Genomic DNA, 72,089 nt, shown 5'->3' with positions numbered 1-72,089 from the left:
AAGCCTTCCTGAATTCTTGACCATAGAAACCAGAAGTAATAAAAAAAAAAAAAAAAAAAAAATGGTGGTTGGAGATTAAGCCAGTACGGTTTGGCATGATATTTTATAGTAATACATAACCAGAGCACTGAATACTTGAAATAACATGAGTAGGGTTAGAATATTTCTATATATGTACTCTTTTCCTTAATAGAGAAGATGCTTTTGGTGCTATGTCTGCACCTCATTGGTATTCATTGTTCCCATACAAGCCTTTGACTTCTTCCTGAAAGCCACCATCGCTTTCTGCTTGGGGGCTCACCTGGCTGCGGCCTGCACGGCCAGAGAAGGGCAGGCCAGAAGTACTAGGAACTTGTTGCCTCCAGAGAAGCCCTTAATTAATGGAAAATGGAAGTCTCTGGATAAATAGCCCAACTCTTCATCACCCAGATGGGAAAAGTCCGATGGACATGAAATGCCAATAGAGTATTACCCCCACCTTAAAAGACCACCAGAGACGTGAGTCAAAGCCAATCAGCAAGGGTCGTTTATTGCAGGTTCGAACCTGGACCTCTGCGATGCTCGTTGCCGATAACACCGAGAGGTCCAGAGCTGGGTTGGTGCAGGGTTTTTATAGACAGGTACAAACAAGTTTCAGGTGGGGCTGAGCTGATTGATTGACAGTTTGAACAAGCATACTTGGCGTCAGTGAATTGGGTCAGGGGACCCCGCGCAAAAGCAGACAAAACAATCTTACAGAAGCAGAACTGGCGGGTTAGCCCACGCATGCGGAAAAAAGCACTATCAGGATATTGAAGGCCTGGTTACTATCAAGTAAAGACAATTGGGAGTCTCCTGGTGGAATGTTACATTCCTGCTATCAAGCATCCTTGTTAATGAGATTTAGGTTTAAAAGAAATTTAACTTTATTTACTTTTCCTTCTACCTCTGCCTCCTTCCGTTTTCATGGAGGGGAGGGTGACATTAGGGCTTGAGGAACTGAGTTCTGTGTCCCTGGAAATTGGGCTATTGATAAGGTAACTTCTTTGTTGTAAATCTCAAGGACACTTGCAAACAAAGGGAGACTCCTACCTTGCAGGACTGTGATCTCTGCAAGTTAACTATTTATCGTTTTATGGCAGTCAGGGGCCTGAGGAATGCTACACATATGGAGGGGAGCGGGTGAAGGGGGGTGGTGCAAGGCGCCAGCCTTTGCTTTGTCCTCAGCCAGCCTCCTGCTCCTTCAGACACTCTACTCCACCCTCAGAGAGGTAGCATTGTAACATTGTTATACTGTAACAATGTTACAACAGAACATTGTAACATTGTTCTGGTTGCCTTTCCTACCTGCCTAATTCCCCAATGGTATTTCACCATAGCACCCAAGCACCTGTCTACAAATCGTCATCTCAGAGTCTGAGGGAACCCAAATGAAGATAATGAGGAACCAGGCTGAAGAGCAGTGGGAGAGTGGGTGTCAACCCAGACCCCCAGTTCCTCCACTGTTGCTTCAAATCACAGAAAATATCTGAGGAGCTGCTAATGGTTGAGCCTGTGAGACTAGACCAGGAAGGGACAGAAGTCATCCTCATTCACGCCTCTTATTAGGTACACATGAACATCCACAGAAATATATTAAAAATGCATGTGTCCTGAATGGAGAATTTTGCCAAATACAGCCTTTCCCCTGTCTTGCTCCAAATTTTGAAAAATATTTAAGTCAAAAAAGTGTATTGCTAATTAACCATGGGCCCAGCACTCTGTTAGACAATGCAACAAGTGCAAGAGAAAAGGCACTCCCCAAAGACAGGGGAGATGGCCACTTGAAATGTGGCCAGAGGCCTTACTCACAGCAAAGATTCAGAAATGGTATACAGAGACTCGGGCAGCTGAGAGGCTTACAGAGAAGGGAGCCTCTGTCCTGGGCAGTGAAATCAGGGTAAGTATGGCACCTGCCTTTCTGTTCCCAAGGAGTGCCTATGGGTTGGGGACTCAGGTGAAAAAGGACTTGGGCACAGCCAGGCTTGCGGGAGCGCAAGTGATTTGCTTGGTACCTAACCCATGACTACACCTTCAGAGTAATTGCCATTCACAGAGTGCCTCTTTAGGGTAGCAAGCCTTCAAGGGCTTTTTATATGCAAGGTGGTGGCACTTTATGCAAAGGGTATTGTTCTGAAGAAACTGCATAATGCAAAGCCTGCATTATTCAACATTAATCCGAAGAAAGAAGTGAGTATTTCTTATTACCAGCCATGTAGCAAAAGCATAAAACCAGTATACCATCCCTCCACCCCCATCCCCCCATCCCAGCCAGCCTGTCAGCTTTGAAATTATACATTCCTGGGCTAATTTTTACTTCATGGAGACTTACATTGTTTCAAAGTGGGAGCAAATACATAAAACAACTAATATTTTATATTATCTTAAATTAAACTCATACAAATGTGTCCTTATTCCATAATTCTCATCATCTTCATCTGTATGCTAACAACTACTGACATTGATAGTAAAATAATAATTTAATATTTATAAAGAGCCTCATGTTCATTACCATCGGTAAGTGCTTAACACAGATGTTAATTCACTTAATGCACTACAAAGTAGCTATTACTATTATCCCAGTTTATAGATAGGAAAAACTGAGGCTCAGAGGTTAAATAAATAGCGTGCCCCCAGTAACACAACTGATGGATGGCAGTCGTAGAACTGGGTAAGTCGTATAACTGGATATAGCCAGACAGTCTGACCCTAGTACCTGCTACACTCTCAATCACCGGACTCAATGTCCTCATTTAACTCTCATAATGACCCCACTATGGGGGTATTGCTTCCTCACTTTACAGATGAGAAAACTCAGGCCCAGGTATGTTAATCAGAACAACCCATTTCTCTCCAGCTCTAACACCCACACTACCTGCATCAAACTCAGCAGGATCCTACCTGCCCTCTGTTTCCCAGCTGTACTGACACCAGAATAAACTAAGTCCCTCACTCACCAAGACTGCTTTTGTCAAGACTAACTCTTAATTTGATATAGAGATAGACAAACAGGAAAGAGCCATTTTTACCATGAGACTTGATGAAAGGCAGGAAACCCTAGTGGTTGGGCAACTTTATGCCAATATTAACAAATATTTATTAAGTCCCTACAGAAACCTGACACTGTTCTGGACATCTTCCACATATCAGTTTTTTCAAGCTTTTTAAAAACTCAGTGAGGTCTCTACTACTCTTCCTCCCATTGTACAGATATGTCAGAGGTAAAAAGGGGGAATAGAGGTCCCAGTGTTTCCCTAAGTAGCTGCTGTTTTTCAGTGGAACTGAGAACAGATTGGATGGCAACATCCTCTTCTAGCTCACCTACAAACTATAGATGGGCTCAGATGCTTGGTGTGGGAGAGAAACTGAAGCACAGGAGGTCAGTTGCTCAGAGGAGAACAGCAGTAACCCAGCAATGCCCGGAGGAGAACATACAGAGTCAAGGCTTTCTTCACTCTTCTCCACAAGAGCTGGAGTGCCAGGCTGTACACACATTGTGATCTTCCTGGGGGATCAGTGGGGCAACTGCAGTGATGGCCAGCAGAACGCCCTCTAGGAGGCAACAGTGAGCAGAGCCAAGGGGCAAGAAGAAAGCATAAAGCTTCACTTGCAGAGAAGAATGGATGCTGGCATGGAACACTGCTAAGACATGAGACAAATTGCACATTGCTGGTGAAGTGAGTCCCCAGAGACCTTGTATGAGTCTGGGAACTGTTTTTTACAAAGCTTTGAAACACTGCAGCTCATTGAGTTCTGTTAGTTACTGTAAGCCTAATGGTACATTAGGTACCATTAGGTACCATTACTCAGTACTCATAAGTACTGAGTTTGCTGTTGTTTAATTGAAATTTATTCTAATACATCTTCATCAAGGTATTTGGAAATGGAAAGGGGAGGGCAGCCTCAAGGGAAGCTACCTGGTCCGTGGGGTAATGAGCCCAACCCACGGGCAGCCAGTGCCCAGAGGCTGTTTCATAAGGGCTCATATGTGCCTAAAGACACATGAACTCCATGGTGTAGTTCACACTCCAGAGCACCCCATGGCATAAGGCTGAGACTAGACCCCAGGCAAGGATCATAGCTTTGCACAGCACTAACTGGCAAAATAGAAATGACATTTCCAGCTACCAATCAGAGCGGAATTTTCAAGACTGCTTAGTTCTTACTAGTTAATACTTTGGGAAATAACCCAGCTTATTTTCATTTAAGGCTGGGGTCCTATGTGAAACAGCAAAACCCTAGAAAGCATCTAACGAGTTAGGGAAAGTATGGTATATATACAATGGAAAATACTACACCACTGTAGAAATCAAGATATAGATCTGTATCTACTGACATGGAAAGTACAAATCCATGTTATAGAAGCGTGTGTATTGCATATGCCTTTATTTGACACTGTACATTCATTCATTCATTCATTACAACACACACAGACAGTATCTCACTATATGTGCCCCGCCCCCCCATCCCTCACGAACACCCCAGATCAACCTGAGACAAGGGCTTGTGTGTGGACAGCTTATTTTGGGAAGTGCTCACAAAAATAGCAAGAGAGGCCTGGAGAAGTGTGAAACAGGGAAGGAGGGAAAACCAACCCAGGGACAACTGTCAAGCCAATCACTCTGTGCTCAGTCCTATTTGAGACCCTCTCAGGACCTGTGTAGACAGCCTTGGAACTGTCCATTTGCAGAACAGGAGAGGAGTGTTTTTATCCCCTAGATCCAGGCCCCACAGATCCAGGGTTGCCCTGTAGGGTAGTCTCTCCTTTCTGCTTTCTGGGAGCACTTACCCCCAGGTGGGCACAGGTGCTCCACCTGCAGTGGTTGAGGAGCTCTGGGGCAAAGGTAGGCAGGGAACCTGGGATTACACCTGCACGGTTGGTGGCCCTGGCTGGAGTTAAAAGGTGGGCCCTGGGACTTTAGGAAGGTATAGGGGTTGTGCAATCTACACAGGAAAGTGTCAGAAGGGTACTTACCAAACTGTTGAAGGTAGCCATCCCTGGCAGGCAAGATTCTTTTTTCTCTTCTTTGGTTTCCTGTACTTCAATCATGTTTGTAGCAAGCATGTAATTTTTTACTAAAAGACAATAAACCTATAGCCACAGAAGAAATCACTTCATTTGACTCTCTCCTTTCACAGAGGAGCACCCATGGACTGGTAGCTCAGAGGACTGTCTGCAGTGTGAGAGCAGTATTATGGCCCACCCAGCCCTGGGGATGTCTGAGATGTCACTTACACACTGTAGCTCAGAGCAGACAAGGGTAATAGAGCCCCTGTGAGGGACAAAGAAAAAAGGACATGGTACCTGTGTCCATTGGCTTATCTCTATGTGAAAGGACAAGAGTGGAACCATTCCCATGGATCTCAAACACTAAAGAGAAGGGTTGATGCTCCAGACAAGACTGCCTTTCTTACCCACTGCTTCTTGGACCCGTACTTGGCAGCTTCAGACACTGGAACAGGGTGCCTGACTAAGATTTTGTTCCCCACAGAGCAGAGCCTGAGGCAAGAATTTGAGTTCAGATGGTTTGTTTGGGAGTTTGTCTCAGGACCCCTTGTGAGGAAGGGATAGAAGTCAGGCAGGAAGAACCTGGATGCACAGTAGGGAGGGTGTTACCACAGTGGGCACCCAGGGCACATCCCCCAGGATCCTTTAAGACGCTGTGGAGAATTGTCCCTCTGAGAAGCCAGAACATTAGAACAATTTTCTGCTAATTCCCACCCCTCGATGACTGAGGGTCACTCCTGGGGTGTTAACTCCGTGGCCCTCATGGTCTACCCCATGCTTGATGAAGGAAACTTAGTGAGGGAGAGAACGATCTTCAGGCCACCTCCAAAGTAGGCTTAGGGAGGTGGACAGAATCCTAACACTTGAAAACTCAGAACTGAGACTTTCTCCTGCTCACCATGGGCGTACTGGCTGAACCATTCATTCAGATGATAGCGGGGCAGGGAATGGGGCCCTGACTATAGTTAATGTTTCCTCCTCCATCTTTCCAGGGGTTGAGGGAAGGAAGGGCCTAGGGAGAAAAGGTGGTACAAAAACGTGCAAGGCCAAAGCTAGGAGCAGATAAACTGCTTGAATGAATTGTTTGTTCTCAAACAGAGAAGGAACTTTATCTGAATGGTTAATTGTTGTGTGCTACAACAGCCCAAGATTGCCCCACAAAGACTATTAATGGCCCAGAGTGTTGCAGACTGGGGAAACCGTCATGCACTGCTTTTCCTTTTAAACATCAGATCCTAGGGCTAGGCCAAGGTATTTGAAAGCAAATTGTAAGCCCCATCTGCCAGCTGGGGGCATGCTGAGACAAAGGAAAGATTCTAGTTGGCAGAGCTCGCTGGAGACCCTTAATCCAGGCAGGCTGATTTTAACACATTTGTTCCCATGTTGCACAAACATTCCTCCATCCTCAGAGAACCTTCTTCAAAAAGATCGCTTCTGCTTGTTATCAGCTTCTTCACTGTTTTAGGTTTAACTATAGATTGTTTAGCTTCTAAATCTCAGCCAGCTGAGGGGAAATCTCCCCAGGGTTCCATCTGAATTGTAAATAAATAGGTGCTGCCGCGTTGTGAAACAGAGCCCTCTGTGAGTCTGTGGAACGGCTTCATGCAGGATCATTCCCTACACCAGAGAGAACTGAGGAAACAAGACGATCCATATGCCACAAAGTAATCCTCAAAGTCACACTGAAAGGGACCCTTTAGACACTTTTGCTATCCACAGAACTTCCTAAAAGTGTCAATCAGGTGAGCCAACTCAGTTTGGCAAAAAAATCATGCAACGTTGCTGAAATTAACAGTCTCTCGGGCTGACATGAAGACAAATGCCAGGAAGGAGCCATGATGCTGAGCTTCAGGGTGAGGAAAAAAATATTAACTGAGCCCCAGTTTAGAAATGGGGGGAATATTTTTTGCAAATGCTCTCAGAAACACACTCAAAAGTCCATTTTCAATCTTAAGTGAATACCCTTAAAAAATACTCAGGATGCTCAACAGTTAATCGAGTGTTTGTGCATGTCTATAGAATTAATATATATCCCAAAGCTGAGATTTAATTTATCTAGGATGCAAAGCCTGGTGATGTGATCACCTATTTGGAAATTGCTAAAGAAAGACTTCCTCAAGACAGCATTAATAAAATTAGTCAAATAGAAAGAAGAATATTTTCATTTTCAGGGTCATATAAAGTTTTTTTCCATTGAGAAAAAATATTATAAAAGAGACACAGTAAAAACCAAAGTTATCAGATATTCTAGACAGTCTTTTACGTTACTGTCCTTTTTTTTTTTTTTTTAAAGATTTTATTTATTTATCAGAGAGAGAGAGGGAGAAAGAGCGAGCACAGGCAGACAGAGAGGCAGGCAGAGGCAGAGGGAGAAGCAGGCTCCCTGCCGAGCAAGGAGCCCAATGTGGGACTCGATCCCAGGACACCGGGATCATGACCTGAGCCGAAGGCAGCTGCTTAACCAACTGAGCCACCCAGGCGTCCCACGTTACTGTCCTTTTAATTCACTCATTCAACAAAGTGAAATTTGCAATTCTTTCATTCATCCATTTATCAACAAAGATATGTGTGACTTCTCTGCCAAATACTCTGCTGGACATTAACCATATACCAGTGCTGAAGATTGCTGGATTCCTGCCCCCTTGAGCTTACCATCTTGCACACGGGAAAAGTGAGGTATTTTATATTGTGCAAGGATGTCCATTAAAAAAACATATTAAAGATCAAAAAACTTTAATAGTTAGCAATCAGAAGGAGCAAAAGCAAAGATGTTAGAACTGGGTTCTGAAGGAGGAATGAGCAAGTTCATGAGTTCCCAGGTACCAAAAGCCATGCCTTTCCCTACAGCAGGCCTCCAGATGAACCAAGGAAATACCCAGCATCTCTCACCTATACAACAGCTAAGAAATGATACCTAAATCATAGGATTGCTTCAGTGTATATGCGCAGTCTGATGGCACCCGTGATAAATGCTCAAGCAATGTGACCTGCTTTGATATTAGTAAGAAACTCATATAGTACAGTGTTTAGTAGTAGAAAATGGTCTACTAAATAATGACTAATTTCTCTTGCTACACAGACACAGACATGCACATACATACACATACTTTAAGCCAGAGTCTCCAGAGTGGGGCATACATGATAATCCATTGGGTGAAGAAAAAAAATTAGGACTTGTGGGCGCCTGGGTGATTGAGTCAGTTACACATATGCCTGTGGCTTGGGTCCTGATCCTGGAGTCCCAGAATGGAGACCCGACTCTGGGCTGCTCAGCAGGGAGTCTGTTTCTCCCTCTCCCTCTCTCTCTCACTCTTTTCCAAATAAATAAATAAACAAAATCTTTAAAAAATATTAGGGCTCATATTTGTAAGTTTTTATGTAAAAATGGTAAAATAATTAAACCTTATTGAAATATATGATATGAATTGTTGCTAGTGCCCTTCCTTGATCTGTGTGTAGGTCTTGCACTATTGGTAACTGAGGAACAATGCCATTGTTCCAAAGAGCAGAGAGTGGCACTGATGGCCTTCCAGCAACTGTAATAAAGGGCACCTTTGTGATCTCTGTTGAATGAATGTACAGATTACATAAATCTAGCTTTAACCAAATTAACTCTCCCATTTGGGGAAAGTGGCTTTAAAATATTCTAAACAAGAAGTCACCAACTGAAGATCATCCTCATACCATAAGCACAGAGGAATTTAAAAAACGGCAGAGAGGACTCCTCCATTCCTGTTATCCCCCATTGGCCTCATTATAAAAATTATAATGATTCAATTAGTGTGACAAGAATTCAGCCAAAAAACATTGAAATTATAAAGAAGACTACTGGAAATAAATATGTACAATCATTATCATTGACAATGAACCTAACTCTGGGTGCATGCTGTTGCTCTGCTGTCGTAACTATTAACAGGTTTTCGAAGTGGCTGTACCAATTTACGCTCCCACCATCTGCAGGTGACGATTTCAATTGCCTCACATCCTCATCAAACTTTTGTATTGTCTTTTTTTTTTTTTAACTTGTAGACATTCTCATAGGCATGTAGTGGTAACTGATTGAGGTTTTAATTTGTATTTCCTTACTGCCTGATAAACAGCTTTTCATGTCTTTAAAAGACTTTTACCCATTTTTCAGATTGTGGGATCTTTTTCTAACCAATTTTTAGGAATATTCTATATATTTGAGGGCTGATATAGACAGATATACAGACAGATATTAGAAATATATTTTCCTACTCTATGGCTTGATTTTTAATTCTTTTATGGTTAGTGATTATCAAATCCATTTAAAAAATGTTAGCCTTCAGGGTCATGAAGGTATGTGCCCATGCTACCTTTCATATTTAAAGGTACATTGCACTTGAAATTGGTTTTGTCTATGATATAAGGAAAAGTCAAAGATTCTCTTTCCCTTGTGAGTAGTCAATTAATCCTGAATCATTTATTGGAAAGACCATCATTTCCCTACTGCACACCTGTGGCATTTTTGCAATAAAATCACAAGACTAAATGTGTCAGTCTGCTTCTGGACTATTGGTTCCATTAGTCTATTTGTCTATCTTGTATCTGTCCCATGCCATTTTATAACAAAGCAATTAATTAAATCCATCAACTTTGTTGTTCTTCAACATTGCCTTGGCTATTCTTGGCCCTTTTCATTTCCACATGAATTTTAGAATCAACTAATAAATCTCCACCACACACTGACTTTTGCTGGGATTGCATTGAATCTATAAATAGAGCTAGCATTTATATAATATTATCTTCCAAACCATTAATATTGCTCATTAATTTTGTGTACACCTCTGTGTAGATCTCTTACACATCAATATTTATCCCTAAATACTTCATTTTTAATGTTATTGGAAAAAATTATTTTTTTTTCAGAGTTTCCTGTTCTCATTGTTGCTAATATAATTTTAAAAATCTGATTCTGGCATATTTTCATTGTATTCAGCAGCCTTGCTAACCCCATGTATTAATCCTAATTATTCATCTGTGGATTGCTCTTTTTTTTCCCCAAAGATTCATTTATCTATTTTAGAGAAAGAGAGATGAGCAGAGGGAGACAGACAAGCAGACTCTGTACTGAGTGAAGAGCCAAGATGGGGCTCAATCCCAGAACCCTGAGATCATGACCTGAGCTGAAACCAAGAGTCAGATGCTTGACAGACTGAGCCACCCAGGCATCCCAAGAGGGCTAAGAGCATTTTAAGCTAAGACCATACATTCTTTGAAACTCATTCCAACTAGAAATGTAGATCATGTTTCCTCCCCTGTGTCTGAGCCAGTTTGTGACTGCAACATTAAACTTATGGTTAATTTCTTAACAGGAACTGTGGATTGATAACATGTCTTCTAGCACCACCATGATCTTACTCCCCACCTACCTTTAAGATTTCCTCTTGGTCTTTAGTTCATCAGTTTTAGCATGACATCTGTAGGTATGGTTTCTTTGTATTCATCCTGTCTGAGGTTCACGGTACTTCTTAAATCAATGGCTTGATATCATTTATCAGCTTTGAAATAGTCACAGCTGCAATCTCTTCGAATATTGTCTCTGCCCATTCTCCCCCATCCCATTCTCCTTGGACTCCAAATTCACATGTTTAGCCCTTCTCACTGTGTCCTATGCTTGGTGTTTTTATATGGGGGCTTATCAACTTTCACCCTCACTTTTGGGCAACCTGAGTGGGCTCTTTGTGGACAAGCCTTCCATAATCATATTTTTGAATATTTCCTTTTGGGCTGTTCAAATTTCCAGGAGTGAAGTCTTCCAGTCTTTTCTCTGTATGGAGAACATTTGACTTCTAGCTTTCTGGGAAGTTCTGAAAGAGGAGTGATCAACTTTTGGTATAAATCTTTCATCAGCTAAAAAGTTCACTTTTGGTTTTGATTTGTTAAATTTGTCCTAAATAGGTGTTGAATTTTATCAAAAATTTTTAAAAGATTTTATTTATTTATTTGAGAGAGAGAGAGAGAGAAGGAGAACACAAGCAAGAGAAGCAGCAGGCAGAGGGAGAGAAACAGGCTCCCTCGTAGACAGAGAGCCCAATGCAGGGCTTGATCCCTGGACCCAGGATCATGACCTGAGCAGAAGGCAGATACTTAACCAGATGCCCCTTATCAAATTATTTTCTGCATTAATTAAGAAAAATCACATGCTTTTCTCCTTTATTTTATTTTTATGACGAATGTACCATCTTTACTTTCCTGGAATGAATCTTACTTGATACTGAAATGTTTTTATATACTATTGGATGCAGTTCACATCCAATAGTGGTTCATGTTCTGGGTTCATGTTCACAATGAAGAGGACCCATGATCTTCTTTTTCCTCTTGTTCTCATCAAGTCTTAGAATCAAAATGATGCCATACAAGAGATTAAGCAACATATTCTTTCTAATATTTTCTTTCTATATTTTCTTATATTCTTTCTAATCTTTTCTAATATTGTTTAAGAAAGAACCAGCTACCCTTTGCAATTTTTTTAAAGAACCTGCATTAACTATCTAGGCTTGTGAGTTTGGAGGAAAAAACAAATCTTTGACCATTATTTCAATTTATTTAATATTTATTAGTTTTTCAGGTTACCAATTTCTTTTTATAGTAATTTTGAGTTTTTTTAGGAATTTGACCATTTCATATAGGATTTTTATTCACATATATACATAATAATATCCTTTTATTTTATTTAAAATTCTGGTGTATGGTTGCTTACCCTCTTTTTTTTTTTTTTAAATTCCAGTATAGTTAACATACAGTGTTGTATTAGTCTCAGTATCCTTTGATTCTTTATTTGCAGAGGTCAGAGGTCAGCCTATCTTCTCCATCTTTTTAAAGAACCCATTTTTGGTTTCAGAACCCTTACTTATTTTTTATCTATTTCATGAATGTTTGCTCTATTCCTTTCTTCTTACAACTTGCCCTGTTATGCTTTTTCAAAAAAAAAAAAAATTAACACAGGGCTTGAACTCATGACCCTGAGATGATCAAGACTTGAGCCAAGATCAAGAATTGGATGCTTGGGGTGCCTGCGTGGCTCAGTGGGTTGAGCCTCTGCCTTTGGCTCAGGTCATCTCAGGTCATCTCAGAGTCCTGGGATAGAGCCCCACATTGGGTTCTCTGCTCAGTGGGAAGAATGCTTCCCCCCGCTCTCTGCCTGCCTCTCTGCCTACTTGTGATCTCTGTCAAATAAATAAATAAAATCTTCAAAAAAAAAAAAAAAGAGTTGGTTGCTTAACTGACTGAACAACACAGGAACCCCCCAAATCTTTGAGTTGAATATTTATTTATTACTAACAATTCTGACTTTCTAATTAGTATATTTAGAAACTTAAAAGATTCCTTGTAAGTTCTATGTCTACAGATGCATGGGTGGCTCAGCTGGTTAGGCATCTGCCTTCAGATCAGGTCATGATCCCAGGGTCCTGGGATCAAGCCCCTCATCAGTCTCTCTCTGCTCCTCGGTGAGTCTGCTTCTCCCTCTCTCTCTGTAATCTCACTTGCTTTTGCTCTTTCTCAAATAAATAAATAAAATCTTTTTTAAAAAGTTCTGTGTCTAGCTATGAACCACAAATTTTGAAAAGTAGGGTTTAATTAGTGTTCAGTTCTAAATATTCCTTCACTTCTTTATTGATTTATTTTTTAACTTAGGGATTAATCATAATACATTTTTAATTTATAAATATATCCAATTTTTAGCTATCATTAGTATCAATTCCTAACTAATTTCATTAAGGCAGAGTAAATAGTCATACTGAGGAAATACAGATATTGGTTATTTAGAATGTATTGAGTTTCCTCTGTGACCTCATAAATGTTTTCTTTTCTTTTTTTTTTTAACAGCTTAATTTTATTTTAGTTTTTTCAGTGTTCCAAGATTCATTGTGTATGGACCACACTCAGTACTCCATGTATTACGTGCATGTTCCAGGGGTGATCAAGAAAAATCAACCTCTCTCTCTCTCAGTATAGAGCCCTATATATGTCTATTAATTCGAGCATACTATGCTGTCCTAATTTTTGTATGTCTGCTTATTTTTAATCTTTTTGTTCTAATATTTTCTGAATGGACTGTATTAAATCCTCAAAGACATGTTTTTTCTATTGGTTCTGTTTCTTTGAAGAAACTTGACTAATACAACTTCCAAATAAACTATCTGTACCCAGGCCCTTGCCCAAGGTTGGCTTTTGGAGGAACCCAACTAAAAAAATCCATCCCTTCTTCTCCTTCATCCAATCCCATTACCCCATCATCCAAAGAGAATGTACCCAACTGTGATAAGTTCCAGCAGCCCCTTCTGTTCTCAGTTTTTGCTTGATATACAAAGACCATATGTAGTCAGGATGGATATATTTTTTTTCATATCCAAAAATTGCTCGCTTGATTGATTGATTGATTTAAGAGAAAGAGAGCATGAGGACGGGATGGGGCAGAGGGAGAGAATCCTCAAGCAGAGTCCCCATTGATCACAGAGCCTAACACAGGGCTTAATCCCAGGACCCTGAAATCATGACCCAAGCCAAAACCCAGAGTTGGATGCTTAACCAACTGCACCATGCTTAACCTTTTTAAGACATGTTTTTTCTCACCTGTAACTGGGAATGATTATAGTTCTTACAGCAGAAACCTTAGCACAATGTCTGGCACAGAGTAAGAGATGACACAAGTTCTTGTCACTATTACTCAGCAGAACTTTATTCAAACAATCTGTGAAGGACTTTAAGCTGATTAAACAACCACTAGAGAGGGCCTTACAAAGCAAAAACGCCAGTGTATTTATTATTTATGTAAAATGCCTAAATAGAAGGAAATCACATAAATCATAAGTTGCTATTTTTCTTGGGGTCTACAACATATAATTTCATAAAGAACTAAACCATGTTAAATTACTCAGGCCTTGGAAATTTGTAAACCTGTACAAATCCCACACTGGAAATAGTCATTCATATATACTGTCACTTAAAGCACAAATTATAGTTGGTATAAAAGATTTTAATCCACATAAATTTACAGGTAAAAAGTACATACCAGGACAGAACTACTCAGGGCTTGCTACACATATAACGGGGCTGCTGGAAGTTACCACAGTTGGGTATATTCTCTTTGGGTGATGGGGTAGTGGGATTAGATGAAGGAGAAGTAGAGAAGGATTTTTAGATTCCTCCAAAAGCCAACCTTGGGCAAGAGTTTGGGAGCAGATAGTTTATTTGGGAGGTATATTAGTCAAGTTTCTTCAGAAAAGCAGAACCAATAGAATATATAGGTAGGTAGGTAGGTAGGTAGGTAGACAGATAGACAGATAGATAGATATGGAAGTGTCTCACATGATTATGGAAGCTGAAAAATTCCATGATTAGCTGCTACAAGCTGGAGCAGGAAGACTGGTGGTGCAATTCAGTCTGAGTCCAAATGCAGGAGAAAACGAGATGAGATGTCTGTCTCAACAGTGAGGCAGGAAGAAAAGGGGAAAATTCCTTCTTGTTCTGCTTTTTGTTCTGTTGGGGCCCTCACTGGATTGGATGATACCCCCCACACACACTGGTAAAGACAATCTACTTTGCTGAGCATCAATTCCAATGCTAATCTCATCCAGATATACCCTCATAGACACACCCAGAAACAATGTTTAACCTAGGTATACCATGGCCAGTTAAACTGATACATAAAAGTAAGCATTACAGAAGATGACACCAGGAAACCCAAGTGAGGGAGTCAGGAAATGAGGGAAGGGAGAAAAGCAAATAAAGACAGCATTCATGAGTGAGTTACCCCTATGGGCAAATGGTGCTGAGAGGTGTCGGGGACCTTCAGAAAAACCATGTGGAACACATCCTCAAAACTGTCCAAAGGGGGGAGGAAGCTGGGAAATTTATCCACCAACACTCAGCCTTGAGCATTGAGACTTATCCCAAGTTGTTGAAGCTGTGACACTTACAGGTTGCCCGACAAGTGGGTTGACCAAGCTCGTGGAGTGATGAAGAACGCCTTTAGGTAGAAAAACAGAAAAACAAAAATGTTTGGGGTGGGAAGTTTACAGTATATATGGGAACTGTCCACCATCATTGCAGATGAATGCAACCACCAAGGGACCACCGGTTGGGGCATCTACAGTATCTGCTATGAATAAATGTCTTGAAAGCCTGTCATGACTCAAGACATGGAGTAGGAATCCATTTTAGAACCTAACTTTTATTTATTACAGGGAGCAAAATATCACTATAATGTTTTTGCTTCTGAAACTGTGTTTCATAAAATGAACCTCTAAAATTGAGCTCTAGGGGCGCCTTGGTGGTTCAGTGGGTTAAAGCCTCTGCCTTTGGCTCAGGGCATGATCCCAGAGTTCTGGGGTTGAGCCCTGCATTGGGCTCTCTGCTCAGCAGGGAGCCTGCTTCCCCCTCTCTCTCTGCCTGCCTCTCTGCCTACTTGTGATCTCTGTCAAATAAATAAAATCTTCCAAAAACAAAAAAAGAATAATGTCTTAATCCAGTTTTCCTTAGCCACATGACTAGCCACCATGATAACTTTAGCATACAATATACCATGAGTCAATAGTCAAATATATCATAAAGTAATGCCAGCTTTAATACGACATTTTGGTCACCATATCTGTTAATACCATCCAATAACTCTGCCCTCAAGTTTTCCAGGCCATTTAATTATTAAATTTCTCTTCTAAAAAGGATCCCTATTGTAAGCAATTCAGACTTTGGTGGGTGTCAGGGTGCTTTTGTGAGGTCACCAGAGCTTTTAACCACTGCCTAAAGTGCATCCTGTGCTGATTAACATACCCCGGATTAACTAGATTTAGCATGCGGCAATCATACTCCATTCAGTAGGGCCCATCTCTGGTGAATCATGGGCATTAATGACAGTTGCAAGAGCTCAAATATTATATAATCACTAATTACATTCTGCGCAATTAGTGGAGGCTCATCAGTGTGAATCACTAATGGCCGATCACCCTGTTCTCTCTGGAAAGAAATAGACGGTCTGCATAATTTTCTGATTGTATTAGCATAGACACAAACACGATTAACGAACTTTGGCTATCCTGAAGAGGCGCCACGTCTGTGATGGACAAAGGCAAGAGGCTTGGTTTGATGGGCACAGACACTTCATTTCGAACCTCAAAGCCATGTGTTTGTGGTTTGTTGATGTGACTCATTCACTCCCCACCTTCCAAAAAGGAAAACACACACAGCATCCTGTCCAGCCAACCACTAAAGAACATGCAAACGAGGCCAGTTTAAAAAAAAAAAAAAATACACCCTATGGACATTTATTGTCTTTAGCTGGTTTTCAGAGGGACAAGATCTAAGGATTTGTGGGCTATTCAAATATGAAGCTGGTGAGAAAATAGGAGGAATATATCTGAAATAGTAAAGACCCTATCTATTTCTCTCAAGCCTCTGTGAGCTGGGCAGTGAATCAGTCTGCCCAGGCTGCCATAACAAAGTGCCGGAGACTGGGGGACTTCCGTGGCAGAAATTTATTTTCTTACACTCTGGAGTGAATTCCAAGATCAAGGCGGCAGAGGTTTGATTTCTTCTGAGGCTTCTCTCTTTGGCTTTCAGATGGTTACCTTCTCAGCATGTCCTTAACAGGGCCATTCCTCCAGGCACATACCTGTCTCATGTCTCTCCCTGTGTCCAAATTCCCTCCTCTTCTAAGGACACCAGCCATATTAGCATTAAGGCAAACCGCATATGACCTCCTTTCACCTTAATTACCTCTTGGAAGACCCTATCTCCAAGGTCATTCACTTTCTGAGGCACTGGGGGTTAGGGCTTCAACCTACAAATGGAGTGAGGGGACACAGTTCAGCCCATAATGGTGCGCAAACTATGACTATTCTAACCCAAGAAGTTCTGGCTGGAATATTGGCAGCAGAATTGGACCACGTGAAAGTCTTAAAGGCATGCTTTGGTGAGAATTATGCAGTTCAAAACAGCAGTCCACAGCCTCACGTGACTATTGAGCACTTGAATTGTGGCTAATGAGGCTGAGAGACTGAATTTTTAATTTTATGTCATTTTAGACATAAATTTTATGTCAATTTTAGAACCAAGTTTCTAACTTCATTTCAGCTATTAAATATTGAAATACTGAAATTTAAAACTTAGGGGGAAAAATGTAAAGTATTTCATTAGTAATTTTTGGTGATTAGTGTTGAAATGAAAATATTTTAATATATTGACTAAAAATCAAAATTAATTTCTTTTTTACTTTTTATAATATGTCTACAAGAAAATTTAAAGTTACAATGTCTGCTTTGCATTGTATTTCTATGAGATAGCATTGGGTTAGACTTCAGTCCTCTGACACCCCATCACTCACCAAAGTTGAATCAGTGGATAAACTAAAAGATAAATTCTTTTAGCCAAAATGATTAAAGTTCCATGTCTTTTTGTATCCTTTGTACTAAGATTAAGAGAACTAAAACCAACCATTTCTTCTTGGATACTAGAACGGCTGACCCTTGAATAATGTGAGGACTAAGGGTATGGACCCTGCACAGTTGCAAATCTATTTTTGATTCCCTAAAAACTTAACTACTACTAGCCTTCTGTTGACTGGAAGCCTTTCCGATAATATGAATAGTCAATTAAAATGAATCTTGCATATTTTATATATTATACTGTTAGATATACACATACATATATATAAGTATATATACATATATATAGTATTCTTACAGTAATGTAAGCTAGAGAAAAGAAAATGTTGTTATGAAATCATAGAGAAGATACATTTACAGAGCTGTACTGAATTTATTGAAAAAAATCTGTGTATAAGTGAACCCTTGTAGTTCACATCTGTGTTGTTCAAGTGTCAGCTGTATATGATGAAAGCTCCTATTTCTTGCCATATTTGTAAGTTTTTTCAATAATACCTTCAACATTAAAAACTTGTTATCACATACTATATTTGGGAATCATGAATAATTTTCTTCATAATGAAAAAATTCTTCCTCATAAATGAACCCAGCTACCCTAGTTGCCCTGGCTTTTTCTCTACCGTACCCCTTCATTTGTCTGCCCAACCCTCTCATCTTTTTCTGTTTTTCTGTCCTCCTGCCTTAGGTTCTAGGAAATTCTCAGAAAAGGCATTTGATACCCTTTCCTTATTTTTATTTAACACAAGGTGAAAGCCCGCTCTCATCTCTCCATTTGCAATATGAAAAAATCAGGCTGCATTTTACATCTTAAAAATTAAAGAATTAAAATTTAAAAATTCAAACAAAATACTTGTTTGATATTAGGTCAGAATAACAGGTTAGTTGTCTTTTACCCTTTCTTAAGCAGCTTAATCTGCAAACGGCATAAAGAACAACTAATAAGCAACAGAGCAGATAGAACTTGTGGACACTTGACCCCATGGTGCAGCTTGTCCTTATCCTACCCGCCAACCTGCCTTAGCCCTGAGTAGGGAATGTCTGAATCTGCCCAATATCACATGCGCATTCTAAAATACAGGACATGAGGGCAATAAAAGAGATAGTTTTTTACCTTATCTCTTTGTTCTTTCTGGCATCAATCAACCTTTAGAAATAATGAAATCAACGCAAACATTTGTTGGAAGGATGCCCACTTTGAATATCATTTGCTACCTAACTATCTTGGTCATTTACATGGATCCCAGGGAGGATTTCAAAGAGTCTCTCACCCCTGTTGCTCAGATAAAAAGAAGAATCAGGTGTTAAGTTTTGTTGTGTGTTTGTGTGGTTTAACATTTGATGAGGCTTCCTTTCACATACACATGATTCCCATGTGAGTCTTGTTTTTCTGTCCTTTAATTGAAGAGATGCCAATTGAATCAAAAGTGGAAAATGCATTAATATCCAAAAGGAAAAAATATTTACAGCCAGAAAAGTGACCTATATACATATGTTTATCTCATATGCATAAAGCAAATGTTTTACTGTGTATGTGTTAACAACAATACGTGACAAAGTTGTTTCAGTTAGAAAATAACAAGGGGTGGGTGTCTGGGTGGCTCAGTTGGTTAAAGCCTCTGCCTTTGGCTCAGGTCATGATCTCAGGGTCCTGGGATCAAGCCCCCCATCAGGCTCTCTGCTTAGTGGGGAGCCTGCTTCCTCCTCTCTCTCTGCCTGCCTCTCTGCCTACTTGTGATCTCTGTCAAATAAATAAAAACAATCTTTAAAAAAAAAAAGAAAAGAAAATACAAGGGGAAAAAAAGCTGGTTAAAAAAAGGTTTACCTACCAGAACTTAGGAAGGAAAGATAAGGAAAGGATATACATGATCCAAATTCTCATGTAATATAACAGAAGTAGTTCAGTAGAACACATGAAAAGATTTTTAAAAATCAAGAATTGGTGGGAGGCCGTGTTAATTGAGTTTTGGAGGCAACCACTGGCACAAAACTAAAAATATAAATAAATAAATAAACTTTTGACCTACTGGTTGCTCAGTAGTAGTGTTATTTAATTTCCAAATATTTGTGAATTTCCTATACTCCTCCTATTACTGATTTCTAGTTTTATGCCACTATAGTCAGAAAAGATATTTGGTATAATTTCGGTGTTTTTAAATTTGTTGAGTCTTGTCTTGTGAACGAACATATGATCTTTCCTGGCAAATGTTCTGTGTCCTTGAGAAAAATGTATAGACTACTTCTATTGAATGGCATGTTCTCTGTAGGTCTGTCAGTTCCATTTGGTCCAAAGTTTAGTTCAGGTTCATTGTTTCCTTTTCGGTTTTCTGTTGGATCATCTATCCATCATTGATAGTAGGGATACTGAAGCTCCCTGCTATTATATTGTTCTCTATTTCTCCTTTCAGATCTGTTAGTATTTAATGCTTAATATATTTAAGTGGTCTAGTCTTGGATGCATGTATATTTATAATTATTATATCTTCTTGATGAATTGATCCCTGTCCCATTATATAATGACATTTGTCTCTTTTTACACTTTTTGTTTTAAAGTCTATTTTGTCTGATATAAGTATAGCTACTTCTGCTCTCTTTTGGTTTCTATGTGCTTGGAATATCTTTTTCCGTCTCTTCACTTTAAGCCTATGTGTGTCCTTGAAACTGAAGTGAGTCTCTTGTAGGCAGCATATAGTTAGGTCTTTTATTTTTTAAATTCATTCAACCACTGTATGTCTTTTAATTGAAGCACTTATCCATTTATACTTAAAGTAATTGGTAGCTAAGGACTCACTATTGACATCTTGTTAATTGTTTTCTGGCACTTTTGTAGTTTTCCTTTCTTTCTCTTTTGACACCTTCTTTAGTGAACTGGTGATTTTCCATAGTGGTATACTTTCCCAATCTTGTGTGGGTCTATTATATGTTTGAGTTTTTTTGTTTGTTTGTTTGTTTTTTTATTAAAAGATTTTATTTATTTGTCAGAGAGAGTGAGCGAGAGCGAGCACAGGCAGACAGAGTGGAAGGCAGAGTCAGACGGAGAAGCAGGCTCCCTGCGGAGCAAGGAGCCCAATATGGGACTCGATCCCAGGACGCTGGGATCATGACCTGAGCCGAAGGCAGCTGCTCAACCAACTGAGCCACCCAGGCGTCCCTATATGTTTGAGTTTTTATAGGTGGTTATCCTGAGGCTTACTTAAAATCTTATGGATATACCAATATATTTTAATTTGATAGCAATTTAACTTGATCACACATAACTCTAACCTTTCATTCCTACACACACACACATTTTGTTTTTATGTCACACTTTACATATTTTTATATTTATATTTGTATTCATTAACAAATTATTGTAACTACAGTTATTTTTAATATTTTTGTCCTTCAACCTTTATATTAGAGTTAAGTGGTTAACATACTACCACATTACAGTCTTCTGAAGATGACTATATACTTGCTTTTCAAGTGTGTTGTTTATTTTTTTAAGTTTTCATGTTACTAGTTAATACCCTTTCATTTCAGCTTGAAGAACTCCTTTCAGAATCTCTTGTAAAGCAAGTCCAGTGGTGATAAACTCCCTCAGCCTTTGTTTGGCAATACCTTTATCTAGCTTTCATTTCTGAAGGACAGCTTTACCAAGTACAACATTCTTGGTTACCAGTTTCTTTCTTTCAGCATTTTGAATATATCATCCCATGAAACTGATATTGAAAAAATGATTTTGACACCCTACCTCACACCACCCACAAAATTAACTCAAGATGAGCTGTAAACGTGAAATCTAAAATTATAAAGGTCCTGAAAGAAAATGTAGAAGACTATCATCATGAACTTAGGGTAGGCAAAGATTTCTTAGACACAATACAAAAATTAAGGACCATAAAAAAAAAAAAAAAAGAACCTGAAAACGTGAACCTCATCAAAATGTAAACTTATACTCATCAAAAGGCACCATTAAGAAAGTGAAATGGCAAGCCACACACTGGGAGAAAATATTCTCAAGGTGTACTTAGATTTGAGCTGCTATCACAAAATATCACAGACTGGATAGCTTATTTTTTAATATTTTACATATTTATTCATGAGAGACAGAGAGAGAGAGAGGCAGGTACAGAGAGAGAAGCAGACACCCTGCAGAGCAGGAAGACCAATGTGGGGGACTCAGTCCCAGGACCCTGGGATCACAGTCTGAGTGAAGGCAGATATTTAACCAACTGAGCTACCCAGATGCCCCAGACTAGATAGCTTATCAACAATAGAAATGTATTACTCATGGTACGAGAGGCTAGGAAGTCCAAGATCAAGGTTCTCATAAATTCATTATCAAGTGATGACCCATTTTCTGATGCCTTCTCACTATGCTCTTCTGTGATAGAAGGAACTAAGGACTTCTGTGGGGTCTCTTTCATAAGGGTACTAATCCCAATCATGAAGGTCCCACCCACATGACTTAATCACCCCCAAAGGCCCCATCTTCTAATACTATCACCTTGAGTTTAGGATTTCAACATATGAATTGGGGAGGGCAGGAGGACACAAATATTCAGACCATAGAAATATCTTACAAAGGACTCATATACAGTTTATAAATAACTCCTGTAAGTTAAGAAAACAAAGTCAAATAAACCAATTTTTTAAATGGACAAAATGAAAAGAGACTTGGAAAAGCACTTTCAAAAGAATATATCCAAGTGAATAACAAGCACATAATGGGATATTATTTTTCGTGAGGAAATCACATGACAGACCTTCAGCCAGACTGCTCTTTTCAACTAAGGATGATTCCTAGAGAAGAATTCAGCTGAGAACTCCCAGCAACTAAGAAATAGTGCTCCCATCTTGAAAAGGGGATTTGGGCAGCACACACAACATCTGTACTTACTCTCAAAATTTCAAAAACATTATATTGAGTGAAAAAAATAAATTAAAACAAAAAACAGGCTACTATATGATTATATGTAGATGAAGCTCAAAAGTAGGCAAAACTAACCCATGTTAAAAGAAGTTTGTAGTGGTTACCTCAGAGAAGGAGTATTGACTGGAAAGGATACTTTCTAGGATGGTGAAATGTTCCATTATTAATTGGCAGTTACATGTACACAGATATAAAATCCCCCGAGGTGCATACTTACGAGTTGTGCATTTTGCACTAGGTAAGTGATTTCTTCCTTGAATCAAAAGGCAAAGCTTCTGAGATTGGGTTATAAAATTCAGCTAGGACAATTAGGCAAGGGAAAAAACCAACACTTCAACAAAAATAAAACATTTAGTTATAAACTTAACAAAGAAGTATAAGACTTGGAATGCCTGGGTGGCTAAGTTAGTCAAGCAGCTGCCTTTGGCTCAAGTTATGATCCCAGGGTCCTGGCTTCAAGCTCCACATAGGCTTCCCTGCTCACCAGAAAGTCTGCTTCTCCCTCTCCTTCTGCCTGTTACTCTGCCTACTTGTGCTCTCTCTCTGTCTCTCTGTCAAATAAATAAATAAATAAAAGTGTTTTAAAAAATGTTTTTAAAAAAAGACATGTGATACTTATATGCTGAAAACTGTAGGACAGTGTTGAAAAAAGTTAGGGGATATCTAAATAAATAAAAAGACCTCTTATGTTTGTGAATTGGAAACCTTAATATTTTTAAGGTGGTAACACTTTTTTAAATTAATTTTTTAATTTTTTTATAAACATATAATGTATTTTTATCCCCAGGGGTACAGGTCTGTGAATCGCCAGGTTTACACATTTCACAGCACTCACCATAGCACATACCCTCCCCAGTGTCCATATCCCCAACATGCTCTCCCGACCCACCTCCCTCCAGTAACCCTTAGTCTGGTTTTTGAGATTGAGTCTTTTATGGTTTGTAAGGTGGTAACCCTTTTTAAACCGATTTACAGATTTGATGTTTTCCCTATCAAAATCCCAGCTAGCTGGTTTTTTGTAGAAATTGACAGGTTCTGGGGCACCTGGGTGGCTCAGTGGGTTAAAGCCTCTGCCTTCAGCTCAGGTCACGATGTCAGGGTTCTGGGATCGAGCCCCACATCAGGCTCTCTGCTCAGCAGGGAGTCTGCTTCCCTCACTCTCTCTCTCTCTGCCTGCCTCTCTGCCTACTTGTTATCTCTGTCAAATAAATAAATAAAATCTTTTTTTAAAAATGAGACAATAAACCACAGAATGGAAGAAAATATTTTCAAGTAATGTAATAGCTAAGAATCTAGTATACAGAATATATAAAGACCTCTTATACCTCAATAATAAAAAGTAATCCATGTTTAATAATCCAGATATATATATATCATTAAATATATATATGTTTTAACTGAATTCATAACTTGAATTAAATTTAAAAATTATATACACACAATCTAATAAGAAGAAGCAATCCAAAGCAAACAACACAGGAAGTTTGCAAATAATGGAAATGAAAACATACATTATTCAAATGTAGGAACAAAGTGATTAGGATTAGGTGGAAGGGAAGAAAGAAAGAATAGCAATGTATTAGATCAAATATGATTACAAAACTATATAAATAAATAAGAGCAATGTGTATAGTATACTCAAAAGAGAAAAAAAATCTGTTCAGAAGACAATAGTCATAAACTTATACACAACTCATAACAAATTCACAGGAAAAACTCATAAAAATAAAAGAGATGGACCTAGGAGTTATTTTGACTACTTATGTTACTGAGTAACATCCTGCTGCAAAACCATTAACAACTCACATGAATTTTTTAAAAATCTTTTTTAAACATAGTATATTAGTTTGCTAGGGCTGCCATTAAACACACATACACACACACACACACACAAACTGAGTGGCTTAAACAGAAATTTATTTTCTCACACTTTTGGAGACTGGAAATCCAAGATCAAGATATCAGTAGATTTGGATTCTCCTGAGACCTTTCTACTTGGCTTGTGGATGGTCACCTGCTCCCTATGTCCTAACATGCACTTTCTTCTGTGTATGTGCATTCCTGTTTCTCTGTGTGTCCAAATTTCCTCTTCTTATAAGGGCACCACTGAGATTGGATTAGGGTCCACTCTAATGACTTCATTTTACCTTAAATCACCCCTTTAAAGGCCCTGCCCCTAATATAGTCACAATCTGAGGTAGTTGGGGTTAGGGCTTCAACACACTGAATTTGGAAGGACACAATTCACCTCATATGATAAGAAAGCAACCGAGGGACCTGTTTAGAAGATGGCGGAGAAGTAGCAGGCTGAGACTACATCAGGTAGCAAAAGATCAGCTAAATATCTAAACATTGCAAACACCTACAAATCCAACGGGAGATCGAAAAGAAGAACAGTAATTCTAGAAACAAAAAATCAGCCACTTTCTGAAAGGTAGGACTGGCAGAGAAGTGAATCCAAAGCCACAGGAAGATAGACCGGTGGGGGGAGGGGCCAGCTCCCTGCAAGCGGCAGAGCAACGGAGCACAAAATCAGGACTTTTAAAAGTCTGTTCTGCTGAGGGACATCGCTCCAGAGGCTAAACCAGGGTGAAGCCCATGCCGGGTCAGCGTGGCCCAGGCCCCGCAGGGTCACAGAAGGATCAGGGGTGTCTGAGTGTCACAGAGCTTGCAGGTATTAGAACACGGAAGCCAGCTACAGAGACAGAACCGAGGAGTGAGCTCCCAAATCGGGGTTACGTTGAACCAGTCGCAGGCTCGGTGAGCTCAGAGCACGGCCAGAGGCCAGGGAGATGGGAGTGGTTGGGCGCTATTCTCTGAGGGCGCAATGAAAAGTGGGGCCCCGAGCCCTCTGCTCCTCCAGGTCGGAGACTGGGAGGGTGCTATTTTCATTCCCGACTTCCGGAACTCTATGGAAAGCATTCAGGGAACAAAAGCTCCGGAAAGCAAACCCAAGAGAATACTCAGCCCAGCCCCTGGTATGGGCAGTGCAATTCCACCTGGGGCAAAGACACTTGAGAATCACTACAACAGATCTCCCCAGAAGATCAACAAGAAATCTAGCCAGAACCAAGTTCTCCTAGAACCAAGTTCAGGTTCAATACCAAGGAGAGCAGCAGAATTCCAGAAGAGGAGAAAACAAAACACAAACTCATGGCTTTCTTCCCATGATTCTTTAGTCTTGCAGTTAATTTAATTTTTTTTCAATTTTTTTTCTTCTACTGCTCTTACCCTTTCCTTTTTTAACTTTTTTAAACTAGTTTATCTAATATATATTTTTTTCTTTTTAATATTTATTTTTTTATTTGTTTTCTTTTTTTAATTGTTTCTTTATTTTTTTTTCTGAACCGCTTTTTATCCCCTTTCTCCCCGCCATGATTTGGGGTCACTTCTGATTTGGTTAAAGGGTATGTTCCTGGGGAACTTGCCACCCTTTTAGTATTTTACTTGCTCCTTCATATACTCTTATCTGGACAAAATGACAAAGTGGAAAAATTCACCATTAAAAAAAAGAACAAGAGGCATTACCAAAGGTGAGGGACCTAATCAATACAGATATTGGTAATATGTCAGCTCTAGAGTTCAGAATGAAGATTCTCAAGGTTCTAGCCGGGCTCAGAAAAGGCATGGAAGATATTAGAGAAACACTCTCAGGAGATATAAAAGCCCTTTCTGGAGAAATAAAAGAACGAAAATCTAGCCAAGTTGAAATTTTAAAAGCTATTAATGAGGTGCAATCAAAAACGGAGGTTCTCACTGCTAGGATATATGAGGAAGAAAGAAGAAAGAATTAGTGATAAATAAGACCAAATGACAGAGAATAAAGAGGCTGAGCAAAAGAGGGACAAACAGCTACTGGACCACGAGGGGAGAAATTGAGAGATAAGTGTACCATAAGATGAAACAACGTTAGAATAATTGGGATTCCAGAAGAAGAAGAAATAGAGAGGGGAGCAGAAGGTATATTGGAGAGAATTATTGTAGAGAATTTCCCTAATATGGCAAAGGGAACAAGCATCAAAATCCAGGAGGTGCAGAGAACCCCCCTCAAAATCAACAAGAATAGGTCCACACCCTGTCACCTAATAGTAAAATTTACAAGTCTTCGTGACAAAGAGAAAATCCTGAGGCAGCCCGGGAAAAGATGTCTGTAATATACAATGGTAAAAATATTAGATTGGCAGCAGACTTATCCACAGAGACCTAACAGGCCAGAAAGAGCTGGCATGATATATTCAGAGCACTAAATGAGAAAAACATGCAACCAAGAATACTATATCCAGCTAGGCTATCATTGAAAATAGAAGGAGAGATTAAAAGCTTCCAGGACAAACAAAAACTGAAAGAATTTGCAAACACCAAACCAGCTCTACAGGAAATATTGAAAGGGGTCCTCTAAGCAAAGAGAAAGCCTAAAGGTAGTAGATCAGAAAGGAATAGAGACAATATACAGTAACAGTCACCTCAGGCAATACAACGGCACTAAATTCATATTTCTCTATAGTTACCCTGAATGTTAATGGGCTAAATGCCCCAACCAAAAGACACAGGGTATCAGAATGGATAAAAAAACAAAACCCATCTATATGTTGCCTACAAGAAACTCATTTTAGACCCGAAGACACCTCCAGATTTAAAGTGAGGGGGTGGAAAACAATTTACCATGCTAATGGACATCAGAAGAAAGCAGGGGTAGCAATCCTTATATCAGATCAAATGGATTTTAAGCCAAAGTCTATAATAAGAGAAGAGGAAGGACACTGTATCATGCTCAAAGGGTCTGTCCAACAAGAAGATCTAACAATTTTAAATATCTATGCCCTTAACGTAGGAGCAGCCAACTATATAAAGCAATTAATAACAAAATCAAAGAAACACGTCAACAATAATACAATAATAGTAGGGGACTTTAACACTCCCCTCACTTAAATGGACAGATCATCCAAGCAAAAGATCAACAAGGAAATAAAGGCCTTAAATGACACACTGGACCAGGTGGACATCACAGATATATTCAGAAAATTTCATCCCAAAGCAACAGAATACACATTCTTCTCTAGTGCACTGGGACATTCTCCAGAATAGATCACATCCTGGGTCCGAAATCAGGTCTCAACTGGTATCAAAAGATTGGGATCATTCCCTGCCTATTTTTGGACCACAATGCTCTGAAGCTAGAACTCAACCACAAGAGGAAATTTGGAAAGAACCCAAATACACGGAGACTAAACAGCATCGTCTAAAGAATGAATGGGTCAACAAGGAAATTAAAGAAGAATTGAAGAAATTCATGGAAAGAAATGATAATGAAAACACAATGGTTCAAAATCTGTGGGACACATTAAAGACAGTCCTGAGAGGAAAATATATAGAGGTACAAGCCTTTCTCAAGAAACAAGAAAGGTCTCAAGTACACAACCTAACCCTACACCTAAAGGAGCTAGAAAAAGAACAAGAAAGAAAGCCTAAACCCAGCAGGAGAAGAGAAATCATAAAGATCAGAGCAGAAATCAATGAAATAGAAACAAACAAAAAACAGAACAAATCAACAAAGTGAGGTGCTGGTTGTTTGAAAGAATTAACAAGATTGACAAACCCCTGGCCAAACATATGAAAAATAAAAGAGAAAGGACTCAAATAAATAAAATCATGAATGAAAGAGGATAGATAACAACTAACACCAAAGAAATACAAACTATGAGCAACTCTACGCCAACAAATTTGACAATCTGGAAGAAATGGATGCTTTCCTGGAGACATATAAACCACCAAAACTGAACCAGAAAGAAATAGAAAACCTGAACAGACCCATAACCAGTAAGGAGATTGAAACAGTCATCAAAAATCTCCAAACAAACAAAAGCCCAGGGCCAGACAGCTTCCCGGAAGAATTCAACAAAACATTTAAAGAAGAACTAATTCCTATTCTCCTGAAACTGTTCCAAAAAATAGAAATGGAAGGAATACTTCCAAACTCATTTTATGAGGCCAGCATCACTTTAATCCCAAAAGCAGACAAGGATCCCATCTAAAAAGAGAATTACAGACCAATATCTGTGATGAACACAGATGCGAAATTCTCACCAAAATACTAGCCAATAGGATTCAACAGTACATTAAAAGGAATATGCACCATGACCAAGTGGGATTTATTCCAGGGCTGCAAGGTTGGTTCAACATCCACAAATCAATCAATGTGATACAAAACATTAAGATTAGAAAGAACAAGAACCATATGATACTCTCAATAGATGCTGAAAAAGCATTTGACAAAGTACAGCCTCCCTTCCTGATCAAAACTCTTCAAAGTGTAGGCATAGAGGACACATACCTCAATATTATCAAAGCCATCTATGAAAAACCCACCACAAATATCATTCTCAATGGAGAAAAACTGACAGCTTTTCCACTAAGGTCAGGAACACGGCAGGGATGTCCATTATCACCACTGTTATTCAACATAGTACTAGAAGTCCTAGCCTCAGTAATCAGACAACAAAAGGAAATTAAAGGCATCCAAATCAGCAAAGAAGAAGTCAAACTATCACTCTTTACAGATGATATGATACTATATGTGGAAAACCCAAAAGACTACACTCCAAAACTGCTAGAATTTGTACAGGAATTCAGTCAAGTGTCAGGATGTAAAATCAATGCACAGAAATCAGGTGCATTTTTCTACACCAACAACAAGACAGAAGAAAGAGAAATTAAGGAGTCAATCCCATTTATAATTGCACCCAAAACTATAAGATACCTAGGAATAAACCTAACCAAAGAGGCTAAGAATTTATACTCAGAAAACTATAAAGTACTCACAAAAGAAATTGAGGAAGACACAAAGAAATGGAAAAATGTTCCATGCCCCTGGATTGGAAGAACAAATATTGTGAAAATGTCTATGCTACCTAAAGCAATCTACACATTTAATGCAATTCCTATCAAAATACCATCCATTTTTTTTCAAAGAAATGGAACAAATAATCCTAAAATTTATATGGAACCAGAAAAGACCTCAAATAGCCAAAGGGATATTGAAAAAGAAAGCCAAAGTCCAGTCACAATTCTGGACTTCAAGCTCTATTACAAAGCTGTCATCATCAAGACAGCATGGTACTGGCACAAAAATGGACACATAGATCAATGGAACAGAGTAGAGAGCCCAGAAATAGACCCTCAACTCTATGGTCAATTAGTCTTCAACAAAGCAGGAAAGAATGTCCAATGGAAAAAAGACAGCCTCTTCAATAAATGGTGCTGGGAAAATTGGACAGCCACATGCAGAAAAATAAAATTGGACCATTTCCTTACACCGCACATGAAAATAGACCCAAAATGGATGAAGGACCTCAATGTGAGAATCCATCAAAATCCTTGCGGAGAGCACAGGCAGCAACCTCTTCGACTTCAGCCACAGCAACATCTTCCTAGGAACATCACCAAAGACAAGGAAAGCAAGGGCAAAAATGAACTATTGGGATTTCATCAAGATCAAAACTTTTGCACAGCAAAGGAAACAGTTAACAAAACCAAAAGACAACTGACAGAATGGGAGAAGATATTTGCCAACAACATATCAGATAAAGGGCTAGTGTCCAAAATCTATAAAGAACTTATCAAACTCAACCCCCAAAGAACAAATAATCCAATCAAGAAATGGGCAGAGGACATGAACAGACATTTCTGCAAAGAAGACATCCAGATGGCCAGCAGACACATGAAAAAATGCTCCACATCACTCGGCATCAGGGAAATACAAATCAAAACCACAATGAGATATCACCTCACACCAGTCAGAATGCCTGAAATTAACAAGTCAGGAAATGACAGATGCTGGCGAGGATGTGAAGAAAGGGGAACCCTCCTACCCTGTTGGTAGGAATGCAAGCTGGTGCAACAACTCTGGAAAACAGCATGGAGGTTCTTCAAAATGTTGAAGATAGAACTACCCTCTGACCCAGCAATTGCACTACTGGGTATTTGCCCTAAAGATACAAACGTAGTGATCCTAAGGGGCACGTGCACCCGAATATTTATAGCAGCAATGTCTACAATAGCCAAACTATGGAAAGAACCTAGATGTCCATCATCAGGTGAATGGATAAAGAAGAAGTGGTATATCTACACAATGGAATACTATGCAACCATCAAAAGAAAGGAAATCTTGCCATTTGCAATTACGTGGATGGAACTAGAGAGTATCATGCTTAGTGAAATAAGTCAATCAGAGAAAGACAACTATCATATGATCTCCCTGATATGAGGAAGTGGAGATGCAACACATGGGGGGTTAAGGGGGTAGGAGAAGAATAAATGAAACAAGATGGGATTGGGAGAGAGACAAACCAAAAGTGACTCTTAATCTCACAAAACAAACTGAGGGTTGCTGTGGAGGGGGGGCGGGTTGGGAGAGGGGGGTGGGGTTATAGACATTGGGGAGAGTATGTGCTATGGTGTGACATAATGCTGTGAAGTATGTAAACCTGGCGATTCACAGACCTGTACCCCGGGGATAAGAATACATTATATGTTTATTTAAAAAAAATAATTTAAAATATTAAAAGAATTTAAGACAAAGAACGCAACCAAAATCTCCAGAAGCCAAAGCAAAGTGAAATCAGGATGACAGAGAGATAAGCACACAGTGAAACCATCATCTCACAAAGCCAAATGTCACTAACTATGGCAAAGAGCTTTCATTTTGATGACTTGCCTATAAAGACAGAAGACAGGACCCATACTACATGGGGAATCAGAAATACCCCACATAAAACAACATCTTGCAGAATATTATACCTCAGTATAAGGAAAACTAGAAAAGAAAATGTCCCCCATGTAAGTAGAAAGCACAAATGTTCTTGTCTCAACATGGACAATGGGCAGGAGGCGGGGGGGGGGGGAATACCGCCCCTGAAAATATTTTCATAATCCAACCTTAATATAAGATTGGGACCTAAATTTATACTTCCTTAGGAAAGATTGTGGCCATATCTGATCCCCTACAGGCTGACCTTCTGGAAAAGGAATTGCTTCCCAAAGATTTTGAAGGCTCTTGGACACAGTGTCTGATGCAATTTTGATACTCATGGAACAAAAGCACTATCATGGTCTTCCAATTATTTGGGGGCAGTTATAAGTAGTGTTGGCTAGGGGCCTTTTGGATTCACTGAATCCATGGAATTATCTAATGATATATTTGGCAGTTGGCACAATCCCCACATTGGTTCTTCTGTTCATAATGTGAGAGCTACCATGGTGGCGAAGACCAAGCGAAAAAGCCCCTCTAACATAGCCCCCTCTGCTCTTCATCAAGAGGATACATCAGCAACAATATCATATTCAGGGGAAATGGCATAAATTATTGGAAAGAATTACCAATTAAAAGAAAGAGGGGTCATCTCCATTATATTCTCATCTAATTCATGAATCTGATCCTGCCAAACCAAGAAAGATATTGAATCCATAATTATGTGGATTAAGTTCAAATGGAACCAGGTCATAGCCCCAAATATAGCTGTGCTAGATGTAGCACCTGTACCATAGATTAGCATGTTTTGGTTACATGGCATGCAGCCATTGATTTGAAGGATATTTTCTTTTCCATACTTTTAAGAAATGAGAACCAGAGCAGTTTGTATCCACTCAGGATGACAACAGTATGCATTTGTGGGCTTAGCCCAGGGCTATGTAAACTCTCCCTCCTTTAAACCTATGGACTAAGTGTTCTAAGGCACATAGAGACTTCAACTGGCTAGACATCCTGAAGATCATCACATTGGTCCGTGTATCAATGACACTAAATTAATAGGATCAAATCACAATATATGTGCTCGAGACAATGTGAAATAAACCCTATTCAGGAATCTACCCATCAGTGAAGTTTTTAGTGGTCTGAGCCATGGTGGAATATCCCCTTCAAGGGAAAGAACAAATTATTGCATCCTACACAATGCCTGGTAAACTTATTCAGGTTCTGGGGGGTAAATATTCCCCATTTGGGAAACCTCTCCAACCCTTTTACTGAGTGACACAAAAGGCTACCAGCTTTAATGGGGCTTAGAGCAAAAAAGTCTCTGCAGCAAATCAGGCCTGCTACTTGGGCCATAAAATCTGGGGATCTGAGGTATATGTACTGGGAAAAGATGTCCAGTGAAGTTTATATAATTTCCAGGAAGTGAATCACAATACAGACTCTAGAGTTCTAGAATAAGTCAGCAGTACAGAATTTTACACTATCCAAAAAACTGCTGCTCCTCGAAATGTGGTGAGTACATACGATGGAATATTATTTGGTCTTAAAACGGAAAGGAATTCTGACATATGCTGCAACACAGATGATGCTTGAGCACATTATGCTAAGTGAAATAAGACAGACACTAAAGAACAGATATTGTATGATTCTACTTTCATGAGGTACACAGAGTAGTCACAGAGACAGATAGTAGAATGTTGGTTGCCAGGGTCAGGGAGAGGAGAGAATGGGGAATTACTCTTCAGTGAGCACAGAGTTTCAGTTCTGTAGGATGAAAAGAGTGTGGAGATGGATGGTGGTGATGGTTGCCCAACAATATGAATGTATTTGTTACCACTGAATTGTATAGGCAAAAATGGTTAAGATGATTAACTTTATGGTTTGTGTATTTTACTGCAATAAAAAAAAATGGGAGGAAAATTGCTGTTGGTAGTATTCTCTGGGGCAGGCGAAGATTGAATACATGATAAATGAAGCAGCGAGCGACTCTGCAACCAGAATAGTGTGCCATAAACTGGGTTCTATGAGACTCGGAGTCTTAAGAAAGGGTGTTTCCAATAGCAATCCCTTGTAAGATGGACAAGGCAGATCCAGAATGAGGCATGAACAGGTCCAGAGGGGCAGGTAATGACATAAGCAAGTGGCCATCCCATGCCATCCACCACCAGTTTCTCTCCATAAGCTAATACCTGAACCACATGGGTGAATCCTCTGAGATAGAAGCATGTGAATAGACGTATTGAAGTGACTATGAAATATAATGACTTTCATATTTTATGTTAATGTCCATCACAGAAAAGACAGTAAAAGATCCAATAGACACATGGCTCAGCCTTCCTCCATCATTAACTATTCGAGTGCTGACCAAATAAGTATGTGAACTGAAAGGGAATGATGGCAGGTGTGAGGGTCATGCATGGGCTCAACAGAATGTATTTTCTCTCGCACTGACTAATGCTGCTACCGAATGTCCACTATGCCAACCACAGGGACCAAGGGTCCTATTATGGCACAATTTCTCAAGGAGACCAACCAGCTACTTCATAGCAGGTTAATTACGCTAGACATCTTCTACTCTGAAAGGCATGGCTATTCATCTTGACCAAAGCAACACACATTCCAAGTTCGAGTTTGCTTGTCCTGTCCTCAAGGTCTAAGTCTGAAGCCTGCTTATAGGGCTTACAGAGCACTTGATCCACCAATACAAGATCCCTCATTATGTCCTATTGAACCAAAAGACCTACTTTACAGCAAAGGTGGTCCACCAGTGGTCTCATGTCCATGGGGTCTACTGGTTCTACTGCATTCACTACCACAAAGAAACTGGCAGTGTGAGAGAGTAGTTAAATGATCCTTTCAAGGCACAACAACTGTGCCAGCTGAGAAACAACATCATGCAAGAATGAGTCTCTGTCCTCTAGAATGTGACACATATCCTAAATCAATGACCATTATGTAGTACTGTGTTTCTAGTAGATAAAATCAATAGGTCTGGAGTGAACATAGAAGCGGCCCCATACACCATCACTTCCAGTGATTTACTTGGAGAAACTGTACTTCTGTCTCTGTAATTCTAGGTTCTGTGTTTCTAGACTTTCCGGTTCCTAAGAAGGGGAATACTCCACCAGGAGATGAAAGTATCCCATTAAGCTTTAAGGTATGAATACCAACTTTAGGATACTCATGCTAAAAGACTAGCAAGCCAGGAGATGGGTCACCATCCTAGCAGAGTAACTGACCCTGATCAGGAAGAGGCAGGGCTGCTGTTATATAGTGGGGTAAGGAAGAACATGCAGGGTACCCAGGTGACCACTGGGTGCTTCTTCATCTTTCCCTGACCAGTTTTGATGGTAAGTGGACAAAAGCAGCAACAATCTGCAGAGGGCAGACTCCACTAGAGGCTCAGACTCTACAGAGTTGACTCCTCCTGGGTTACCCCATCAGGTAAGTCACTGAGGCCAGGAGAGGTGCTGGCTGAGACTGAGAGAAATCAAGAATGGAAAGCAAGGGAGGGGGAAAATGAGTATCAACTGGGGTCCTAAGACAGCTGGAGCACCAGGTTCATCTGACTAACTTTCCTCTTGTAATTACATTTCCCCAGAAAAAAACAAACAAACAAACAAAAAACACAAAAAACGAGGAGAATCCTGAAGGGGTGAATGGACATGCAACAAGTGCACCTCAGAGGACAAAGGAAATTCTATGGTGGATGCTGTGAGACCATCCAGAGTCCCTCTTTATGACTGAGGCACTCACTGTATAGTGGCATGGCAGATGCCACTTAGGATGTACTGTTGAGTCCCTCCCCAGAAACGGCCATTAGTTGAAGGAAGCTGCCTGGCCCAAGTAACTGCTCCTCCTTGGGGACAATCTGTTTCCATTGACTGGTCACTGAAGGGGCACAACTTAAAAGACTGCTGGTCTTGAATCCAAACATATTCCTTTGAGATAGTATCATTAAATTAAAGTCTACAGAAGTACATTCATTCACTCGGCAAATATCTATTAAGCATAAACTGCATATCTGAACTCTTCCAGGAGCTTGGTATACATCAGTGAACTAAACACACAATTTCTGTCCTCATGGGGCTTATCTTCTAGTGGGAGGAGACACAAGTGAACAATCCACATAAGACAGTGAGTTATATGGTATTAAGGAGAAAATAGAAGAAGGTAAAAGAGATAAGGAGTACAGGGAAATGGAGAATAGGTCATTTTAAATAGCCCTGACCAGGCAGACTTCCCTAAAGTGATGCTGAGCCATCTTGAAGGAGATGAGGGAGGGAACATGTGATTATCTGGGAGGAAACTGTAGCAGGCAGAAGAGAGGGATCAGCTAGTCTCAGACCTGGTGTGTTCAGGAGACAGACAGGAGAGCATGCAGCCACAGGCAGGGACAGGGACTGCAGTAGGAGAGAAGGGCAAGAAGTAAACAAGTAGGGGATAGAGGGGACTACCTTGTAAGCCATTGTGTGAGGATCTCAACTTATGCTAAGGAAGTGGAGAGCCAGTGAAAGACTAGATCAGAGGACTAACATGATCACTTCCACTTTTACAGGATTTTTCATTCTGCTTTGCTGAGAAGAGATGGGTGGAGGAAGGTTGAAACATAGACACCCGGAGACAAAGAAGCTCAGGTAGTCGTTCCAGTGAGACACAATAGTGGCTTAACAGGGCAGCAGTGGAGGTGATGAGGAGATTCTGGATATATTTTAGACATAGAGCCAACCTGATTCTTTGATATACTGACCAGGGGTGTGACAGAAAGAGTCATGAATGACTCCAAGGAGCTCTGTGTAAGTAACTAAAAAGATGGAGTTGTGGGATGGGAGTTGGAGGAGGAGTGTCAAAAGTTTTGGGCATATTCAGTCTGAGACATCTAATAGACTCAGAAGCAGACCTTGCTGGTGCTCCACTGACCAGCTGGAAGTGCTTGGGAGTTTGTGTCCCCACCCCCAAAGCCACCTTGGACAATGGTTGATTAGTGGAAAAATATAATAGTCCAGCTCCCATTTCTTCCACTGGAACAAACTTCAAGTCATAACCACACTCCAAAGCATGTTTGTAGGGACCAGGCTGAACCCACCTTCCCCAGAAATTTGCCTGGAACTGTCCCTTGCTTGGTTTCCTCACCTGCTCTGCCCCTATCCTGCTTCCTCCATTGCCTTACTAGTTTCTCCTAAGAGTGACCCCTTATAGATCATATTCACAAACCCTCATCTGAGGTCTGCTTCTGAGGAACAAGACCTAAAATGACATCCAAGCAGAGATAGACATATGAAGGAGACAGATGGATATATGAATCTGGATGTCATCAGAGGGCTTTCAGACAGAGAAATAAATTTGGATGTCAACTGCATATAAATGTACTTAAAGTCATGACCATGAGAGTGACTTGGTATTACTCTTCCATCATAGAGATGCTCTCATCTTGAAAGCAATTCAAGGAATCAAAAGTCTGATTCATTTATTAAATATTATTAAATTATAATTATAATTTTACCATAACAAAGTGTCAGAAGATGATACTTGTTAAAGCTGGGTTGTGAGTGTATACAGGATCATTATATTATTCTTTTTATTTGTGTGCATGTTTGAAAATTCCCACAATGAAAATCATACAAACAATATATAGATATATTCTCCTTTAGAAAAAAGAAATAATCAAGGGAATTCAGGAAGGTGGTTAAGATAAGATAAATGAGTACTAGGGATAAAACATACAACATGATGACATGGCTACTGCTGCTATAAGGTATATGGGAAAGTTTTCAACAGAGTAAATCCTAAGAGTTTTCATCAAAAGGAAAAAAAATTTTGCCATTTCTTTTTATTGTATCTGTGTAAGATGATGGATGCTAACTAAACTTACTGAGGTAATTATTTCACAGTGTTTGTAACTCAAACCATTAAACTCACATAGTGATGTGTGTCAATTTTATCTCACTAAAACTGGTATAAAATAATTATGTAGTGAAAAACCAGAGATAATACAAATTTCTGTCAACAATAAATAGATATGGGGGCACCTGGGTGGCTTAATCATTAAGTGTCTGCCTTCAGCTCAGGTCATGATCCCAGGGTCCTAGGATCAAGCCCCACATCAAGCTCCCTGCTCTACAGGAAGCCTGTTTCTCCCACTCCCCCTGCTTGTGTTCCTGCTTTCGCTCTCTCTGTCAAATAAATAAAATCTTTTTAAAAAATAGATATGTAAATTGTGGTTTACTGACACAGCAATGATAATGATGGACTACCTGTAACAAAATGGGTGAATAAATCTTATAAACATAATACTGCAAGAAATGTACACAAAAGAATATATACCATTTATGTAAAACTCGAAACAGGTAAAAATTAATCCATGCCCTAGATAAGAACATGTTACCCTTGGGACGATATTGACTGAAGGATACATCAAGAAGATTTTTGTAATGCTAGTGATGGTCTTTTCCTGGATCTGGTGCTGGTTACATGTGAGTCCACTTATTCAGTATTTACACTACATTGTAAACATGCTGAGATTTTAGCCTGCCACAATCTCATGGATGTCGGTGGAAGACATAAGACTCCCAGGTCAGAGACAAAGGACTTTGTTACTCCCAGAAATTATGAGCTTTGTGTTTGCATGAGTTCCTTTTGACTCCTAAGTGCCAAGGGGGTGACATGGGGTTGAGCACAGGTAGATGCAGCACACACACTTGGTTTGCAACAGACCTGAGTGACCTTAGGCTTAGGAAATCTCAATCTTTTAAAGGGACTACAAGCAAACTGCTCAAACTTTGTCCCAGAGGGGGGCATTATCTTTACTACATTGGCCAGCAGACAAACCTATCCTTGTCTCAGAAAGAGACCATCCCTATCTTCCAAAACTGTTTGCCGTACAGACATCCTTGAACAGATAGTCTGGAAAAAAAGGTGTTGGTGTCTATACCCACAAGACATAAAGTATAAATACGACACCCATGGAAAATTGCCTCCCAATAATATTACAATAAAAATGTGCACTTATAAAGATCATGGCTTTCTGCTCTTCCCTGTTCAGTAGACAACTGCATTTTCTGGTGCAGTGTCAGCTGTGTCCCAAAACTCGATGGTGAAGGTTAGAGTAAATGGATTTGGCCTTATTGGGCACATGGTTACCAGGTCTGCCTACCATTCTGGTAGAGTGGATACTGTCACCATGAATGACCTCTTCATAGACCTTAACTACATGGCCTACATATTCTAGTATGATTCCAACCACAGCAAATTCCATAGCACAATCAAGGCTGAGAAAAGGAAAATTGTCATCAGTGGAAAGCCTATCTCCATCTTTCAGGAGTGAGATCCCCACATCAAAAGGTGTGATGCTGGTGCTGAGTATGTTGTGGAGTCCACTGGGGTCTTCACCACCATGGAGAACACTGGGGCTTACTTGAAGGGTAGAGCCAAGCTCATCATATCTGCCCATTCTGCTGATGCCCCCATGTTTGTGATGAACATGAACCATGAAAAGTATGACAGCTCCTTCAAGATTGTCAGCAATGCCTCCTACACCACCAATAGCTTGGCCCCTCTGACCTAGGTCATCTATGACAACCTCAGCATCATGGAGGGACTCATGGCCACAGTCCATGGAATCACTGCTACTCAGAAGACCATAGAAAGCCCCTCTAGGAAACTGGAAACTGGTGTAGTGGCTGAGTGGCTGCCCCAAACATCATCCCTACTACTTGGCACTGCCAAGGTTTTAGGTAAAGTCATTCCTGAGCTGAATGGGAAGCTCACTGTCATGGCCTTCTGAGTCCCCACCCTCAATGTGTCAGTCGTGGATCTGACCTGCTACCTGGAGAAAGCTGCCAAATATGACAACATCAAGAAGGTGGTGAAGCAGGCAACAGAGGGCCCCTCAAGGGCATGCAGGGCTACACTGAAGACCAGATTGTCTCCTGTGACTTTAACAGTGACACCTACTCTTCCTCCTTCAATGCTGGGCTGACATTGCTTACATTGACCACCTTGTCAACTTCATTTCCTGGTATGACAATGAATTTAGTTATAGCAACCAGAAGGTGGACATTATGGTCCACATGGCCTCCAAGGAGTAAGAAAGCCCCCTGGACCACCAGCCTTAGTAAGAGCAAGAGGAAGAGAGAGGTCCTCAGCTGCAGGGAAGTACTTGCCTCAATTCATCCCCCAATACACTGAGAATCTCTTGACCTCCACAGTTTCCATCTCAGACCCCTTGAAGAAAGGAAGGGGCTTGGGACCCCTACCTTATCAGGTACCATCAATAAAGTATACTGTATCTCCCCTAAAATATCATTTAAGTAAATCATTACAGACGAAGCTAAAGATTAAGTTTCTTTGACCATTTCCCTTTTCCAAGTCAAGAAGTGATCAATGTTGGGTGTATTCTTTTCTAGACCACTAGCTACACAATTATAAGTATCTACATATGTATACCTATGTATGCCTATATATAACAATATCCATATATATAGTATATGTAAAGTTTCACAGGCGAGGTAAACATGACACCAGACAAGGTGGGTGCAAGGCAAGATTTATCAAAGGCACTCTCCGGCGAAGTTTCAGGGCTCAGGTGAAGGCGAGCCAGGAAAGTCGCGCCGGGAGGAGGTGGGCACCCTCCAGCGAGATTCTGCGACTCTGGAAAGGGGAGTCGGAGAAGACGCACTGGGAGGGAAGTGGCGGGGGTCTTTTATCCAGCCAAGGCAGGGCATGGGCTCACATCCATATATGGTATGGTATTTGGTGATCGGTGGGTATGGGGTGGGGGTTCCTAATACTTCTGTTTCCTGCATAGGTATCGGGTTACCTATGAAGACACGACCTGGGCATACATCCTTTTGGCGGGAGAGTCACAGGTTGAGGAAGGGGGGAGAGGGGGCTGGAGGATGGCGGCCCAAGCGATCATTTCTGTTGTTCCTCCTGCACTCCGGGAGCCACCAACCAACAGTATATATATAGAGAAAGATAGATAGATGATAGATAGATAGATAGATAGATAGATACAGACATAGAGAGAGAAACAGAAAAGAGAGATTTAGAGTGCAGTATAGAATGACTTAAATATATGACATTATATTCTACATGTCATTTTGTAACTTACTATTTTCATTGAACAACGTCTTCAGGGATGCCTGGGTGAGTCAGTCAGTTAAGTGGCTGTGTTTGGCTCAGGTCATGATCCCATCGTCCTGGGATCCAGTCCCACATCAGGCTCCTTGCTGGGCAGGGAGCCTGCTTCTTTCTCTGCTTCTGCCTACCACTCTGTCTGCCTGTGCTCTGTCTCTCTTTCTCTGACAAATAAATAAAATCTTTATAACAAACAAAAAAATCTTCACATTTCTTCCCTTTTCTCTTTCCTTGTCACTACCTACACACAGATCTTCCTCTTTCTTCTAAATTTTCTGCATAGTGGGCCTTGGTATGAATGCACTACAGTTCAATTAAACATTCCTCTTTTGGATATGTTTAGTTTTGCTGTTTCTTTGGGGGTTTTTTGGATTTTTTGTTTTCATTTTTTTTTTTGCTAATCCAAGCAGTACTTCAGTGACCATTGTCAGACAGGTCTCCTTATACTTTTGTGCAAGTATTTCCCTAGGGTGGATTCCTAGGAGGACTGCTGCCAAATTGCCCTCCAAACCATTGTTCCAATTATCTCTCTAGTAGCTTACAAGTGCCCATTTCCCCATAAACTTGCCAACAGTGTACATTATTGTTCATTTTAATTTTTGTCAATTAGAAGGGAGAGAAACATGACTTCCTGTTGAGATTTTAATTTGCATTTCCAAAATCTGCAGAAAAGCTGAGCATATTTGAGGACCTAATTTCTTAAATCACTGTCTCCTAATTTTTATCTGCCTAGGACTGCAATGGGTACTTCATGCAAAATATTTCACTTATTCTCACAACCCCTTCCTGGTATAGTAGTGAGGAAGAAGCCACTATTTTTTCCTAAGTGGCAGGTAAGTCAACTGAGACTAGCTTGTATTCACACATCTAGTAAGTGTTGATGGCAGCGAGCTCCTTCTCATTAATTACACAGTATCTGTTCTCTTCTTCCTCAGTAAGAGAACCCAGACTGTGGAGGGAGCAGCAGCTTGTCAGCTTCCAATATCCCCTTTCCAGGCTTCTTTGTAGGTAGACATAGCCATGTGAAAGCTCTTACAGATGAGCTATAGATGCAGTTGAGGGGTAGAGGTGCTTCCTGTGAAGCTCCTTGAAAGGACAATGACCATCTGACGCCTTGCCTTGCTCTCTTCCCATCTTCCCCCTTAAAATGTGATGACTGAAGTTGTAGAGCCATGACATTGGCCCCAAGCAAACTTGAGATGGAAATGAAGTCCCAGAGGGTAGAACAGGGAGACAATAGGATTGCGGGCTATTGATAGTGTCACAGGCCCGTTCTCTTCCACCCTAGACACCCTCGACTACCTCCTTCCGGAATTCCTGTCACATGAATGAGAAATGCCCCACTCTGCTTTTCTGTTACTACTGAGACAGTGATGGAGCCAGGATTTGAACCAAAGCCAAGTCCATGATCGTGACCCTTAATCTAAGCTGATTCACTGCTTTTTTTATCCAGCCAATGCTCTCCACACAAAAGGATGCTTTCACTGCATAACAGTCACCTACGGTGGCCAGTAAAGCCTGGCAAAAATCTTGCTCTTGGTTATTCTTCCTCGGGACAACTGGCCTCGCATGTCCTGCTTCTCCATCAGAACAATGTCAACTTCATAACAGCAGCAGAAGAGGTAGTGCTTGTGAAAAATGAAAGTACAAATAGCCAAATACTACATAACTTCCTTTACTGGTGGTGTCTACACAGGGGAGCATGGACTTAGAGAAATGAACAACATGGCAGATATTAAAAACAGAAGTTCCAATCCTGGCTTTACTACTCTATTTGCTGTGTGATCTTAGAAAAATCATCTAATTCCTCTTAGCTCCCTTTTCTTACATGTTAATAAAATAAAACTTTATGCCATAGGTTTGTGATGAGAGTCCAGTGAGGAAATACACATAAAAGCTTTTCAAAAAATCAATGCCACCCTGGCCACGGAAAGAATCACTGTATAAAAACTGAATCCCCGGTGTACGTGTACACCATGCTCAGAAAGCCTTGCAGTTATCATTATCCCATTTTAGTGACCCCAATTTTCTCCCTCTTTTCTAGCCATTATGTTGTGGGAGACCCCATGAGACACAGGGACATTGTCACAGTGAGGGGTAGGTGTGCCAGTATGTGTGTGTTTTTAAAATGTATCCTTTTTCTCATTGAGTTTCATATATTTCATGCAAAGGATTGCTGAATATTCATTGATCTATCTAGTATCCCCAAGTACGCTATTAGAAATGCATTGCTTATCTATATTTTTGAAATGTTGAAATAATTCAGTGTTGATCCTTTGTGAGATAGGTTTGCTACCTTTAAACTGAAGTGACAATAACACCCCAGCCGTCTTCGGCTTCTCTCAAGTTGTGCTGATATCCTTGATGTCGTAACAAACCAAAGCCTGCCTGTGAGAATCCTGTATGTCACCATTAAATTGAAAAAGGCCCGAAGTATCAAAATCTCACTTCTGGTAGGGAAGAGAATTGAGAAAAGAGCAAACCAATGGTTATTCATGAATCACTCCGGCCAGCCATGATAAATACCCCGGCCTCATTCTCCTCTTCTCCAGGCTCATAATTTTCTCCCTGAAGGTGTCTCACCTGCACAGGAAAAACTGGGCTGGAGGGATGCTAGTAAAAAATGATTTTTTTAAACCTCTTAAAACACAAAAGGCTGTGTGTGGTTTATGAGCTCTCCTTTTTGCATAAGCAACACAATGTCCGATTAATCTGGCCAGACTGGGGAGAGGGGATAAAATAGTATGTCATGTTTGGTCTGGGGTCTTGTGACAACCCAGGGATGGGACTAGAAAATGAAATAAATACCCGACGAAGGAACTTCTTTTAAAAGATTACAAACGAATGGGTCCAGATTTGGACTTCTTTCCACATACAGATTCTGCATCTAAGCTGGGAAATATTGGGGCCACTTTAGACATGAAAGGCTAGGACGGGGGGTGGGGTGGGGGGGTGAAAGTATCTGGAAGGAAATGCAGCGATGCACAAAGAACCAGTAAAAGTGTGGCTTCCGGGTGTTTTATTGGACACTTCCCGACGTCTTCTTCTCATTGTTCCGACAGGGAGTCGCCGTTCTGCACGCGCTGACAGGCCGGGCTCTGTGACATGTCGGCAAACAATTTTAGTGTTTTCCTCTCTCTCCTTATGAATGATATTTATAGACTAAGAATTGCATTTGCTTCCGCTTTCCGACACAGTTATCTTCTTGGGCGTGGATTAAATGTAGATCTGGGTGTTGAAAGACATTTACATAAGTGCTGTTTGTGAACAGGGAGGCCAGTGCTTCTATTATCGCCAGAACATTTAAATCTTAATGACTGGCATTGTTGTCTAAAAGACGGTGTTTTTCCCGCTGAGAAACTGCATTAGATTCAAGAAACAGAGCTCATTTCCATTCTCGCAGCAGTCTCTCTAGAAATGACATGCAGTGCTTGAAACTGTTTATTTCCAAATTCAGGCCTCCCTCGCATCAGTCATCAGCTTCAATTACCAGTTTTCCGGAGCCGAGCCATCAGGCAGTCTGACACCGGGGTCCGGCCTAATTCCCACCTTCTCCAGAGTCAAGAGCATAATGTGCGGATGAAAAGGTGCAAAATAGCCCGGACTTCATTAGCATGCAGGGCCTGGCTGTTCATTTGCCGGCTGCGAATGGAAGTTCTGACACTCGGAGCCGGCTGCAAAATGAGAAAAGTCCTCTTCAGGGGAGATGGGGTCCTCGGTGGTGAGGAAAGGTCATCAAAAAGACAGCCACTGCCCTTGCTCCCTGCTCTCCAGGACTGCTTATTGATTCCAGGGACACCTCATTACACGCCGGATCAACATATTATTGCCATGTTCTGGGACTGAATTGTTTACAAGTGTCTTTATCACCGGCAAAGGCCTGCCCGGCGATGCATGACTACACTCATTTGGCTGTGACCCGCCAATTATGTGTTATCCGATATGTTGCTGGGTATCTTGATCTTTGCCCGGGTCTTCTCGCGGCATCAACACAGTCCCATTTACTACTTCTTTCTAACCACTCTTTGGGAAAGTAGCCATTAGCCTGTCAGTGTGTAAGTGTGTGTGTGTGTGTATGTGTGTGTGTGTGTGTGTGTCCTCAGCTACAGGAAATTTGAACGTGGTTTCTCCATTGCTTGCTGTGGGTGAGGTTCATAATCAGCTGGGAGAAAAAAAAAATCTCTTTCACGCGTGCGCGCGCGCGTGCACACACACACACACACACACACACACATTTTCTCTTTTTTTATGGCATCCAGGAGAACCCACACAATTTGCAATCAGTATGCATGGCTGAGGGCCGTAATTCGGCTTGTTAGGGAGCTCCCTCTGCTTACATATAGGCCCTATGAGAGAGCTGTCATATTTTATTTGGGCATAGCCACTGCAAACCACTGCACAGGACCATTTTAATCTTTCATTACAGACACTTCTATGGCTCCATAAAAGAAAGAGTGGAATAGCAACTTGATTAAAAACTCAGTAAAGAGACTTGGGAGCCTATCCTCTGCCCCAAAAACTGGAGCTGAAGCCATGGTTTGGAAGGGTATGCGTTCTGATGCAACCTGATTTCCATTTCCCCTCCAATGGTGACTACTGACAAGAGCTTTAATGATGTCAACGGTTGGCAACTTTGGTTTATTATTATGAATGCTGCTTGGGGAAGTTTTAATGACCGCCAGATATTTAGGCCAACTCAACTAAATACTAAAAGGAGGCCATTTCATTTACATCTCCAGTCACCATCAGGAATGACTTTTCCAGTGGGGGATGTAAAGCAAATGCCAAGAAATTGGCCTTTACTTATCCTGGAAGAATACATCCTGGCGATGGGCACAAAGTGTAATGAAGGAAATGAAATTCAAGAATCTAACTGCCTTCGGAAAGGTGACATCTGTAAGTATGTTCATTTCCAGCAATTTCCCAGATCTGATATTTATCTTTAAATTAATTTCTCCAGGCATTTTTTTTCCTCCTTTGGATTTTGGAGCAGAGTCTTAGAAAGTTACTGAGTTCTTTTTGTTTGTTCTGAAATCCCTGGGCCCTTGCTTTCTGACAAATAACTCGATGAAAAGGCTAAATAAAGACCCCTCATCGGGGTGCTTCAACCCAATTAAAGAGTCAATGGAGAGATGTTTGCTCCACCAAGTGTTAAAGGACACTGCAAATTCTGTAGTGTCATCAACCAACAAATGGCCTTTGGAAGATGAGAAGATGATAGGAAGGATTACTCTTGCTTTTTTTCTTCTTCTTTTTTTGAGACATGATTGCATATGGAGAAGTTTGGTCAAGGATAAAGATGGAACAAGCAGGACCGTTTCCCAAGTCTCCCATCTGAGGAGCAAGTCTCAATGCTTTTGGGATTCAGCAAATGCCAGAAAGGATGACTCTTAATAACTAGAGGCCATCCAAAATGGAAGGATTTCTTTACATATTTATAAGAAATCATAACAATGAAACAGTAGGAGTTCCCTGTCAATGGGCAATCTGGGATTGAATGTTCTGAGCAGAAGGAAGAGCTCCATCCAGGGGTTTCTACCAATTTTTATAAACAGATCATCTATTATTTCAACCATCAAAAAGAATATCTCACTGTTATGGCTTTAACACCTCATCTCCATGAATCCCCCAAACTGGAAACAAAAGATTCCCTTCAAGAAACAGGATAGCTGGTAATCTTGGGTCCTCTGGATTTCTTCTCTGTTTTAAGGATGCACGCCTTTGAGAATTTCTGAGGGTCAGTGGAAAATGCAAACACAAAATCCGCCAGAACGGCGATATGGTAAAATGATCAAACCTTAACTAACAGAAAGAGAGGCTTGAAATATCAAGTGTTGGAGATGCTGTAGAGAAAAGGGAATGCTTGTGTACTCTAGGTGAGAGTGTAACTTGGTGCAGCCACTATAGAAAATGGAGGTTCCTCAAAAAATTAAAAATAGAAATACCATGTGATACATTGATTCCACAAAAATGAAAATATCAATTCAAAAAGTTACATGCCTTTCTGTGTTTATTGCAGCATCACTTACAATAGCCAAAATATAGAAGCAACCCAAGCGTCCAGCCATACATGAATGGATAAAGAATATAAAGAATATATATATACATATATACATATATATATAGTATGTATTTATATATATAAAAGAAAAATGGTGTCATCTGTGACAAAATGGTTGGACCTAGAGGGTACTATGCTAAACAAAATAAATCAGAAACAGAAAGAAATATCCTATGATTTTAGTTATACACAAAACCTAAAAAAACAAAAAAGCAGAAATAGACTCCTAAATACAGAGAACTGGTAGACTCAGAGAAGGGTGTGGGGTAGAAGGGGGTGGGGTGGGGATGCAGAATGGTAAAATGAGAAAAGGGAAATTGGAGGTACAGCCTTCTAAGAGGGAGAAAAAAAAAAAAGAACCTTGCTTTAAAACTCATTTATTAAATACAACTTTGTTTCAGTGAACTTTCTAAAAACCTAGCACATATCTTCGTATTGAATGTAACAGCCCCATGACTTAGGTACTGCTGTGCTCAATTCCCAGATGAGGACAACTTTTCACACATCTAAATGAGTTTTCAAGTGTGCTCAAGGTCACAAGGCTAGTGACAGAGGGAGAATTAAAACCCAAGTGTGCCCTGTAGCAGAACCCATGCTACATTTTGCCTCTCTTAGAGCCAACATCCATTAAACATTTCCAGGAGCCCAGCAAAGTGCATTTTCTGCATGCTAGCTAACTTCAACACACAAAGAGCTGCTCATCATGAAAATGTGTCTAACCCATCATCTTTTATACATCTGATATCTTTAGCCATGAAGTGAGCTAAAGCAAGCCTACTTTGACTGCCACAATAAAGAAAGTTTTGATCCAAAAGGGCAATTAAGGGCATTTAATTAAAAGGTAGGGTGGGGGTTGCAGGGAGAACATATTCAGGAGCTATAGAAATACCCCCACTTGTCACTAGGAGCAACAGAGGAAGCGTCAGTCTTTTACTCTCATACTCATCCCAGTTGTCTGTTGAACTTCCCTTAGTGATTCTGTTAAAAGAAAACAACTCTCAATTCACTTCCTGTGGACATCATGGGCCAGGTTTCCCACGGCTCACTCCGCCTTTGGACACCTAGTTGTCACAGGCCTAGTCGCAGTGTAAGAGACTGAATCCCAGAGACTGACTACAAACCCACAAAAACATGGGCAAGAGTTCCAGAATCTTCTCTTGGCCCATGTTTCCATTTGTTCCTATTGTCCAGAAGAACACTAGCCACCTTCTAATGCCTAGGGCAATGCATTATTTTGAATGTCTCTTGGGCAACCGGCCTGGCTGAAAATAGAGACTTCTTATCCATCAGGACCTCTCCTCCTCAATTCTCCTTCATTCAGCCTCTATGAGCTCTAATCTTCCAGCATGCTGGAGCTGCCCCAGTTCCTTCTGTTGAGAGAAAAAGAAACAGTTCTCTTATTAGTTAATTTATCACTAAGAGATTTAAATTCCCTCCCCCTCTTTCTCACTCCACCTCCATCAGGTAGTACTTTGCCTTCTAAAAGAGGGCTAAGTTTGACACAAGAGAATCATCATGTCAGAGGAACAGTGTTTGGGATGGGGAAGCCTTCCAGGATATCTATTCCAGTCACAAACATGGACATTCCTGTATGTGGATATGTGTGCCCCCTAAGCCTCACTTAGCCTCAGAGGATTTCAGAATTATTTGATTTTCAGAGCATACAGTTGAGGACTCCAGAGAAATCTACTAGAAATGACCTACTGATCTACATCTTAGCCCGGGAGTATATGTATGCTGGTCACTCCTTCTACCCAGCCCTTACTTCTATGCCCCTTCCTTTGTTTTTGCACAGATACACACTGTATTCCCACACTGTACAAAGTGTAGGAAATCTAACATGGATTTATACCCTCAAAGAGCCAAGAACAGATAGTAACAAAGCGTTACAAGACAACAAGTGACTAAAGACAAAATAAGAAATGTGTGTAATAAGAGGTGCCTAGAGAGTTCAGATGGGGCTATAAGACCTTAGTGAACTAATGTGGCAGCAAAGGCTTTCTAGATGAGGGAGCATAAGAGTATGTCTCGGGGAATTGAATAAGTGCCCAAGGAGTGGGTAGACATGATGGACAGTATCTCAATCAGCCCACTGACAGTTCCTCCTATTCCTGTACACACATGCAGCTCCTCCCACCAAGAGGAAAAGTCTAATGCCCACCTTGGCCTGGGCAGCCCCTGTGACCTGCTCTAACCAATAGAATGAGATGGAATGATATTTTGAGACTTCTGGGAGCACATGCCTTAAAAGCACTAGCAGCTTCCCCTTCCTCCTTCCTCCTTCATGGAGCCCAGCTGCCATCCTGTAGGAAGGTTCTGGCTGGGCTACTGAATGATAAGCAGCCACACAAAGAGAGGCCCTTGAAGATAAGAGGTCATCACGGTGGTTCCACATGAATAGGCCCAGCTGGCACTCTATGGAGAAGTGCCTAGTAAGTCCTGCCCAAATTTCTGACTCATGGAATTGTGAAAAATAATAAATTAAAATAAATAAAAAATAAAATAAAAAGAAGCTGCTAAGTTCTAGGGTGGTTGTTCAAGTAGTAAAGATAAAGGGGCCTACGCAAGTGATGAGATGCATTCCCATGAAAGGACGGCACAAATAAAAGGAAAATAAATGCTCATGATATTTGGAGAGCCCTAAATCAAGTACACCAGTCTGGCTAGAGCAGGCACTTCAGATTAGCAACTAGAAGAACAGACTGATAAACTGAGTCCAGATAACTTTAATGTAGGAAGGGGAGCTTCAAGACTATTCACCAACACCCTCTGTAGCAAATGTGGTCAGTGTCCTATCAGTAGACCTTTGCCCTTAACTTCAGTTCCTACCAGCTCAATATCCAACTCCAGCACCAGCGTTGCATTGCCTTGGTGCTTTTTTTTTTTTTAGGTCCCTGAAGCCCACTCTGCCTATGCAACAGGCCAAACAAGTGCTGGGAAAATAATGCCTATGAAAACTAACCCTTAGCTAATGACTGATGGGGGTTGGTGTATCAATACTCCAGCTCAGATGGACTTACTCTAAGGCAGGTGTTCTATAACGCTTCCCAGAATTGCCTCAATAGAATTAAATCCCAGTTGCTCACAATGGTAATTTGCTTCAAAGTCCACTTTAATGGCTGCCTTCCCTTTCCTGTCTGTCAAACCCACTCCTCAACTGGCATTTCCTCAGATCACTTCCCAATAAAACGCTTGCTTTGGGGGAAACCCAAACTAAGACACAGTTTTACATTTAAGAATAATAAAGTTGGGGAATGGATTTACTTTGGGTAAAGTGCAAAGTGAACTAAAATATGCACTGTTTCAAATAAAATAGATATTTTTTGATGTTTTTTTTTAATTTTTTATTTTTTATAAACATATATTTTTATCCCCAGGGGTACAGGTCTGTGAATCACCAGGTTTACACACTTCACAGCACTCACCAAAGCACATACCCTCCCCAATTAAAATAGATATTTTATTTCACTCCTTGTAACAATCCAGGGTGGAACTACAGACTCTGCTCCAAGGAGTCATCTTTTTTTTTTTTTTTAAGATTTTATTTATTTATTTGACAGAAAGAGACATAGCGAGAGAGGGAACACAATGGGGGGTGGTGGGAGAGGGAGAAGCAGGCTTCCTGCTGAGCAAGGAGCCCTATGCAGGGTCCATCCCAGGATCCTGGGATCATGACCTGAGCCAAAGGCAGATGCTTAAAGACTGAGCCACCCAGGCTCCCCTCCAAGGAGTCATCTGGTGAACCCAGGTCATTGGGGGAGCTTTGTCATCCTCTAAGTGCGGCTTCCATTAGCACCATTTCCAACCAGCAAGAAAGAACAGGAAGGTGCAAGTATGAGATGACAATTACTCCCTTCACTTCTGCTTGCATTTCATTGGTAAGAACTTAGTCATGTGGGTTTACACCCCTGCAAGGGAGGCTGGGAAATGTAGTCCAGCTGGGTAGGCATGTGCTTTTCAAGAAGAGAGTAACTCGGTGGTGAGAAGTGGTGGACAGGGGTCCCTGACACAGGGAGATTAGGTGATTGCCCAAATACACAGAGCCAGTACAACAGTGGACAAATAAAACCATTAGCTACTGCCCAACATTTTTTCCCTTATCCCCCAATGTTGATTCCAACCAGACTGTGGCAGGTCTCAAATGTCATGCTGATGAGTCTGATATTCTGCAGGATCCATCTCCTCTCCTCACAGAGTCAGCAAACCAGAATAAATCTTTGGAACCCCTCTCAAGTTCAGTCTACGCTAGACTGCTGGATTGAACTTTGTAGCCAAAGCTGGTGGCTCAGGGTGTCCACAGTCCCCACTGTCTATGACCCTCTCTTTCAAGCAGAGCCAGCCAGACTCACACTTAACCCATGTTGCCCCTTGGTACACATTTGTTAAAAAAAAAAAAAAAAAGAAAAGAAAAGAAAGAAAAAAAGAAAAAGAAAAAGAAAAGAAAAGATATAATAATGACTGTCTTCTTCAACTTTAGTTTACCGCCATACTCCTGAACAGTCTTTAAAAAACATACACATCTATAATGGGAATGGTGTGAACATTGTCCTTAGAGTTAGGTGAAGGTCAACCTGCTGATTATAATCATGATTCCTGGGGGGAGCAAAAGGAGAAGAAAGAACCATGAAGTTGGTTGACATCTACGATGTCCAGAGACATTTTACAGTCATCTTTGAGGAATTGGGACTTGTTTCTGTGGCTTGCAATTATCCATAGGCCAAAACTTTTTGAACCCAGTATCCAGGATCCCAGCGCAGCTTATTTAAATATTAAAATAGAAGCGAATGAAAGGAGACAGGTTTATCTAAGTGAATCCTGTTTATAACTTTTACATGCTAGCCTATATTTTTCAAACTCAGTTTTTAATGGATTTGGGTCCAAGATGGCCACATATGTAGAAATTGTCTTTCTTAAAGGGAAAATCCAGAATCATTCATTTTTTCAAATGAAATGAAAGAATTTGTTTACTGGGAGAATTTTTTTTTTAATGTCTCTGCACTGTTCTTTCCTTCAAATTAAAAACAAAAGTCTTTTTATCCTTGAGGAAGATAGTAACTTTTAAAATCATTATTGTGCTCCTTGTCCATTCTATAACTTTCCACATGAGAGAAGGTTTCTTTCTTTCATGATTAGGTTGGAAATACCCAGGGTATGTGTCATTTAAGTTACTGAATATCACCTAATACCATATTTCTCATATTTTTATTGCAAGTATATGTGAGTAGCAGTTACCTTTGATTTGAACTCTACAAAGTAAAGTGATACTCTAGATTATTTTTGCCAATAATTTCTGGTTGTGTTCAGCAAACCTCCCTCCAATGCAGACCTCAGTCTCATTTAAGAAACTGTGCTGAAAATGTGTGTCTAATCATCAAGAAGCCAAGCCTTTATCAAGATCATCCTTCCAAACTCATCAACTTCAATGGTATCCAGACGGCTTTTCTGGAGAGGGCTCATTAGTTAAGAAGAAGAAGAAGGAGGAGGAGGAGGAGGAGGAGGAGGAGGAGGAGGAGGAGGAGGAGAAGGAGAAGAAGGAGGAGAAGAAGAAGGAGAAGAAGAAGAAGAAGGAGGAGGAGGAGGAGGAGGAGGAGGAGGAGGAGGAGGAGGAGAAGAAGAAGAAGAAGAAGAAGAAGAAGAAGAAGAAGAAGAAGAAGAAGAAGAAGAAGAAGAAGAAAAGAAGAAGAGAGGAAAGGAGGAGGAGGAGGAGGAAGAAGAAGAAGAAGAAAGAGGAGGAAGAGGAGGAGGGGAGGGGAGAAAGAGGGGGAGGAAGAGTGGGCGGAGAAGAAGAAGAAAAGGAGGAGCAGGAGGAGGAAGAGGAGGAGAAGGAGAACAAGGAGAGGGAGAAGGAGGAGAAGAAAGAGAGAGAAAGAAAGAAAGCCAGCCTCAAAATTTCAGTGGTCTGTGGCTTTACTTACATAGGCAAAAACATAATCAGAGTTCCCTGCCTTATTGTTTAATAGCCATTTTCTGCCCATCTACTGCCTTGAAAAATAGTCAAACAAATGTAAGAAGATAAATATCAAGCATAAAGGAACTACTGCCAAAGGGGATAGGTTGTGTGCATAAAAATGAGTAACATCATAACAGCAGATTAAGAAACGGAATATGTTGGTGTTTAAAATTAGAATGGTTCCCAATTGAATTGATAATGTTCCATTTAAGAAAAGAAATGTTTTCAAATCACTCTGCTGACTGGAAGTCTGAATCAAAGTCAGAAATTAATAAAAAGATGCAGACAGAGACCCCCTAATCATAAATAACAGAGATGATTTGTATGCTTTTAAAGCTTGCAAGGCCCAGGGAAAAAAACTAGTGAAATGCAAAAAGAATTTTTTTAAAAAATAGAAATGAATGTGCTTCATTGAAATGCTATTGTTGCATTCTTGTGACACAATGACTTGTTTTCTGAAAAAGTAATTCTTCAATTGAGCCAGGCAAGCATTGTATTCATTGTAAAGTTGTATATTTAGACCTGTAGTCTGAAGGGCTTGCCTGTATTTAAAGCTTAGTGCTACCCCATTAGAGTACAAGGACAAAGCTCGATCATATTGCTGCTTGGACACTACTCAGAACTTCAGGGTAATTTTCAGTGGCTTCAAGTACTTGATTGTCAGAAGCATAGGAAATAGAAAACATATTGAATGGGTGAGGTATATACATCAAACGTGTAGGAATGTATAGACAGAGATAAGGATCCCAGTCGAACATCCTGTTATAGTGAAGTCGAAGCAGAACAATTCCAGGGTAAACACAGACTTGTCAAAAGAGCTGCAACACACAGGTTGCAAAAATTAGAGCAGTCTGAGCCTCATTCAAGATCAAATGGTTCTTTCGTAGACTTAATGTCAGGAATAGGGTTCTGCTATGGGTGGCAGAAAGATAAAGGAACATAATCGCAGCCGTGAAATCTTCACTGTAGAGACAGGAATGGCAAAGGAAAAGTATCTAAATTCAGGTCTGTATTTGACAACATTATGGCATCATTGTACAAGTGCTTCATTCCAAACTGAGGCCAACTCAACATGTTAGCTGACATACTTCTGCTTTTGTGGGAAGTTGGTATCAGAATGCAGGTGGGAGGCACAGGCTGGGGGCAGGGTGAGGGTAGGATGGAGGAATGGGGAGATGTCAGTTAAGGGCTATAGGCAGCAAAAATAATTCACCTCTGCTTTTTGGTAATTCAATTTGTCTTTTATGTATTTATTTTTGGAATAAATAATACCTGCATGAAGGAAAAAATTGAAAGGTACAAGAGAGGATCCAGTGAAAAGTTGGTCTCCCTCTCACCCACCTATCATGTTCCTCTTCCAGGAGAGAGTTGCATACATAGGTGCAATTTCAATCCATGATATTAAGCCCTCCCCAACACCCAAACCTTCTTCCCTTCAAGCAGTTCTTCACTCAGTACCCCCTCCCCAACATGTCTATTAATCTCAGGGTCTTTGATACACGACCTGCCGACACTGCGATGACCCAGGCGTTTTTCTTTTCTTTTTTTCTCTCTCTCTCTTTTTTTTTTTTAAGGGGTAGGGTTATTACTTAATGATAATGACTCATTGTACACATTGTCGTCTGCTGATGTTTAAAAGATAAGAAGACATTTGTCTGGGCGGACGCCTGAGGCCCTCGGAGGACGCGGGGGAGACCCTGCCAAAACGTTTCCAAACTGAATAGTCATTGGGCTGCCAGATAATTCAGAAACTATTTGTATGAGCTGTTTATCAAATTATTAACCGCACAGATGTTGTTTGGCTGAAGAGCAGCTGAATCCCCTCTCTGGCAGCCGCGGAGACAAAGGTCTCCAGGAATAATTGGAGATGTGCATGGAATATTAAATTAATTTACTGCTCTTAATTCTTATGCAAATTCTGACCTCCGATGGCGCCTATCAATTACCCCGCGCGCAGTGAAAGCGAAGGCGACAGTTTCTTTTCTTCTCTTTGCTTTTTTTTTTTTAAGAACTCGAAAAAGGAAATATTTGCAATAAGCAGGCGGTAGGAGCATCACGTAACTGGAATTATTTAATTGAATCTCCAAGTTTTCAGGGATGTCCATAGGGGATAAAACCCCAGGACGCAGGGGAGGGAGCGGTGCGGAGGACGGAGGAATTTGTTGGTTTGACTGTACACCCCGCGGACAGTGGAAAACTACAGCAAAGAGCAGGGACCGGTCACAGCAAATAACACATTGCCCGGCAGGCGGTCGCCGGCCTTCGTGATCCAGAGAGCTGAGCGTTGGCGCTTGGCTACTTCGTGGCGGGCGATTCGGTCTAAATATCGCACGCTTGGCAGTCCGCAGTCAGGCTAGGAAGCGCCTTTGCGCTGCTTCCTCGACCACAACTTGCAAAGTCTCCTTTTAAGCTCTTGCATCCCTTTACTTATCTTTTAGGGGTTTTGACCCATCTTTACAACCCTCACGGCTCTCAAAAAAAGAAAAAAAAAAATCTTTGTTTGAAAAAACAAACCACAGCTTTGCGCGCTCACGTTCAACTCCTATGGAAATCCCGGGTAGGCCGAAATGCGATTTAATTGTCTCTTGCGTGGAGAAGTGACACCCACTCTTTTCTCAGAATTAAGCAAACGCCCGGGCTTTGTCTGCGCTTCTGGCTTAAACTCTGTGCGGTTTTCAAGTCCTGTTGGTGGGTTGTAAAACTGGGGTCTCTGAGTCTTTCATCATCCTTTTAATAAGGAAAACCAAATCGGGCGCATAATGTCATCAGCCCCGGCTCGACCTCGCCGGGACCTCGGCAGCCCGATGATGTCGCCAGCGGCCCCCGGCGCAGTCACGACGCGCCGCCTTTCAGCTCCTCGCGGCCCCCACAAAAGCCAGACAACAATATCAATTAATCATGCAGCCGGCAAACAAGAAGATTTATCCCGCGACAAACAGCCCCACCGAGAGCCGCTGAATGGGTGTGATTAGCATGTGAAAAGGCGAGCAAAACTCCGCGGTTCAACAGCTAAAGAGCAATTTGATGGGGCTGGGATGGGGAAATTACTTGATTAGCGTCCACCGGAGGAGAGCACGGTAACTGCCCCTCGGCCGGGAATCCTGCAGGGGAACAAAAAGCGCTGGTAAAGGCGGCGAGGTGGAGGGAGAAGGGGCGAGGGAGGGTGGCGCGGGGGCCTGCACTGCAGAATCGAGATCGGGGATGGGGGCGGGAATAGTGAGCAAAGGGGATGACATTCTACCCACGGCCAGAGCCCGAGGCCGAAGCTTACAGGAGCTGCGACAACCGGTTCTCTCTAGGGCTCCCAGACCAGGACAGAGACAACGCAAGGCTCTCTACTGTGTGCTGGAGGCCGACCTTGAACGCGCTGCCAAGGCCCTGGTTGGAAAGAAAGTGAGAGAGGCGCGTGAGGAGGAAAGGCCCACCCACACTGCCCCCAAGAATCCCCTTTGGGGACCCTAAGGTGCAGCTAGCCGCTGCAGCGGCCTCAGCCTGCTCTGGGTGTCCAGCACCCGGACAGAGTCGGGATGACTGAGGCGCTGCGGTTCCACCGATAGCTCTGCGGTTCCATTGTCGCCCGCAGAAAAGACTGGAGCCGGACGAGACATGTTTTCCGGCTCCTCCGAATTTGATCACCCTGTTCCTACCTCCTCGAAAAGCTGCGGCGTTTGGGCTTGGCATTTAACTAGAAAAGCGTTCCTTGGCTGCGCCCCCACCGGGAGGCAGTGGGAAGTTGGGAGAGAACTCGCTGAGTGCGAGGGGCTGGAGCAAAGAGCAACGCGGGGTGGGGACGCCAGGGCCTTAGGGTAGGGACCTGGATGCTGCAGGCGCCGGGGCTCTGCCTAGGCTCCGGTGGGCAACCCGGGGCCGGCCTTGGATCCAGACGCTCAGGGCCAGAGCTGGCGGTTGGGAAATCGCGCATCGCGGTCGCGTCCTAGGCTCGGTGGCGGGGGAGGCAACCTTTCAAAAACCCGAGGCTCAACCCGGCCCAGGGTCTGGTGCGGGTACGCACACATGGGGCTCGGGGACTGCTCTTTTATTTGCTGGGGAGAAGACTGAAAGGGACGAAATGCTAAAGGGTAGCGAGGCTCAGGCTCCGCAGGGCAAGGCCAAGGCCAAGGCCAAGTGGAGGGTGCGGCACGCTCAGACCCCCATCACCCCATCTAAGTCAGGCGCCCGCGCCTTCTCCTCAACCCCAGACGCTGTCCCGGACCTAATGTCTGCGCCAAACCCAGCAAAAGGAATTTAGTTTCTCATTCGACGCGCCAGTAACCTTCCCTCTGGACGCATGCCCACAACCCCTGCTCCCTGGCTCCTCCCAGTGCCTGGGAAGGGAAAAGCCTCCCACCCAGTCCCCCAAAGGCCCAGACTAACTCCCTCCGGGGCTCGGGATCCACTAAAGGGTCCTTCCAGCTCACGGCCGGAATCGGGGTGCACAGGTGAGTCCCCGGGATGCGGCCTTCAATTTACCTGAGGGAGAATCTAATTCGGCCTTCGTGAAATACATTAGCACAAATGTAATAAAGACTTCAACAGACAGACTCGCCAATGCCTGGGCCGTCTTAAATTCTCCCAGCCCCTTGGCACAAATAAAACAAGCACCAAGGAGTCAAATCTTGTACACAAAAGGGTTGGGGTGGAACGCTCCCACCGAGCAGAATTGTCACCCAGTTGAACAGTGTCTATTAAACCGCAGCTCGTGGCCCATCTCAAAAAGCTTAATTTCGTCCTGAAACGTCTCTGGGGGCGGGTATGCAGCGAACTCAAGCTCGTCTCTCTCCCTTTCTCCGTGTTCCTTCCTCCTCACCCTCTGGACTCCTCGCTGAAGCCACAGTGAGGCTCTCTTCTGTTTCTGTCCCCAGTCGGAGCCCTTGAGCCACAGCTCCCTGCTTGGCGCGGGGGCTGAGGTCAGGAGGCTGGGGGGGGGGGGGGGTGGGCGAGGTGCGGCGGCCCGCAGGTCTGCAGCGCGCGCGGGTAAGCAAAGCGCGGCGGCAGTGGCACGCTCCAGGTGCGATCCCAAGACCCGCGAACCTGGAGGGCGCACACCCCGAATGCAAACCCCAGACCCTAGCTATCTCCAGACGCCAAAGCCCTGGAGGCAGCGCGGCCGCACCCACTTAAATCCGTGCCTTGTGCACCCGCCCACCTCTCTTTGCCCATCACTAACTCGCGGTGTCCCGAAGCGCTTTCTCCGGGCAGCTGGGGCTGTTCATTTTAATCCCAAAGCCAAGTGGTTGAACCATCCCTAAATTGGCGGGCGGAGGGGGCGGTGGCAGGAAACCGGGTGGCTAAATGCCTTTGCCTGCGGGGTGGCAGAGTTGTTCCCACCAATAGCGGCAGCTCGGGGCTGGCTTTGTAGTTATTTTTACAAGTTCTGCCCGGTGCCCATCATGTTGCCCTGAAAAGCAAAAGAGGCTGCTGCAATTTATTCCAATGGGCGGTTTTTAAGAAGCTGGCAATTTGAACCGGCTGGGTGTTATTTAGTGCAATATGAAATCAAATGATCCTATTTCTCAAATAACAGTGTCTGTGAGGAGAAGTGAATCCTCTGAAAGGGTAATTGTCTGCTGATAGTGTTTCCCATTATACCCGATCTTGGCCTAAATGGTGTTCGGCAGCAGGGCTGAGAGCGAGGGGTGAAATCAATGCGCGAACTCGCCCTTGGGAGGCAGGAAAAAGGCAGCACTGCTCGCGTCCTGGCAGGTTGAATGAACAATGTCACCCCATGCGCCACCGATTTCGACGTCATTTTGCAGGTGTCCGACATCATTAGACAGGAGTGATCTCGTGGATGAAAGAAAAAGACTCTTCCTCCTTTTTGCAAATTTGGGAGTCGTTAGAAATTGGAGCCTGCCCTCTCCCTCACAGTAGCGTAGTGTCCTTTAGTCACCCTACAGATTAACAAAAAAATCTGGGAAACCTAGCTTGGCGCCCCTCATCACAACACGTTCCTCGAGTCCCTCTTTCCAAGGACACACTTCTGTCTAGGACTTTCCCAGTCCGATTTGTGGAACCCAGGTTTAATTCCTGGGAAAGGTATTGTGTCCACGAGGCGTCCGTCATTTACGTGGTAGGTGGCACTTTTTGGAGGAAGAAGTTGGCCCTGAGCTTTCAAATTGTCCTCCGTAGGCCCATCCGCTGTTTGGGGTGGAAACCAGATAAAGGCGTTCTGCTTGTGTCGGAGCAAGGCACAGAGGAAGAACAACTTAAGGAATGTTTTAAGAACAGGGATAAAAGCGGCAGTCCACAATCTTGCATCTGGCTTTGGGGCGTGGCAGTACGCGGGGGTCCAGTGCCAGCGTGCAGGGGCTACCTCTCTGCCGAGTGATTCTCAGATACAGAGGCGGTGGAGGGCAGCATCCTTGCCTATGAGGCAAGGCAAGGCAAGGCAGCATCCTTGCCTCGTTACTTATTACTCAGACACCTTGACGGGGTGGCCTCCTCCTCAGAGCCTGCCAGCCTGGAGGAGTTCGGCCGGAACAAAGCCACCGGGATTACAGGCGTTTGCAAGGACAGTCGCAGGCCAAGCGCGAAAGAAGTCTTCTGGGTGTGTTTCCAACACCCCTCCCCCACCGCACCCTTCAAACTTTTTTCCTAAGGAGCATTTTGTGTGTTCCAAATATCCTGGGTTTGTAGGTACAGCCTACCTACACCCTTTGCTAGTTTGGAGTATTTCAGGCTAAGCCTCCTAGAACAGATTTGTATTTTGTTTGTGCTCAGGCAGGTTCATTTTCATCGTCTCCTTTGTTATATATATATATATGATTAAAATATATACTATATATTTCTATATTATATACAAACATATGCACATATTACATATGCATATATGTATATATGCATTTATTACACTTATAATACATATATTATATAGATAATATATCCCCCATCCTGTGACACTTGTTTACAAGTCCATTTGGTTGCTACTGATTTCCCCCCTTGCTTGGTGCTACTTCCCAATTTTTAAAGAAGCCAAGGAAGTGTGGTTAACCTGCATATCCAAGGAACGGGGCGTAGGAAGCTCCTATCCCTTTCTTGGAGGGAGGTTCTGCCTGGGCACCTGGAGCGCAAAGCACGAGACACCAGACGCGCCATTCCTGGAGCTCTCCCGGGCCCTCTAGCTGAAGGGAGGCAGGTGGCCTGGTTTCAGCCTGTGGCATCCCCTCCAGGAGTCATTGCCTGGCTGAAAATCCAGCCGGTCCTCCTGGCTGTCCGGGGCATGGCTTGGACACCCACCCTCCGGAGCCCGGATTTGGCGTTTTCATTTCGGCGTCTGAACAGTTTCCTAGGGTCTTCTCAGGGACATCCTCGTCTCTCGGGGGCCTACCCTCCCTTTGCTGAATATGAAGCCCTTCGATGGGACCGCATAGGGGCGACGCTGGGTCTGGCCAACTGAGGGGGTTCTCCCTCCCGCCCACTGAAGGGGTTCTCTCTCTGGCCCACTGAGGGGTTTCTCCCTCCAGGACAGTCGTCCTCCGCGCAGACTCTACGCTCTGCATTGCAGCAGGAGCAGCCACCTACCTCTCCCGCCGAGGAACTACGCCATAGCTGCGGGGATTGTGCGGGCAGCCGGCCCCTTTACCCCCGCGGGCCCACGCGGGGCGTTCGCCTCCAAACCTCGGCTCACACTTCCAGAGAAAGGGGTAGCCACGCCCGAACGTGCCTGCGGTCCTTTAAGGAGAAGGGAGTGACAGCAAGGAGTCCTTCCAGTAACCTCAAAGGGGCTTAGTTCGGAATCCCGCGCTACTCCCCAATAAATCAAGCTGGGAACCCCGGAGACTGTTAGCATCCGTCCGCTTTCCCGAGACTTCAGGCTCTTGTGTGGCTTTATACTCCCTCTCTCCTCCCGACGTGCCTAAACCTAGGCTGGCGTGGACCCCGCCCGGCGGGGGACAGGACCGGGGTTTGAGGCTACAGAGGAGAGGGGCTTTGGGGGCTCAACGCGGCCTCCACCTCCTCACCTGCAGGGAAACCCTCTCCAAGTCCACGCGCGGGGGGCGGGGGCCCGGCACAGACCCCGCTGGGCCAGGCCCGGAGCTCCCTGTTTCTAGGGGTCTCGGGGGTCCCAAGGATTCCATTAACCACTGTACCAGAGGGACAGGGGATTTAAGAAAGAGATCTTCCCTTGCCTGGGGCCGTCGCCCGGCCCCTCCGCGCCTCTGCTGGGAGAAAAGCCAGCCGATCGCCCAGCTCTTCGGCTCATACCCGAGTTGCCCCGTGTCGGTACCTCCCGCTTCGGCTCTGCGAGCCACCTTTCCCCCCAAACCCCAAGCCCGCCGCCCTCCCCTCCCGAGGCCCACTGACCTTGGGAAGGCGCGGACCCGCCGCTTGCCCAGCCTGCCAGGCACTGAGCGAAGGAAGAGCGCGGTTTGCACTCAGCCAAGACCCGCAGGCTCCGCGGCGTCGGCCCTGGCCGGCGACGGAGCTCAGAGCTCCCCTCCCCCACGCCTTATAATTTAATCACACGCGATATTAAATTATCAAGCCGCTCATTAATCGTCATGCGAGTTACTGGGACTCAGCACGCCGCCGCGTGTTTTGACAGCCCAAACCGGTTCCCGGTGTCGTGGTGGGTGTGGGTTTGGGGGATGGGGGATGTCGAAGAGCTCTCGAGAAACACTGCGAGCCCCACGCGGGCTGATGGGGACTTTTGCCTGGAAAAAGATTAGGAAAAGCGCAGGCTGGGCTTCCGAGTTTGGTCGAGGGTTTGTCAAAAGCCCAAAGGCATCCCTCCGGGCCCCTTTTCTTAGTATTTGGATTTTGATCACGGTGATTAAGACAGCCGGCAGCGGATCAATCAACAGCATCTTAATTTGCAGTTTTTCCGGACCGTGAATCTGACCCGAATTTGCATCTTCATTACCTACTGTGGACGGTGTGAAATTAATGCGTTTGAAATCATATCACTGAAGTCATTTCAAAGGACAACTTTTCCCCAACTCAAAGAGGCTTTCTTGCCTTTTGCATACTGTAGATGTCAAGAAAGGAAAAATAAAGTTTTTTTTTTTTAAATTCATTCCTTAATTTGAGGCTTTCTCTTTAAAAATAAGATTATTTTTCACTCTAACGTCTTAGAAACTGATTTTATTTCCTAGGTTTTCCTCCCCCTTTCCCTATGTCTATTGGGTGGATCTTTAAAAAATGAATACACGGATTAAATGAAAGTTCCTAGTATTTGATTCCATAGAATGAAGAAGCAAGTGCTTATAAAAAGTTGTCTTCATGACACAGAGGAAGCCTCTGTTCTCAGCATTCAGGATGTAACACACCAGCAGAACAATAAACAAACAAAAAAAGAACATCCCCTGCTCTGGAGGTGGTAATGTAGATATGAATCTGTCAACTAACATATATTTTTTAAAATATCTAGTTTGAAATTGATCTTTGAGAGAAATATAATTCCCAAATTAAGTCTTTTCCCACCTTAGCAGAAGCAAAAGCTAGTGTGAGGCAAGGAAAGACCAGTTCCAGCAGCTGTGGATTCAATTAAGTTGGAAAGTAAAGTTTTCTAAACAAACTATAGACCAAATCAAATTATTTTCCTTAAAAAAAAAAAAAACATAAAAATATATGTCAAACCAAAGTAAGTTCTAAATTCTTAGCACCTAAATCGCATTTTACCTTTCAACCAGAAAAGTGTGATCAGTTTAGTAAGCAAATAAGGACATACATCTTGACCCTGTGGTTATTTTATTACAGAACATTATCAGTATTATTACTTGTGTCCAAGACCATTTTTGAGATATTCTCTCTCTTTTTAATCTGTTCTCTGTACTTTTCTACCCTACTCACTAACATACAAAGAGATAGGTATCAAAAACTCAACACACACACACACACACAGAGCTAGGTGGGGGGAAGCTATAATATATGGGCTTTTCTTTTTTAAATAAACCAATAGAGAAAAAAATATCATGACTGTCTTTATCCAGGCAATTCGTGCCTATGTATGTTCTGCAATGATAGGAACATTTGTTGTTCAGACAGAGAGATCACTTTTTATCCCTGGAGCCCTTTCTTGTTAAAGTGAGCCATTGACAACTGTCTGCTAAAGATCATAGCTGAAGATTTTGTTTTTTAAAACCAGAAACTTTCAACATAGGCTGATTATCCAGACAGTGTAGAATGATGTGTTGGGTTAATTGTCTACTTCTCAAATGTGGATCAGGACTACATGAGAAGCTTACAAGAAAATTTAAAAAACATAATATGCTATTGAATGAGCCATCAAAATTGAGAAAAATTAAATGGTTCCATTCATTTGCTTGTTTTTCTTTCTGATACTGCTGTTTGCAGTTGTCACCCGTTTGACTCTTAAAGGAAAGTTCCAGTGTGACTGTGGAATGGGAATTTAGTCTTTCCTGTTCATGCTTGGGAGTTACACAACATACTCACGGAACAGAACAGTGAGAGTCCATATTCCTTGACTCCTATTCCAGTGCTCTTTCCAAGCAACATCTGTTTAATGTAGTTAATATACACTTCAAATTTTTCCTCTATGAGCCCTCCCCCATCACTCAATAAAGTCTAACACTTGATTATTCTGAAACTGTCTCAGAATATAACAACTATGGGAAGTACTCTTGACTGGGAGTCAGCTTAACCACTAGTTTAGGCTCTGACATTGGACACATTACTCTATGTAACTTCAGTTGGATTCTCCCAGAAGCTGACTATGAGACAAAGATTTGAGGGCAAGTAAATTTTTCAGTAGGTGATCTCAGAAAGCAACACGGTAGTAAAAGTGGGGAGGAGAAACAACAAAAGAAAGTCAACAATGAAGAGTGAATTATCAAGCAAGTTACCATAGTCTGCAACTGGAACTTAATCCTACTAAAGTAGTTATGGAAGCAAAGGAATTACAGTACCCAACTCTTGTCAATTATTGGTTGAGAACTGCAGTGGATAGGTATGAATTTCCCACAGCTGAAGACCTATCTCACAAGAAGCACAGCAGACCCTGGCCACTGGAGAAAGCCACGAGGGAAAGAGTTGCAGGTGCTGCTAGTTGGCTGGCTGGCCAGTGTACATGGAAATGGTGAGTGCCATTATATTTTCCAAAAATACCCAAAACTAAAACTACCAGCCCATATGTTCTATAGTGTGGCCTTACCACTCTCCCATAAAAAGATGGAATCTATATTTCCACCCTCTTGAATCCATGAATGCCTTGACAAATAAAACATAGTGGAAGTAACAGTGTACTAGCTCCAGGCAAGGCCTTAACTCACCTAGCAGCTTCCATTTCCTGTTTCTTGGAATGCTGCCTCCTAGAACATTCCTTCTCAGAACACAGACACTATGCTGAGAGAATTCCAAGGCAACAGAGAGGGATCAGGTTGACATGGTCAAGAGCCTGAGCCAAGCTTCCAGCTGATGGTCAGCACCAACCACCAGGGGAGTGGCCCATCTTGGGCATCCAGCCCAACAGAGCCTTCAGAAGACATCTAACTGTAACCATACAAGAGGCCATTTGATGGCTGGATTTTATGTGTCAATTTAGCTATGCTATAGTACTCAGTTATGTAATCTAACACTAATCCAGTTGTTGCTATGAGGTATTTTGTAGATTTAGTCAACATTTAAAATCAGTCAACTTTATATAAGGAGATTATTCTCAAATATGTGGGTGGGCCTTATCCAATCATGAGGGCCTTAAGAGAAAACTGAAGAGAAAAAATTCTGCCTTAAGACTGCTGTATAGGGGCCCCTAGGTGGCTCAGTGGGTTAAGCCTCTGCCTTCGGCTCAGGTCATGATCCCAGGGTTCTGGGATTGAGCCCCACATCGGGCTCTCTGCTCAGCAGAGAGCCTGTTTCCCTTCCTCTCTCTCTGCCTGCCTCTCTGCCTACTTGTGATCTCTGTCTGTCAAATAAATAAATTAAATCTTTAAAAAAAAAAAAAAGACCACTGCATAAATTCCTGACTAAGTTTCCAGCCAATTCCTTAAAAAGCAGATTTTAAGAGGTATACATATATGATTATATAATATATGATAAGTCACATAATATTAATTTGTATTTATGTTTATAATTATTTATATGACTATATTATTATGATTATATTAAATTATTATGTTTATATAATTATACTTATATATTTTCTTCTATAATATGATTGTATAATATATTATGTAATATAATTTATATAATTATTATAAGAATTTATTTATATTAATTTGTATAATGTATTATATTGATATGTAATATTTACAAATTATATAAATTATAAAACCAATTACATATATAAATATGTAAAATATCTAAGTATTTACATGTTATATAAATGGTTCTGTTTCTTTGGAGAGCCCTGACTGATACAGACGCCAAGCAAGAATCACCCAGCTGAGCCCAGTCAACTCACAGAACCATGTAAGGTAATAAAGAATCATTTATCATGTGACAATAGGTGTCAGAACAGGAACTGACAGAGCCTACTATTTCTGCTTCTCTGGGGGTCTCAGGTTCATAATTTCTATGGTGAATACCTTCTTCTAGAATTATTTTTTAGATCTTTTCAAAATTTCTTGTTCTCAAATTCCCAAGACTCAGTAATGAGCTAGAATATTTTGCTATCATTTAATTTATTAATACTGAGGCAAGGAAAATATGAAGCACCTAATAAAAAATGATAATATGGGTGAGTTATTGAGTTATAAAAATTGTAGGACTTAAAGAGGTTATGAGGGGTGCCTGGGTGGCTCAGTGGGTTGAAGCCTCTGCCTTCAGCTCAGGTCATGATTCCAGGGTCCTGGGATCGAGCCCCAGGTTGGGCTCTCTGCTCAGTAGGGAGCCTGCTTCCCTTCCTCTCTCTCTGTCTGCCTCTGCCTACTTGTGATCTCTGTCTGTCAAATAAATAAATTTTAAAAAAGGTTATGAAATTAGTTAAATAGTTGATAAGTTAACATGAAAGAGAATTTATTCTGCTTTTTCTATAAAGTTGTTTAAGTAAACCTTAAATATTTCTGTGGTTTTATGATGAGAGAATTCTTATCTGATGCTTCTGTAAAACACAATGACATTGACCTTGTCTACAGGCTTTCTACTGCACAAGAGGCAATCATTTTTGTCAGTAATGTGGCCAAAATATTCCAGAGATGTAGCTAAATATCTCAATGGACATAACATGAGGTCAAATTATTCTCCTACTCTTGGAATGCCAGGTGCGTTTTCTGAGATTTGGGAAGTTATGGGAACTCTTTGTATTCCTCTTCTACTGTGATAGCAGATAATTATTTCGCTTTTTATCCTTTTATTGCTCAGAGATAATGATGTCACAATTTCCAACGTGTTCATTAGAAATTTATTATTATAGAGAGAACCAGCTTTGAAATATTCAAGGAAGCTTAAAAAGGTAAGTAATTTAGGGAATGTTGGAGAAGAAATCCCACATGGTATTGAAAACGGGGAAGTGATAGAGAACCTTGACTGTGCTCTCGGGCTTTCTGACAATCTTCCAACATTCAGTTGGCCTGAGGCCCTCTTTTCATTTCATACTGTCGCTCCTAGACCACTGAATCATTTCATCCCTTCTTTTTATTTAAAATTCATTCCATTGATTTAGAGTTTCTGCTTGATAATGTAGAGAGCTGGAAAGAGTGTTGTTCCCAATATTACAACAAAACCCAGAAAATCAACAAATACATAACCAACAAGTAAAAAACTCATTTTCTTGAATGCACTGAAGTTCTTACGGTCACAAGGCACCAATTGGCCCAAGACTTAGACTCAGGATGAGACCTCCTTGAGCTCAACCCTGTCCACCTTCCAGCTTCTGAATACATCCACCAAGTTCTTCTACCCAAATCATGTTGGGGGGAGGGACAGCTGAACAGTTTCTTTTTAAGCAAGGTAGTAGATGACAGCAGCCCTATAATAAGTCTAGAAATCAGACTTCCTTCTTCAGCTTTCTTCTTTTTTAGACTTGTTTTGGGTATTCTAGATTCTCTGCATATGGATTTTAGAAATGACTTGTCAATTTCTACCAAAAAAGCCTGCTGTGATTTTGATTGGAATGCCACTGAATCTATATATCAGTTTGGGGAGAACAGACATCTTAACATATTGAGTCTCCTGACCCAAGGTTCTCTCCATTTACTTAGATCTTCTTTAATTTCTCTCAGCAATACTGAGTTTCCACTGTATAAAACTTCCACATCTTTTGTCATATTTATCCTTAAGCATTTCATTCTTTATGTTATTATAAATAGCATTTTTAAAAATTTCAATTTCCCATTGCTTGTTGCTGGTATATAAAAATACACAGATTAAAAAAAAAAAAAATACTGGTCTTTTGGGAAGCCTAGGGGTGGTTCAGTGGGTTAGGCATCTGTCTTCGGCTCAGGTCATGATCCCAAGGTGCTGGGATTGAGCCCCACATCAGGCCCCACATCAGGTGAAGTCTGCCTTACCCTTTCCCTCTGCTCCTCCTCTGCCCATGCTTGTACTCTCTCTCTCTCTCTTGCTCACTCCCTCTCTCTCAAATAACAAATAATCCTACATTTAAAAAAATTATTTTAAAAATTGATCTTTTATCCCACAACCTTAATAACCTCATTTATTAGTTCTCAGCAAACCAGCAGAAACCAGAGGTCAGCCATAGCCTGGTGTCCCTGCTCCCTGTAGCAAGCTAGAGGACATTGATCATGTAGATGACCATGGGTTGACCTCTATTTCTCTGTGGGATCTTGAACAAGAAAATCAACTTTTCTGAGCCTCAGGATAATAATTCTTAATTTGCCGCACTACATTAGAATTGATGGGATCATGTATGTTTAAGGCCCACCCAGGGTAAACATTCAGTATATGCCTGATATTCTAAGCCCTGTATGGAAATTTCTTTTTTTTCCCCCAAAGATTATTTATTTGAGAGAGAGAAAGAGAGAGATTGAGTATGTGTGTGTGTAAGTGGGGGGAAGGGCAGAGGGAGAAAGGCTCTGGAGCAGACTGTGTGGAGCCACCCACGGGGCTCAATCTCATGACTGTGAGATCATGATCTGAGTGTAAACCAAGAGTTGGTCACTTAACTGACTGAGCCACCCAGGTGCCTAGTGGTGTATTGAAATTTCTTGTGTACCTTCGAGTGCTAAGCAGCCTTTAGACCCAGAGTCAGTGCTCAAAAAGTCCTTGCTTGCTGCCCTACCATGACATACTCCATCTGAATACTCTAGCTTGAGAAGCTAGGCTGTTAGCTAATGTATATGCTACTTCCAAACTGAGCAGATTCTGTCCAAATCCATTTTCCCTTGGGCCCCTGGAAATGATCTTCATAGTTTCGCTACAACCAAAGGCATCCTGTATCTCTCTACCTGAAGGTGTTCTTTGGTCCCGGGACTGCCGAAGAGAATGCACAAAAGATTGGAAACACCAGGAGAAAATTCCCATCAGTGAGTAATGGGAGTAGATAAATAATAAAAACCCTACTTCCTCATCCCTCAGTCAGGATGATTCTGTTCTATTCTACATAGTCGCTGCCGTGTCCCAGTTGAATTGAGTCACCAGCTGCACATGGTGGTAACCTGCTCATAAGGAACGTTGTTATCTGCTTCCTTCCCTTCCCAGTCTTGCACACCCTCTTTCTCAATTGCTTCCTGGGATCACTCACTAAACAAACCAATTGTGTGAAAGAAATCCTTGCCTTGAGATGTGCCTTTGGGACTCACACTAAAGTACGTCACTGAACAAATGATTAAGCTAGTTAGTAGCTGAACTAGAGTTAGAACTCCTTTCTCTTGGCTCTAGATTATGTCCTTTCATTTTACTCAGTGTGGGAGTATACACTTGAAACACTGATGATACAGTGTCGAGCAGCATGTACTTCGATACTAACAATGCACTACTAACTCTGCCATGCTTGTCTCCTAAGGCTGTTATTACAAAGTAATAGATCTGACTTGATGTAGTTTCAGGCAGCAACAGAAACAGCTAATGATTGAAGGTGGGGCTCAGGTATAGGTCACAAAAGCCAAGGAAGGATAATTTTTCTAAGAAAATGGAGTAGAAGTGGTTTGGGCTATTAAAAAAAATCTAATGGAAATTGGGGAAAGGAGTCATAAAATAGTAGAGCACATCTGTAATTATGACTTGATGCAAGTTTCCAAAACATTAGAGGTATCAGTCGGCAGCACTTATGGGATCATGTTTCCATAAGCGTGGCATGTGTACACATCTGATGAATGACCTACTCATAGTGCCACAGTGGGGTGACAGTGGTGTACCAGAAAGATGCCTATCTCTGTGACATTATAAAGCCAGTTTTTAAAAAGTAAATAGTTACTGCATTAAGTGTCACCAAAGTCAATGTCATAGTATATAAAAAAACAGGTCCATTGAATGAGGAGTGATTAAATTGTTTCACGTAATATCTGTAAAACAAAACATCTCATAGCTATTTAAAAAGGATAGTATGGATCTATAGCTCTCCATATACTAATATATAAAGATTTCTAAGATATGTTAAGCAAAAATGCAAGATGTTCAAGTGTGTAATGAATAATACCACTTATATTTTAAATGATATATAGCTATATAGATAAAACTGTATAAATATACATGTAGACATGGGTGTTCAGAATAACTCAGGAAATCTGATTTAAAAAGTAGAGTGGTAGCTGGGTACCTCTGAGAAAAGAAACAGAAGGGTCTGGGGGCAGGGATATTTTCATTCTATATCTTTTCAGTTGAATTTTGCACGACATATTGCTTTAAAAATAATATGCCTCCATCAGAAATTTTGTAGCAACATGGACGGGACTGGAAGAGATTATGCTGAGTGAAATAAGTCAAGCAGAGAGAGTCAATTATCATATGGTTTCACTTATTTGTGGAGCATAACAAAAAGCATGGAGGACATGGAGAGTTAGAGAGAAGGGAGTTGGGGTAAATTGGAAGGGGAGGTGAATCATGAGAGACTATGGACTCTGAAGAGCAATCTAAGGGTTTTGAAGTGGCGGGGGAGTGGGAGTTCGGGGTACCAGGTGGTGGGTATTATAGAGGGCACGGATTACATGCAGCACTGGGTGTGGTGAAAAAATAATGATACTGTTATGCTGAAAATAAATAAATTTTAAAAAATTATATACAAAAAATAATAATAAAATATAGGAGAACTCTTTCGGAAACCAGCTATTGCAGAACGAAATTACGCCACCGAATGATGCAGGACCATGTAGAAAGAGAGTTTCAGCCAACAGCTATACGAAAGCCTAGATATAAGAGTGAAGCCGTCTTGGACATTTCAGCCTAGCTGAGCTCCTAGTTGAATGCAGCCTAATATGTAACCCAGATCGCCCAGCTAAGCCCAGCCAAGTCACAGATCCATGGGGAATAATAAGTCATTTTTCTTGAAAACACTAAAAAGCACACACACATACACACAGACACGAGAAGAGAAAGTAAAGAAATACATGAGGGGGAAAAAAAGAACATTGAGTGCAAAAGAGTGACTTTTCCAAAGTAGAATTTTAGCTCACTTTCATTGCTGCCAAGCAATAACAAGTGGTTAACTGTGTAAACACCAGTTGGTGAATGAGGGTATTCTACAGTAGGGGTCCAGTGATACAGTGGAAAGCATACAGATTTAAGACCTCAGCAATCTCTTTAACCCCTAAGCCTCGATGAAACAGTGATGATAACACACACTTTGCAGAGCTCTTGTGAGGCTTGAAGAGGATTCCTAAAGATGATTCTGTGGCTAGAAGATAATGGGTATATAATTGTCATTGACTTCTTCAACCACTGCTATCCACCTCAGCTGTATCAGTTATCTGATGCTGCATAACAAATAACAAGGATCACTTATTACCTCATGGTTTCTGTGGACCAGAATTCAAGAGCAGCTTGGCTGGTCGGTTCTCTCTAGTCAGATGTTGGCTAGAGCTGCAGTCATTCAGGAAGTTACACAGGGCTAGAGGATCCACTCTCACTCACTTGCATGGCTGTTAAGTTGGTACTGGCTGTTAGCAGGAAGCTTCAGTTACTCACCCAATGGCCCCTTCCTAAGGACTATTCAGGTGTCTTCACAGTATGGTGGCTGGCTTACCTCAAAGAGAGCCATCTATCCTTGGATGTCACTACCTTCACACAAGTTAGCCTTGATCAAGTGTGAAAGCGTACTATACAAGGGCACAAATTCCTGTTGGAAAGGAACACTGAGGGGCTGCTATGGGTTGAGTTGTGTACCCCCTCCCAAATTCATTCTGTTGAAGCCCCAGTACCTCAGAATGTAACTTTATTTGGAGATAGGCTATTTCAAGAGGTAATTAAATTAAAATGAAGTGACTAGGGTGGGACTAATCCAATATACCTGGTGTTCTTATAAAAAGAGATTAGGACATAGGCTGGTACAGAGGGAAAGCCACATGAAGACATAGGGAGAAGGTAACCACCTGCAAGCCAAGGAGAGAAGCCTCAGAAGAAACCAGCCCTGCTGAAAACTTGATCTTGGACTTTTAGCCTCCTCCAGACTATAAGATAATAAGTTTCCATTGTTTAAGCCATTCATCTGTGGTACTTTGTTATGGCAGTCCCAGCAAACTAATGCAAGGGTCAATGTGGAAGCTAACACCTATACTGATTGTCTTATTGCATTTAGAAAATAATGGCTTCTTCAGACACAAGGTTACATATTGTATAATTCTATTTATATGAAATTTCAAGAATAGGTAAATCTATAGAGACAGAAAATAGATGAGCAGTTATTAGGAGTTGAAGTTCCAAGGGAATGAAGACTAACTGCTAATGGGTATAGGGTTTCCTTTGGGGGTAATAAAATGTTCTGGAATTACAGAGTGGTAATGGTTGCACAAGTTTTTGACTATACTAAAAACCACTGAATTGTACACTTTAGAAGGGTGAATTTTATAATATATGAACTATACTGCAATTTTTTAAAAATGGCTTCTTGTTACTACATCTGCCCATCAGTTTGTATTTTGGGGTAATCTTTTGGCTGGGTTCTAATCCTGGAGCTGGACTGAAGAACACCAAAGAGACATATGCCAGTCTTCCTCCTTGCAGAAGTCTTACAATTAAGTTATGGTAATGAAACACGTTTTAAAAATACTCCCAGTGCATTATTTAAATAGCTGCCAAGATTCCTGATTGAGTCCAGCCCAAGAAAACCTACCACGGGGGAGAAGCAACACCTCTGCCATGCCTCCACAGGCCCACTCCAAGATCAGCTCATGCTGCAGTGGCCAGCCTCCCTGGTCATGCATTACCTCTCATGCTTCAGTTTCCCTGATCCAACAAACACTTGCCATGTGAGGAGCAGTAGAAGGTAGCAGTTGAGAGTTTGTGCTCTGTACTTTATTGTGTAGGTTATAATACCACGCCTCCTCTTATTAACTGTGTGACCTCAGTTGGATTGTGTACTTTTGATGTGCCCCAGAGTGTTTATCTGGAAGATGGGGGTAATACTTATAAAGAGCTAGGAATGAAGTAAGCCTCCATAAATAATAGCTATCTGATGGTATTTATTGGCGCATGTGTGTGTGTGCACACACAACAATTAACGAAATGAACCAGTTGCCATCCTCTTTGGTTACATTTAAAAGTCCTAAGAAACTAGTAATGCTCCTTGTCTTCAGGGAGACACTGGAACCATTTGCTTACTGGATGGTTTCTGTGGGCCAGGACTGTGCTAAGAGCTTCTCAAATAATACCTTATTCACAACTCACAGTAACACTGTTAAAAAAGAAAAAAATCACTATCCTCATTTTTGAATTGAGCCAAATGAAGCACTCAAGATGTTAAGAAAAGTGTTCACACAGGTAGTACGAGGCAGGATCAAGATTTGAACTCAGATCTTCAGATGTTAAAGTGTGTGATCTTTTGAAGATACGG

At 41.7% G+C, this 72,089-nt stretch overlaps 2 long non-coding RNA genes and 1 pseudogene across 3 annotated transcripts; 2 read left to right on the top strand and 1 right to left on the bottom strand.

The window, feature by feature from the left end:
* The first annotated feature begins 38,152 nt into the window (after positions 1–38,152).
* LOC309857305 (glyceraldehyde-3-phosphate dehydrogenase pseudogene) lies at positions 38,153–39,184 on the top strand (annotated as a pseudogene). The gene has a single exon. The product of its transcript is annotated as a glyceraldehyde-3-phosphate dehydrogenase pseudogene (transcript).
* An 8,226-nt stretch (positions 39,185–47,410) lies between these two features.
* On the bottom strand, positions 47,411–61,098 carry LOC309857301. Its single transcript, XR_014307619.1, has 3 exons — positions 60,551–61,098; positions 59,768–59,917; positions 47,411–47,666 (listed from the first exon to the last, which is right to left on the bottom strand). It is a non-coding gene; the product is annotated as an uncharacterized lncRNA (long non-coding RNA).
* Positions 61,099–63,598: 2,500 nt separating this feature from the next.
* On the top strand, positions 63,599–67,646 carry LOC309857300. Its single transcript, XR_014307618.1, has 5 exons — positions 63,599–64,211; positions 64,550–64,620; positions 65,281–65,406; positions 65,507–65,597; positions 67,558–67,646. It is a non-coding gene; the product is annotated as an uncharacterized lncRNA (long non-coding RNA).
* Positions 67,647–72,089: the final 4,443 nt, after the last annotated feature.

This window comes from Mustela nivalis (genome assembly GCF_964662115.1).
Source record: "Mustela nivalis genome assembly, contig: HAP1_SCAFFOLD_609, whole genome shotgun sequence".
NCBI lineage: Eukaryota > Metazoa > Chordata > Mammalia > Carnivora > Mustelidae > Mustela > Mustela nivalis.
Note: the sequence above shows the minus strand (reverse complement) of the source record. Positions and strands in the feature narration are given on the sequence as shown.